Here is a 71,267-nt window from a genome sequence, read left to right as displayed (position 1 = left end):
TTTGACTTCCAAAAATACCCTTGTACTTGCGGAATTGTCAAATAAGGAAGAGGAGAGGGGCAAATTGGTCATGCCAAGGAGAACATTTTATTTAGCTAAATAGGATGCCCCCTGAATCGCTTTATTAAGTGGGTGGAAGGTATGTGGGGTTGGGTGGCGGTAATCATACATGGGACGGTGCGTTTTTGCCAAAAGAGCAAATTGCCAACTCAGCAATTCGGTTTCCAACTGATTGGAGATCATGTCGGCGTGGTGTGTTCACGTGCGGCCGCTTCCAGGGACACTCGCTCGTTTCGCCTATCTTGTCGCTCCTCCTCCTCGCCGTTGACCAGTAAGTTCGTCAACAGCTAAACCAACGGTGGATCGAACACGTGTAAAATTCGTCAACAGCTAAACCAACGGTGGAGTCGTACACGTGTAAAATTCGTCGACAGCTAAACCAACGGAAACGTGAAATGCATAACTACCGGCAGGCTCACAACGTGGTCACTCGTCTTTGAGCCAGTCTTCCATGAAAGTTCTCTTTTTCTCCCCCTTTTAAAACTTCTAAAACTTCTAAAACATTCTTTAGTTTTCTTTTTTAATTTTATAATCCAATATGAATCCTTATGTAATCCAATGAATCTTTAATGGATTGTAAAGGGAGTTAGCACGACAGATGGATGCAAGTAATTTTGTAGACAATGAAATATTGATAATAACTGATCACGTGATCAGCACGCGAACATATAAGTGTGACTTTAATGTTATATATAGTAATTAATTATAGGATTTTCTTATCAAAGGAACAAGGACTGAGCCATCAAAGAGCAAGAAAGGTCTAATATTGACCACAACCTTAATCCGAAGTGTTTTCTCATTTTTTGTTATCGATCATAGTTTTCTTAAGAGTAGTCTTTAAAAAAAGAGAGAAAAAGGGGGAGGGGGGGGGGGACAAAAGGACAACCGGCATGGTTATCCACTTTCCAGGCTTGGAAAGGTTATGGGAAATTTCACCTTGTTCGTTATCACAATTAAGTAGACTCATCAACTCGGAACATTGAACCCAGAACCTCTTATATTTTTGTTTATTAGGAAGCCCTACTTTGCACCCTTGCCGCTGGGCCACTTTTTGTGGTTTAATTTTCTTAAGAGTTGGGAGGCGCGACAATGTGTTTGGTTTTAACAAAATAAGAAGCAATGCAACACTATGAGGTTGAAATTTTTTTTTTTTTTTGAACAAACGATATTATCTATAGGAGAGGAAGTGACTAAGCCTCACAATGGGCTTGCAATAATGTGGTTCAAATTCGCCTTTGGCGAGAATTGAACCTAAGACCTCTCACTTACAAGTGAAGAGGAATACCACTAAACTGTAGTACTAAATTGATTGAAATTTATTTAGAACTTTATTTACTTCGCTCTCGTAATTTGATCTAACAATCAAGCACACATCAAATTTGTAGTATTGTTAATTTGTTAACACTAGAGTTTAAATTTTGAGAACTTTATTTACGTCGCTCTTGTAATTTGATCTAAAAATTCAGTTTAGACACATCGATGTCGAGAAAATTTGTCTAGTGTTGTCCATGTATCCTATCGAGGTACACCGATTATTACATTAAGCACTTAGTAGGTACAAAGAGACTCATACAAAACATTCAAAGAGTCCTCAAAAGACCTTTACATATATATTTTTTGAACTCCAACCTAGGTCTCAATGTGAATCCACCTCTGGTCGTATGATTAGTTAAATTTAACTAGTTGTAGTGAGAATGCCCGGGAAAAATACACTTTTTGGTGTAGTGAAAGACATAATTTAGTTACAAAATAGGGATCTAAATCTAAATGCACATCTTTATCCATGTGAAGAACATCTTTTCTTTTGGGGTTTTGGGGTCGGCCATCGGTCATCATCATGGCTAGTTTGGTCCCGCATGTACGCTAAAAGCAGCTCTTTTCTTTTTTAATAACCCTTCTTTTAGGCATGGCCACCTAGTCACCCACCCATCGAAGTCGAACCATGTAACGCACCAATGAATTTTTTGGGTCGAGTTCATTAGGTTTGCCTTCTTTATTTAGAAATTGTGAGCAATGGATTTATTTCTTTCGTTAATTTTCTAATTGTTTTGGTAAATTCATGGGTCCACATGTTAGCTAAATTGAAAGTATCCAACTCCCCTATAAAATTTGCAGTCATTTCATGCATGACGTAGTAACGATATAAATGTTTAAGTTGATTGTACCGGAAATTTGGTATAACCTTCCGTGTTGATAGGACAATTATCCGTCTTCACACCTGTAAGAAACATGCATTTTGTTCACAATCCCCGAAGGACCGCACCTAGTGGGTCTCCGACCCTTTACTACATGCATGGATGCAAGTTCAGAGCATTATTATATCTCCTCAGATTATTTCTTTCATTGTAAAAAAAGTTAGCAATTTGGTATTTTAAGTTCGGGTAGTTTTGATACTTTATGTATTAAGATTTTTCTATTGTTTTTCTGTATGTTTAGAGTTAGGTCTTTATGCATACACAGCTTGTTACTTGGTATAAGGGTAAAGTCATGACAAGTTTAGTCCTCCCACTGTATAATGGTCTTGGCAATTTGTAACTTCTTCTTTATACTTGTAAATTAAATAAGAATCAGAGTTTGCAATCAATTTTTCTTCTTTTCACATCCTTGATTGTTAACATGTCATCATAGCAGATTCAATCACTTGCGGCAAGTTTTAAGTAATTAGTAGTGTCACTCAGTATGATCTAATGGTAAGTTAAGTCCTACTTAAAATTTTCGCCAGTAAGAGGCAGCATTGGGGCATGCAAGCAATTCAGCAGAGCATGCCCTTAATTTCATTAGAGGGGTTCCAATTTTCATTCTTCTATATATTTCATACATACATATTGAATTTCCTACAACTATTATATTACTTTTCATTTTTTTAACGAATGAACCGTAAAACATAATTTCATGGCAGATGAAGAAAAAAATATTATACATATACTAAAACCCAAACTCGGGTGCACTGTTTTTCACTGTTCCTGAACAGTAAAAAGGGCGGAAATGCCCCTGATTTTTTTGTTTGCTTAGCTGTTTTGCTGCTGCTTCCCACAGCTAAAAGACGCCTTTGCCCTTCTAACCCATGCGTCTGTCATCCGTGTGCTTTTTGGTTCCATCATCTTTTTGGTTCTATCCTCTTATACACGTGTTGCTCACCGTTTCCCTTTTAAGGCTGCACGCGTCGATCATCGTTGAAGGCTCTGCTTCGATTTCTTCTCGACCTTTTCTTCCGTGTTTCTTTCTCTCTCCCATAGCATTTTGCTTCGTTTCGAACCTGGCTTTCTTCCTCTCTCGCACTGCCCCTTTTGTTGCTGTCTAATGTTTCCGTCTTTGTCTCGGCGCGATCATCCACCGCCGTTTTTATTGCTGGAATGGTCTTCTGCTCCTGCGAATTTCTTTGGTTCGAAAGCCTTAGGTGGCTACAAGTTTTTTCCGTTTCGATTTCATCGAAATTCATTCTTTTCCTCGCGTGATCTAGCGTTTTCGGGTGAGTTTTAGGTCTTTTTCAGTGTGCCTAATTTAATTTCTTTTTTGTGGTTTTCGATTTGCAGGTGGAGGTTGTGTTTGGATTTTTTTTTTCCTTTGATTTCGGGGTTATCTCTGTGTGCTTTGATCTTGCGTGTGGTTGTCTAATTTGATTCGATTTTTTCTTTCAGGAAACACTGGTCATACAATTTTAGAGCTTTTGTGTGCAGCGTTGGTAGCCCTTTGTGCTGAGTGTATACAATTTTTGTTTTTCCTTTTTGAGTCTTTTGTTTAAGATTTTTTTTTTATTTTTTTGGGTGGCCTTTGGTCTGCAGATTCAACTTCTGTTTAAATTTTGGTTTTTTTTTCTTTTTCTATTTTTTTTCAAATTTTGGTTGTTTTGTTTATGTGTTCAGATGCCTGATTTTCCGACAAGGCGATTCCGGCCGATGACCAGAGAACTAGACCTCGCTACTATTGGTAAACGATGCCTCTTACTCCCATGACAAATATTCAGGTATTGCATATTGGATTTAAATTCAATTTTTAGAAAACAGACAGGTAGTTCTTTGATTCTGCAGGTGAAGATAATACACATGGTAACAGAGTACTCTTGCACCTCTGAATAACGGGTCAACAACCCAACTCCAAACTAGCAAGCAACATACCATCCATAACCCTCATAAAGTCGCATGGGCCACCACCAGGAAGGCCCCTCCAAACCCTCAGCATCAGCATCTTGGTATATCTCACTCATGCTCTACTTCACAAGTTCATTGTTATTTTTCGTAATATATTCTGATTTCTAGAACTATAAATTTGGATGTGGAAATGAATTTTCTGTGCAAATTTGGATATTTGGATGTTGGTTAAAATTAGGGGAATGGCTCCGATTTTGTTAGTCAATTAATTTAATTTTTTGTTTATCTCAAGCTTCTAAATGATTTCCTGCATCATTGCTTAGTTTTACTTACTGAAATTTGAGGGGTGAATTTTTTACCTTATGAGCTCATTTGTGATTATCAAGTGCATAATTTTCTTTTGATCAGATTTCCTTTGAAGTGAATGCCAAACTGCGGTGTGATGTTCAAACTTTGTGGCCTTTTGAAATAGTTGGGAGCATAATTCATTCTACTATAGATTGTTCCCCTTTCCATTTCCATGAGGTAAAAGCTCAAATCTCTGTATTTTTGTGTTGGAGAAGTTGGTGGAACAAATTGTGCATTACTCTACATATGACCAATGTCTATGATTTTACCTATTTTGATAATGCTTGAATTATGCTTCTTGGTTTTTAATTGGGTTTTTGTGTAGTGAGTTGGATAGATAGTTCATAGCATAGGTTTGGTTGCATATCTATTGGAAAAAGAAAAACACGGAGAGGCACAACACACTGAGGATAAACTTTTTGTCTTCAGGTTAGCACTACTGCTTTTTCCTACCAGTCATAGGTGTGCTAATAGTGTTGAGAACAATGCCTAATTTAGTTTAACTTTTCTCATTTTGATAATTACCTTTTCCACTGCCTTCTTGAACTTGGAATTAGTTTGATAGCATTTTGGTTTTAAGCGTTTATAAAAGTATTTCATTCCAATGAACAAGTCATTGATCTATTAACTCTTATTTTGTTGAAGATTTAGTGCTAAAAGCTAGGAGTTACAAGTATTACATTCCATTCACCAAGTCATTGATATATTAGCTCTTATTCGCTAGAGGATTGAGATTTTAACTCTTCTCATCTTTGTTGCAGCCAATAACAAGAATAAACATTCTCCATTGCTTCGCCTGCTTCTACCAACAAATTGAAACCTAAACATTAAAATTTCATCACTATGATTTCACCCATTTATCATAAAATTGGTAGACATCACTTCATACCATCTCAGAGCAGAAATAAAGTTTTTAATTTTCTTTTACTCTGTTATTGCTCACTCTCTGTTTACTTTTCCTCAATTTAAGTCTTCAAACAAGCTACCGTTTGTAAGTCCTATCAATCTTCAATTTTTATTTTTCTTGCTTTGATTTCAATTTTTTACTACTAATTTTAATCATTTGTGTCCACTACTGATATCTTGGTATGTTAGTTTGAAAACGTGTCCCTTTGAATTGTAAAATCTGGCAAATTATTTGAAGCAATTCTGATTTCAACTTTTTGGTCTTTACAAATAGGAAGATGAGGAGACAAAAAGAAGTACAAAGGGATGGATTTAGCTTCCACTTTTGAGGTTCCAGGCATCCAAAAACTGCCGATTGGTGAGCTCAAAAAAAATAAAAAATAAAATTCTCAATTTGATATAAAGTTTGGATTTTCAAGTCGGGATTGGATTTAATTGTACATTTAATTTGATGGGTTCAATTTATATGCAAGGACTTTGCTTTTATTAATGCATAAAATACTAATTAAATTTTAATTAAGATGCTAACTTTGTAGGTACCCTGGAATTAACAATGTAGCTGGAGTTCTCTACTGGCTTAAGCACAGTAGAGAACTCAAGTACAGGTCTCTCTATTTGTTTCTCAATCCTGGAACCTCTGGCCTCCGCAAGAAGGTTCGTCTCTCTCTCTCTCTCACTTTTATTTTTTTAATTCGTAATCGAATTTCCTTTGCATAAATGCTAGATCTATTGCAATGGGGCCGCAAATCCTACCCTCTGTTTGTTACTTTGTTCCAATTCTTGCAATCAATTTTTCATCGTTTATTTGGTCAATTCTTGCATTGTTTTATTTGGTGAATTCTCGATTAACGACTGGTTCTTCTTGCTTGGTCTAATTGGGTAACTTAAGAATTTCATCTGTTGATTAAATTTCATGTGAGAATTTTTTTGTCCTCATGGATCCTTTTTTTTACCATTATTCATTTTTTTTTAATTATGTAGCCGAATGAGTTCGATATTCCTTTGGAGTCTCTGCAAGTTTAAAGTAATCTATGTTGTTGTTTTGATTGTGCGTTTTGTGACTTGCGCTATTTTAATAAGAATGTTTTCAATTTAGTGTAATCTCAATCTCAATGGGTTTTTATGATACGCCTTATCGGTGAATTTATTTACATTTTTCAATGTTGGTCTCGACGATTGTGATCACTGCACTGTGTGGATTTTGTTTGAATTCCCAAATTTTGTCGAACATTTGACAAATGCTTCTTGAATAAATTTCGAGTAAAGAACATCTAAATATGACAATTTCAAGGTTTCAAATTCATTGGAAAATATGAAATAATATTGCATAGTTTTTTATTAATGTGAAAAATTGGTACTTTTGTAGTGATATATGCTTGTGGAGAAAGTTGTAAAGTCTGATACTTTCCAGCTTTAATCTACTTTTTTCGTTGTCTTAAGGTATAGATCCCCGCATTTAATTTACTTTTTTTTTCAGGAGCAATTTGAAGGATTAAAATGTTGTCATTTGGAATAGATGATCTTGGTTTAGCAAATTGATAGTGAGATGGAACACCCCTAACTGCGTTGTAAGTTCGACTCACTCATCCTATAAGAGTTGCTTCATAATTGTAATATTCAAAACCAGATGACTTTTTCAGTTATGGTTCGATTATTATTTTCCTTCAGTTGTTATTCTTCATTTTTGATGTGGTTGCTGTTTGTGATTTCCATTCCATGTGATCCATACTCTCAGTTTTCTTTTCAGAATTCCTCTCTTTGCCTTTTCCCAATGTTAATATTTTTCTCCATGATAGAAATTTTAGGGTCTATGTTAATATTTTATTTTATTTTATAAATTTAGATCCTACAAGTTCAAGGCATTGATGATGGAATTAAATTCAACGCTGCTCATTGTTCCTTATTGTAGATAAGGTTGTACAGGAGCAAGACGTAGCACCACAGCATCGCGCGGGCAGTCTTGCTAGTATATCCTAAATCACTAAAACTATTCATTAGTTGGAGCGAGATGTTGACTTCGATTAAGTTGAAGTTTGTCGAATTTGACATGAATTTGTTGTCCAAAAAAATATTTAAATGAGGAGGGGCCCTATTATATTCCCACAAGGCCCTTGAAATGTTAGAGACGACCCAACCCGTGGAAAAGTTAACAATTTAGTGTATTTTAAATAATGAGTAGTTTTAGTATCTTACATATCAAGGTTTTGTTCAAAAGTGGGTCTTAAATACACTTTGTAACATGGTAAAAGGTTAAATCTTGACAAGATGTGGTTCTTTCGTTTGGTAGCGGTCCAAGCAATTGTAGAAATCCAATAAGTTTAGATATCATGGGCCTAGAAAAACAAAACTTACTTTAAAACCCAATAGGACATCTTATGTTGGTATAAATAAATAATTAACTTAATTAATCTTAACCTAGTCAATTAACTAACTTAATTGATTTGATCATCTTCACTAATTTCCCTAAACTCAATCTTATCGATGTGCAATCCATTAGGTTTACCGAAGTAGGTGACCTCCAACTTTCGACCGAATGAAGACATGAAGATGGAGATGAATTTGACAAGTAGAATGAATGCTAGTGCACTCTCTTGTGAATCTTGGCTTTTGTAGAGAATGAGAGAGTTTATGTAATTATGTTTCTCCAACCCAAAATAATAGCCCATTTTCTTAAGGTGGATTTCTAATGAATGGAAATGTGCGTGTATGTATAAAGTTATAAACCACACATTTTCACTCTCCCTTGCAATGAATATGATATTTTGGGTGGTGCTGGTCATACACGCTTTTTACTTTCCACATACTTTAATTTTCAGTCTTTTGATCAAATGAATTGAAGATAATTAAACAACAAAAATTAACAGGAGTACAGGAGGTAAAAAGAAGTTATTGATAGTACCACCCCGATTTTTTTTTTTTTGCTTTGACAAATCATAAATTGCATTTTACTTATCACTTATTTTGCCAGGAAATTACTCATTAAATTATTGTTATTGTTATAATTCTAATACAATTGATAACAAGTGTCGAGTGGAGGTCTAGTTTTGTATAACTTTAGAAATTGAAAAAATAAAGTTGAGGTTCAACTATAATTGGCAATAAGAAGAGTAATTCAATTACTTTTAACATGTAAGGTCCTTATTTATTTATTTTTATTTTTATTGATGTGGGATTCATACTCTCAACACGAGCTCACACGTGTGGCAAATTTTCAAACGTAACACATAGACAACACAAATCTTGTGACGTGAAACACTTGTGGCTATTAAGCTTCATATATGAGACAACTTGCTCAATACAAATCAGGTGACGTGAAACATGTGTGGCCGTTAAGCTTCAGACAATGGACAACCTGCTCTGATATCATAAAGAAAGCTAAAGTATCACTATAAAATTAATCGGTAATATGAGGGATAGTTCAATTACTTATAAGCACAAGTAAGTTCATTTCCCCGATGTGAGAAATATACTCTCAATAGAAACTTGGTTATGGATGTCTAGGTTTAACATTTTTTTATACATCCTTGCCATGTGAGATGAAATCTTCTTAATTATAAGTGAAGATAAATACACTAAACTGTATTAGTATTTATGTGGCTTGCCCCAACCGGGAGTGAGCAATGAATTGGCTCGGTACTTTTCTTTCTAAAAGTAAAATGTATAAGTGCAAAATTATAGTTTTAAAGTGACAATAACAAGTTTTAAAAATAAATACATAAATAAATAAAGGTTTTTTTAATCATAAATGGTCCCTATGATTGATTAAACTCATAATTAGGTTCCCTCACTTTCAAAATCAATCAATGTCGTCCCTGATATTTACTACCCCACATTAATTTGGTCATTCCGTTAAGATTCCGTCAACTATTATGTTAGTTTGTATGTGAGACCCACAAATCCAATGAAATGGTGACACGTGGATTACACAAATCGATAAATTTGGTCCTTCAAATTGATCTAACTCCTCATTTTGGTTTATGAGTTTCAAAAATCGATAAATTTGGTCCTTGACTTTCACTACCACACATCAATTTAGTCCTTCAGTTAAGATTTCAATATTTTTCGTTTAGGATTAATTACATAAAACTACCTCAACTATTGGGCCAATCACAGTTTCATACCATATCTTTAAAACATTTCAATGTCATACCTCATCTTACGAATTTGTTACAATTTCATACCTTCCATCAGTTTAAATAGTGACGTGGCTTGAGATGGGGCCAATTCTCTATTAAAAAATTAATTAAATATTAAAAACTAAAAAAAATAAAATCATTTAATAATTTTTTTTTCATATGGGACCCACCCCTTATCCCCCTCACCCTTTCTTCCACGCTCCCGTCTTCCCCCAACCCAAAACTAGAACCTCCCTAAACCCAGATCCCACCCGCGCCAACATCTTCCCCCCCCCCCACCCTCCCTGGCCACTCATCCCACTCCCTCACTATTCTCTTCTTTCCCTAGAAACAAACAAATTTTGAAACAAACAAACTCATAATTTTTTTTTTTTGGAGGTGATCGATTCCGCCAATTCTTTCCCCACTCTTCCCTTCTCTTCTGGCCGATTCTGTCGTCGCTTACCCCCCTCCCTGGGCCCCCGTGGCATGTCAATGGCGCTCTTTGCCTCCTTTCCCGAACCCTAAACTAAAACCCAGAAAAACCCGATCGAACTTGCTCTCCTTCGACCTTAGAACCCAAGCACAACTGCCTCCCGTCCCTTGAGCCAAAACCCACAAAACCTTGAGCAAAGCCGAAACTTTCTCTGAAACAAGCGAATTCGAAATTTAGGGTTTGGGTTTGGGTGGAATTGGGGTATTTTGTTTGAAATTGGTTATAGGGATTAATTTGGTGAGGGTGATGGGTGATGGGTGTGTAGGGGGAGGGGGAGAAGGATGAGCACCATGGGAAGGAGGTGGAGATGGAAGAAGAGAGGGTAGCGAGGGATTTTGGTTTTGGCATTGAATGAAGGTTGGGGGGACACAGATGGATGGGGAAGAAAGGGTGAGGGGGATAAGGGATGGGTCCCCCATGCAAAAAAAAATTATTAAATGATTTTATTTTTTTTAGTTTTTATTATTTAATTAATATTTTAATATTTTAATAATTTTTTAATAGAGAGTGGGCCATGTCTCAAGCCACGTCATTATTTAATAGAAGAATTGACAGACAAACTGACGAAATGTATGAAATTGTAACAAATTCGTAATATGAGGTATGACATTGAAATGTTTTAAAAATGGGGTATGAAAATGTGATTGACCCAATAGTTGAGATAATTTCATGTAATTTACCCTTTCATTTATGTGATGATGTGGTCCCACTAATCTAATCATATAGCTCCACGTGGATTAAATATAATAAACTATTTTGTTTAAGAAAGAACCAACAGACGAGTATTCCGCGTTGACATTTTTCTAACATCCATCAACCCCAACTGGAAAATAATTCAATCTAAATTCGATAAAATCAAATCCAAATTCAACTCAAATTTGATAGGATTATAACCAACTAGGAAGAATGAGGAGTGAGTTCAGAAGGCCAAGTACTTTAGTAGTGTCATGGTGCCTGCCTTTTATTTTGTTAGTATACCCTAATGAAGATGACGAAGACTTTTTTATCTTTTAGTTTTGGTTTTTAGTTTCTTATTTTGCTTTTAGTTTTCACTCTAAAAAAAAAATAGTTTCTTATAGTTAATCCACGTGGCATCGTAAGATTGAATTAGTGAGACAAAAGATATTGACGAAACTTTAACAGAATGATTAGATTGACGTGTGGTATTGAAAGTCAATGATCAAATTTATTGATTTTTAAAATTCAAGAACCAAAATGAGGAGTTGGATTAATGTCATGGGCTATTGGCGATGAAAATCATTCCTTTGTGTAATCAATGTGTCACCATTTCATTGGATTTGTAGGTTTCACAAACAAACTAACATAATAGTTAACCGAATCTTAACATAACGATCAAATTAATGTTCGGTAATGAATGTTAGAGACGAAATTAATTGGTTTTGAAAATAAGGAATCAAATGAGTTTGTTCAATCCGTCTTGTCGGGTCGGGTGGAGTCCGTATAACATTTGCGAACAATAATACATCGGCGTAGCGTAAGCGTAGGTTCAGGGCCGTGGGCTTCACCTCTGCTTCCTCCTTTTTGATGAGCTCCCTCCCTCTGCCTCCTCTCTGCGACAATCAATTCCAATTCCAACCAAAATGAACACCGCCATGAAAGCGGCTCTCACAAACTCCAAACTCAACTGCTGCATTTATGTGAGGGCCGCCCTCTTTCATTCCACCCCCGTCTTGGATCGTAAGCGACGCTCCTACTGGCAACCTGTAACTCTCTCTATCTGTCTATCTATATACATACATATATATATATATATATATGTATTTGTTTCTGGGTCAAGGTCCATTTTGTTTATTTTTGATATTTCTGCTAAAGTTTGAAACTTGGTGATTTGGGTTATTGGGTATGCTCACTATACGATGATATAAGATAAGAAACCAGAAACATTGGTATTTTTGGTGTTTTTTTCCTTACCCTTAATGATTGCCTCTTGCTTCTGTGCTTAGTTTGTCTGTGAAAAGTTAGTGGAAGTGAGAAATAGATGTAATTTTGTGGATTATGTTTCATTTTGTTCTGGGGATTTGATAAAGTTCAAATTTTGTTACCTTTGCCTGAAAAAAATGCATAGTTAGGATTCTAAGCTGAAGTTGATTGATTCATTTTTGAGTTTCCTGACCAATCAGGCAAAAGTTCAAGCTGAAGTTGATTGATTGATTCATTGCGGTGAAGGTTCAAGCTTTCGTCAAACGATATATTGTAAGCTATAACTAAAATGAAGATTTGCCCAATCTAATCAAGTAATTGAATCCCATTCAAACTATTAAAACTGCAATCTAAATTTAGACAGTATAGTAACTTGAAGATGTCATGGCTATGGAGTCGTTTGTTCTTCTCCTCTCTGTATTTCCAGAAATGCTCCAACTCTTGATAGGACGAGTTGCAAATGTAGAACTGGTGAATTGAAAGGAGAGATAAATGACTATTTATGCACCATAGTTTCCCAGAAGTTCTCTCCCTATCAAAGAGGAACTGCCGGCTAGAAGTGGAGAGAGTAGGATAGCCAACTCTCTCTCAGTGGTTATCCCAGATTTCAAATTTAAAGTCTTTTAATTTTGCAGAACTCCATTTATTCTTTAATGCCACGTCATAAATGATAAAATGGCCTAATTGCTGGAAGTTATCAAAATTTTAACCTTGATGCCAAAGGACATTTGAAATGCTGTTCAGAATTTAATAAGGTTTAGTTGAGATTCTATATGTTTATCACTTGAAGGGGTGTAGAAAGTTAGAAATGCCCGATAACTCATGTATGGAAATGGAAATGAGGTGTAGTGTATTTTCTTCGGAACTGGTAGGAACGTTGGTGCAAGGAATTGATCCTTATCATCTCGACGTGTGTGTGTGATGCCTTTTTCCTTTTCTTGAAAAGTCAATGGCAATTCCAAATTGTTAAATTCTATCGTCATCCATCTTCTCTAGTCAAATTCGGTCCATATTTCGGAATGCTCCTTGGAATGTATTCTTTTATGAGTATTTAGATACCATACCAATAACATGCTGTATTTTTATACCCGATTCTGTTTGTTGCCACTAATATGTGTCTCCAACTTGTTTGCAAATATATTGAATTAGGAAATGAGTCCAGAGACATTAGGTTTTAGCAAATGATTGTATAATGTTACAGATTGAAAGCTGCACTAATATCTTTGATGCAATATAATGAGATAACACACTATCTTTAAGACGGACAGTGTTAACAGCACACAAGAACACTCCCCTTTACTCTTAAAGCCTACATAAACAGCCCAAGCTGAGCCAACACATGCCTCAATCCTCTGCCTAGTTAGTAAATTTGCGTAATATTTTTTTTAAATTACTTCCTTTTCTCGTAGTCTTCCCAATTATGTGGGGAAAAACAGGTATTTTAAACCAACCGGATTATACTGCACGTTTGTATTATAACATTACAGGATTTTCTAACTATACTTCTCTGAAAGAGATATATATACAAGTACATACATACGTACATACATATATACATACACACACACACACATATATACCTCTCTTCATTGAATAGTATGCCCATAGTACCTGGCAACGTGCACAGGCATATATCATAGTGTTATAATAATCTTTCGAGCATACATTTTCTATTCACATTGTCAGGTCAGTGGGCAGTTTGTGGCACAAAGAGGGACCATGTAATCATCCTTAGGTTGTAGCTATGTTAATTTTGTTTACTTTTCTGCAGTTCAATTTTTTATTTCATGTTAACCAAATGAATTGATTGAGAGTTCTGTTTCCATCTAATGTGATGCTGTCCATTTCTTTACTGCACTAGATATGTAGGATGTGTCAAATTTCATTGTTCATCTGCATTCTTTGTTTTCTTATCCCCATTCTTTATCCTTTTGAGTCATAAGACCTTGTATTCTATTTCTTAATTCTGATAGTGGGGATGTATCTGTTTATTTGCAGAGATTCAACAACCATGGAAGAAGGTCCAGAAGGTTCCATGGAAAGCAAGCATTACTGAGGAATGTCAATGCTTATGCAGACTTCTTATTTCAGGTACTTCATTCTTCTTGTTAACTTGGTTTATATTATAATTTGAATTTGGTGATTGCCGTCACGTTTAACTTTCACCTGCTAATAATCTTCTGCCAGTGATTTCCAAATGCTATGTTTGGATGAGGGACCTCAAAGTACCAAGGAACTTTATACTCAATTGTTGTTTAAAATTCACTATAAGAACACTACCGTTGAACTACTCAGGCACTACAAAACTACTACTGAAACACTACTAATTACTACAAAGACACTAAACAAATGACTTCAAATGTTTTGCATCTAGTCATTTTCAAATCCATCTAAATTTTGTAGTGCATTCCTGACAAATTTAACCTAAGTTCCATGGGATGTTAAAGTCCATCATCCAAACACATTTAAGTGTCAAATGTGTAGATGATTCTTGAAGTTTCAGGAAAGAACACCTGTCCAATGGCAGTCCCCGAACACTCAATCCTTTTTTTTGGGAGAATACTTGTACAGAAATGATTCTGGCTGTTATACAACGCCTTCTCTCAGTTTCCCAGTTTTGATGATTATGATTCTGTGCGACAGCCTGTTTGTATATAGGGGGTCTTGTTGGACATGATAGTGTGGATTGACTTCTTTTATCCTAGTAATTGTTTCATATATTTCTAATCCTCATGGATTTCACGTCTTTTGTAATTTTGTCCTGCACTTTTCCAATGTATGCATAGGCGAACTTTTAAACATTTGGCTGGCAGTCTGTTTTGTTCTGTGAAACTTTTTAATTATATTGCAATTATATCTCTTTTCTTTAATCGCAATTATATATCTTTTGAATGTTGCAGAGTTGGCAGAATGAGTACGATGAGGAGGAGGAGCCATCATCAAGTAGAGGCACCTCATGGTTTAAAAAACAATACTCAGCCAAGGGGTCCAAAAAGAAGTCAGCCGATCAAGGAACCTGGAATTACGGAAGAAGTAAGGAAGTAGTTATGTAGAAAAGGATGTAGTAGATCTTGTAGAATTAGATATATGAGTGGCATGTGTTAAGTTGGGTTAGGCTGTATGAGCATGTATTCTAGTCGGTTCCCATTCTGGAAACATTCTACTCGTATTCTTGGTAGAATTTTCGTTGGAGCCTTTCATGTGGGCGCAATTGTGCCCTTTGTTCAACAGAGATCATTGGGTGTAAGTCTGCGGTAAATAGTTTACCTTTTGGGCATAGATTGTGTATCAGGGCTCTGAACGCAATTACAATAGGTGTGTTTTTCTAATGGCATCAGAGTGGGGCACCTTACATGTTCCTTGCATGATTGATGTTGTGTCCTGATTTTTTTGTTCATTCCATGCGATCTCAGTCCATTTGCACCGCTATTTCAGATGATTTCCGGTTTTGTGAAGAAGATGAAGACGTGGAGACCATTTTCCGATCCATGTTTGGTGGAAACAAATTTTATTACTGGTCATTCATTAATGAAGAGAATTCACAGCGGAGGAGCTCCAGTAATTACTCTAACTATGGGAGGTCTTGGAATTGGAGACATAACAATAAGGAAGAGTATCAATATGACTCTGAGCCTGAGAATTTGGAGTCAGATGAAAGGTTGGCCCTCGGGTTGCATGCTGCGGGCCCTCTGACACTTGATGATGTCAAGAATGCGTGAGTTCTTTTTGCAGGGTTGGGTTTTTACTTCTCAGTCACCCTTGTCCGCTCATATATTAATTTTCCCTATCATCTCACCCCAGCCCTACTTTTAACAATTTCAGATATCGAATCTGTGCGCTGAAATGGCATCCAGACCGTCACCAAGGTTCTTCCAAGGTAATCTGCTCTAACCATATCCTTCTTTGACTCTCGTTATATTGGGATCTTTAATGTGGAATGCCATGAGTAGTAAACTAAGAGAGTAATTTGGCTTATGATATTTAGAACTAGAGAATCATTCTATTTCACCGGACTTTTAAGTGGTGAATCATTCATGAGCACTATACTACTATTTACCTAGTATTTCCCAGCTAAGCTACACATATTGACAAAGCAATTGTAATTCTTTACTGTATTTCGGGTTTTGGGTCATTTACGATCAGTGGAATTGAAGATTTATTGCAAGTGGTTAAGATGATCCAACGCCTGAAATAACTTGAGCACTAGTCGCTTAGGTGGCCAATTTTGCTATTTTAGCAGACTCGTATAGGCAAAACTAGTTGTACATTGACTGACCAATTCATATATACTGTTGCAGGCGTCTGCAGAGGAAAAGTTCAAGCTTTGCAGCGCGGCATATCAATCATTATGCGGTAAATTGGCCGTGAACTGAGGATGCTCCAAGCCGGCTAATGTAGTGTAGTCACAGAGGTGGCTAGTAGGTGTAACATATCATCACATTTTTATTGAAGTTTGTAGTTTTTTAGCCGATTACGAGTGAAGCTCGAATTGGAGGTGACCAGGCTAATTAAGAATGGTGGTTTACCGTATGAAGGGGTTGTCGAAACTTATTTATGAAACAAGGCAGGGGTGAGTGCATGGGGGTTTCAAAGGGGCACGGCAGCCAGTACAATAATCATCCAACGATAGCTGCATCAGGCAGCTTCGCACTGCCGGAAGTACGTCTGCATGCTTTTAATTTATAATTTTTATTTACTGAGGTTGTAAGAAGCAGCATTTATTTATTTTTCGCAGCGTTGAGAATCTTTGAGATATAGAAAATAGAGAAATTCGACTATATTTTCAAGGAAATATGTGACTTTTTAATTGAGGGTTTTTTTTTTTGGTCGAAGGGTTACTTTATTAACAAAGCACAACATAAGAGCAACTCCAACCACAAAGGCAATTACTGCCTTAGTAAACAGTAACTACGTGAGTGTATATTCACCCTGTAAATAAATTTCTCCTTCAATTAGCATTAGAAATTTAATATTATAAAAAAAAAATTAACCCAGATTGCACCGGCGGCTTGGTTTGGTTTGGTTTTATTTATTTATTTATTTTTTAATGGTTATACCAAACCGCATCAACCTTAATCGGTTCCCAAAATTCTTAGGGTGCGGTTAATCGACATGACCCACATACATTTAATTTTATTTTTTAATAATAATTAATACGTGTAGTAATATAAATGTTTAGTTATTTACGAGTTACCATGTTTTCGTCACATGAAAACAAAACCTAATTAGTTTAAGAGTCCTTTTGGAGAAGAAAAAGATGGATCATTTGGAGAAGGCAACAACTACTGCTTTGGCGCTCTCCTTGAGATGCTTCATTTATGTTTTTCTTTGAGCAATCACTCATATTGGTGATACATTATGTAGCTTTTGGAAGAGAAATTTGTTATGTATTTTCATCTTCACATAAACCGTGAACCGATCCAAACCAACCCACCACTACCGGTCAACCAACTTGATCGGTTTTAGACTCAGCTTGGTCGGTTTCAGTTTGCAATTATAACCCAACCAACAAGGTCGGTTTGGTTTCACTTTTGGCCCAAAACCAACCCCTACGCCCACCCCTACTTTCCACAACGAGCCCAATGAATTCAAAATTTAATTTTTAGGCTAAAGTACCTAACTTAACAACATTTTAATATCATTTTGAACTGGTCACAACATTTTTAAACATTTCAAATAAGTGCCCAATCTATTGAAAATTTGACTTCCATTAAACCCTAATTACTTTTTCCACTAATTGTACATGTGACAACAATGTGTCCCTTTTTTAGGTTATATGGACACTAAAATAATAATATAATATATATAATATGGAACTTAATGATCAAACGTGTATTGAATTGAAATGAAAATAGACCCAAATTGAAATTACATCAAGGTGGCAGTCTCGTAACAAAGAAGAGGGCTAATAATTTAGATATGGATATGGACATTTCATCCTTTGCTTCGGCTAATAGTAGCTTAGAAACTGCCAAAATGTTATGAACCCTGCCCTTGGACACCTATTTGTTCCTTATTGTAAAGAGGGATGTAAATAGATTTTCACATGTATGTAAATATTGTTGCATGTCATATGTGTGTGTGTGTGTACATATTTACATATATTTAGAACTTTCTCTGTGTTTTATACGGTTTTAAAACCTGCAAAATCATGAGGACACCCTCGCTAGTTTACTAGTTTGTTCAACTTTTTTTTTTCTTTAATGCTATTATTTTGCACCCTCTTAAAGCATTTTCTGTATCCGTCAAAAAGATTGGCAAGGCTAGGCCCTTTTCTTTACTCAGTATACTTCCTCACTTGTTAATCATCGTTTCTCTAAAAATAGAATCGAGATGGGATTATTACGTGTGACTCAATTTTACATCTAATTGTCCAAAACATGCTAGTTTTTAAACCATACTACATATGGTCCAGTGCTATTCCATTTGTAAGAGGTCACAACTCTCAAGTCGTATAAAAAGAACATAAACCAAATCAAATAAGGCTATGTACACAAGTTCTCAAACACAAATGAATGTAACACGCTCTTTGCGTGTTCATAATATGCATAAATCCTCAACAGAGCAGTTCAGCATAAAATTTTATCGCCTTGTTTCCAAGAAACTTCACTTTAAACAAAACAACCATCAAACAACAAATACTAGAAAATCCATGTTAGTTAGATAGTATTTTCTTGTCCAACTCCTCGTGATTTCAGAGCATGCTATCGGCGCAAGATGGCAGTCTTCTGAAGAAATTGCTTGGGACCGAAGGTAGCTTGCTTCGGAATCTAGGATGCCTTAGCCAAACAATGCCTGTAGCCAGAGCAATCATCTTGAATGGTGTCACGTAGAGCACCACAGCGGCAATTAGACACAAAAAAACGAACAAGCTGCTTGCCCTCGGGTCTCTCCAGCTGAGCACAGCCTGGAATCTCTCCCCCTGTGTTGCAATGTCTCCAGCCACCGTCTGAATTCTTCCTGCCACACTGCGCAGTCTGTCATACCTCATTCGCACCACATCTTGTGACTTAGACGTAGGGAAGGTGTCAAATTCTTCATCCATTTCATCCGGGTGAACTGCCTCTGCCCATGAGAGTTTAGTGTCCATGTGAGGCGGATGCCTTGGACGGAAGCGGAAATTCCATAGTCCAACGAGAAACATGTAGAGAAATGTAGTTGGCAGGATCAATTCAGGGTAGCAGATCAGTAGGAAAAACAGGAAATGGACTAAAACAGTAGTGACCGGGTTTTTCCACTGACGAACTTCACCTAGCCACCTGCTCATGGAGATTAGACCCGAGAAGAGAGAGACAATCCTGAAGAAGTTAGCTTTGCTTCTTCTCATGCTCCACATGTGGGAGTCTACATCTAGCATGTACTCGACAACCTCTTTCCTCAGCGGCGGTTCAGCTCTTCCAAGTCTCACGGCTACAATGTTCATTGCCTGATATCTCAAACTATCTAGCTGATTTACAGTGAATGGATGAAGATAATGCATTTTTGGCAGCAAGGGGTGGCCATAGAGGTAAATCATATTAGTAAGTGAGAGACAGGTAAATCTTACTGCTAATTGGAGCTCCCCCATCTTTTTCAATCCGGATGGTTGTAGGACTAGAAGCGGATAGGAGTTTGTATAAATTCGATCCATTTCCAGGGTTGATAACCGAATTCTTACCTTGCCAATTCTTGAGTCATTTTTAGCTCCGCTGCCAGAAATCGGTTTCTCATTCACACCGAGGTGGCAGTTGTCGAAAACTCCCAGTGTGATCACCGTGCAAGGGTCGTAGACCTCCCATGTATATTGTTCATTCCACTTGGGACTGAAGCTTTCGATGATTGTTCTGGTCCTCACCCATTTCTGCCCGTACTTGGCTATGCAGTAAGCATCTGTTGTTGCTTTGCCATCCTTGTTCTTCATCGGAAGAAGCCCTTGGGCACTTAAGATACCTACTTCAAGAATCCCAATTGGCTGCTTCCATAGCTGCCTGGCAGTAGGCCTCACGTCGCTTATGTACAAGGTCGATTCATCTAGTACATGGTAAGCACCCTCAAGACAGACTCTGAGATGGACCCTGGTCGAAAACTTGAGCTCATGTCTCTTGTCTCCCTCCAACGCACCAAAACCAAATTTTTCAAGGTTGAACCAACGAGAATGGACTGGCCTGTGATCCAACCGCCTCTCAAAGATTGTCAGCGGCAGGCTTATTTTTCCCACCTGTTCATCTTTTGCGGCACTCACTTTATTTTCAACTGTAAGCACAAGCTGTTCTTCAAAAGGCTCAGCTGCTACAAAGATCAAATCTTCGTTCCACATGGGATTAGGTGTCCTGGTTGGAGATATCTTTGTTTTAAGTGTTTGATTTCCGACATGAGCCTTGATGAAAGCTTGCGGTAGTTGGCTTCGATCATGTGGCTCCACATCCTGAGCTTCAATTACATTAACTCTGAGGTACCACAGCTTCGGCGAGACATAAACCTTGGAGCGAATGCTGAAAACTCCCTCTCCGTGAACTGAAGCAGCATCCGAGTGCCATGCTTCTGGGAAAGCTTCATCAGCTTGTGTACCCATCCAAACTGCAAGCATCACCTCTCCTCTAACCTTAGTATCGCCACGGCGATCTTCTAATCTGTACCATTGAGGTGCCAAAGGGCTATCTGGTGGAACTCTAGTCGGCACCTCATTCATGTCAAATACCACCTTCCCAACATTGTCATCTCTTGCCACCATCTCTCTATCCCTGACATAAACTTCGAGTATCGAAGACTGAATCTTCTCTTTCGAAAATGCAAATACTTGCTTCCATTCAGGGTTTGTTTTCTTCTCAAAGTGCTTTGTTTTGCCCTTGTAATTCCCCAGCTTCACTTCTATATAGGGGTCACAGCTTCCCGTCACGGGGTTTGTCGGAAGATCCTTGGCTTTTTCAACTCTGACATATAGATAAAACATCTGCTCAACAAGGTCATAAGTGCTCGTAGCTCTTTCGCTGCTTATCCACCCACCTCCGCCGCGAACTCCTCCATGTGGCCATCGTTCCCCAAGCCGGGGCTTTGTGTCCTTCAACTTGTAGTCTTCTTGGTTAGGTGCTGCTTGTGACTTCATTGGTGCAACTTTGAATGCTTCTCTAGTACCTAAAAAAGCGCACACCTGTACATCAGTAATAATTATAGAAGATATGCTGCTGGAGATGAAATCTATTTCAGATAGAGAATTCAAGTTCCTCTTACCTTAGCACACAAGAAACACTTCAATGCCAAGAATTGCCCTCTTGATAATCTTCACCTTCTCTGTTAGATTTGTATGTTCTAGCCGACGATTCTTGTCTTAGCGTAAATTCGCTACTGTGAATTTGAGCTGTTTCCGGCTTTAGTAATGCTTAAGGTACAGTACTCTTGAATTCTGCTTCTCTGGTATTAAGAGCCACCTTCTACAATCAAGTCACGTAATCCTGCATTGTCTTGTGTTCAAACTTTTTCGGAATCTGCCACCTACACTACCAGTTTGGAATTGCCTTTTTGGTTGCTGTCATGTAAATTAAAAAGTAATTGTTGTTATATTTGATGGGATAAAGAATGATCAAAGTTTTGATTGAAAATTACTATAGCATGGAGGAAGTGTGATAGTAAAGGTATTTACTACCTAGAACCACTATTCCGACTCTCTTAAAAGCAAGTTCAAACGAGACTTACTAACATCCAGTTGTAATATTTCTTTATTATCATATTTTGCTATGGTGAGCCCAAGCTGCAACTTAAATTTTTAAGCAAATACCATATGTGTTAGTCAGTCTCGTTTGAACTTGCTTTTGAGAGAGTCTGAATAGCGATCCTCTTTACTATTTGTATACATAAATTTTTGTAATGAGTAATGAATGTAAAGAAAGCAAGAGTTCTGATTAGTTGTCCAGAATTCTATATTTCTGGATAGAGACTAACGATGCCCCACTTGAGAGGACAAAGATGATCTTTTGAACTTCAAAGTTTCAAAACATTGCGACTTTAGTGCAACTTTCACTTTCCTATATTCTCATTTTTATTTGTTTATTTGTTATATTGTCAAACTTGATGATGAACAACCCAGATTACCCCTCACCCTACCTTGATTGTTTTGAAGATTCCTGCATTCATGACCAGTGCATTCTTGTAATTTTGGTTGAAGTGCTTCACTTGGACTACTAGTGCAATTCTCTTCTTTCTGCTGCAAAGCTAATGTATCCAAAGCAAAACAGATAAAGATGATTAAAGAGATGGTTTAAAGCAGTGTGGTGACCTTAAAAGAAGAGCAAAAGCATTTATAGAAAGAAGCTTGAGGGCAGGTCACCTTGCACGCAAAGAAGCTTTTGCTCATTATTCTCTCTTTAATATAATAAATATAATTTAAGATTGAGAATGTTGCTTTTCTTCTGTAAGAAAAAAATATTGAAGATGTTTTAGTTGGTTACTGGTTAGGATGTATTCTTGCATATGACGGGTGCATATACACGACTTCCCTCTCACAGGAATTTTCTCGAGCCTTAGTCGGAAGATAAGTTATTGTCAGAGAGATGTTATGCATTCATACATTTTATATGTATGCAAGAATTTCTCACCAGTGAATGAATGACACAATCTATGTGAAGAACTTTGTTATATATGCTGCCTTTCGCAGAGCACTACAGCAATAATCTTCATTTTATGCTATGAAAGTTTTCTTAGAGATTTTCTAGTATGCACCATTGTATACATATATGTGGCTGTTGGAGGATCCTAGATTGCAATCCAACACTCTATTCATCTAGTGCATGCCATGCACCGGTGCATAATAAAGTTTTTGGGTTACTATTCCCTCGAAACTAAATTGCTAGAAGATATTAAGAGCCAGCTTTTAACTGCCAAAGATGATGTCAGTTAGTGCTATGATTTATTGGTATTCCTCTTCACTTGTAAGTGAGAGTTTTTAAGTTCGATTCTTACCAAAAACGAATTTCAACCAAATTAATATGGCTAGCTCATTCCTCTCTACCCCTTATTGTATAATATCGAATGTATCTACAATTAGTCTGGAGCACATGGTTACGTCATGAAGGCACGACTTGCCCTTCATGAACTTGTTTGTAAGAAATTAACTAGGTAAATGCTGCTCTCATCAATTGGAATTAGCTTTAATATCATTTCATAATCAAGTGTTCTTTTGTTCTTTACTTTAGTGTAATAAAATGTGCATTCGACCAAAAAAAGGTGTAATAAAATGTGCAAAATAAGAAAAATTTCACCACTACTTAAAAACACTTTAAATAATTAGTTTTTAAGCGTTAACAAGTTGTCCCAATTTGGTCATTTTATATTAATTCAAAATTTCATCATTTACCCATCTTTTCCCGAAATAAAAAAAGGAGACGACGACCATTTTATTTAGGTCAACTGATCTTCAAGAAAAGGTAATCTACAATAGCTCTGTGGCTTCCGGCTGACTATGAAGGATAAAAAAAATTTAAAGAATTTAGCCTCAAGATTGTGCACAAACTAGAACCATAGCACCAAAAACAAGAGACAACTAGGGTTGATTTAGATAGGCCAACAATGCATAATAAAACAAATATTTTGAAAAATTTGTAACTCAAGTAGTTAAGAGAGTTTATTCCTGCACCTAAATTCTACATTTCTTTCCTCCTTTCTACACTCTTGCTTGTATATAAATAATAATGAAACAAACCTAAATCACCAGTCAAATCATGGAGCCAAGAAACAGAAATGCTCTATTTAAGTACCCAAAAGTCACTTTAGAATTATGAATGGAGTCACGAATGTAATATAGATAATGCATTGCATGCAATTTTACACAAATTAAAGCAAACGGATCCAAACCTGAAAGATTTCTTGTCACAGCCCGTCCTGACATATTTAGTTTCGATGGTGTGAAATGTCTAAATTGCCCTTGGACATTGAGTTTGATATGTGATGTTGTGGTTGAAGTTTGGGTTTAAACTAAATTGGTTAGCTCCTAAGTTTTTGGAACTTAAAGTTAGTAATTTTTGGTTGTGATTAGTGACCCAATTGGACCACACACACACACACACACCCCTTCCGTTGACCTTTCTCTCTCATCCCTCTCTCGGATCTTCTTCCATTTCCGTACAACCTATACGGACAAACTTCAAACCTTCACTTCCAGTCGCGGATCGAAGCTGGGGAAGTGATCTTTGTGTTCCTTGCAAGCCCATGAGCTTATCCATACCATTTTTGGTAAGTGAAACCCTCGAAAACCCGAGAACTCAGAATCTCAGTTTTGATGCACTGTTCATGTGGTTGTAATTATGGACATTTCAGGTGATTTAAAGCTTGAAGAAAGTTTTAAAACATCCCTACGAAGCTTGGAGAAGAAAAATCAAGTAAATTGGACGTCAGGAACATGAGTTTGGCGAGTTTTAAGTTTGGCCGGATTATCGTGGATTTTTCCGGCAAAATCCCGTGAGTTTTAGGTCCTAAAACTGGTAAGGATTTGTTCTACTTGTCTTAAGCTTCATTTTGGTATATAATTTGTGAAATTTGGTTGAAAAATGAAGAAGTTACAAGGTTTTAAAGTTTTTCCAATTTTTGGCAACGACGACGGTCGCCGGAGTTCGAAGGTAGGGGATGACGGAATATTCCGTCAACTTTGACGGAATATTCCTAATGGGGTTAAGGGATTCCGTTAGGGTCCCTGCGCGTGGCCGTGCATAGGGCTGTGCCCTTGCCGGCGCGTGAGGGCTCCAAAATTTATTTTAAAAATATGGGGATATTCGTGGAGTTGTGTAGGTCACGATTGTATATTCATATACCTCATTTGAGCAATGTATGAGAAGTTATTAGCTAGTATTGGTTATGTGCTTTAAATTAACGTTTTTATAGTTGTTTCGCATATAGGGGAGACTTATCCCGAGGACGAGCGCTATCAAGGGCGACTTGAGGGCTACGACCCTTCGACATACCAGTGAGTGGGCTTTTGGTTTTCAGTATATATTTATATACTTGATATTTTCCCAGAAAATGCGTTTAAATGAAAGTATGTTTTCAAATGCCATGCATATAAATTTATATTCAATATATGAATTAGTATATGATGCATAATATATAATTGTGGTGTTGTGAACGCTCAAGTAAGCCTAGGTGAGTTTATGAATTGTAAATGTGAATAACAATTGTGATTAATTGAGAAGCATGTTTTCGGTTTTTATTTATTCGTATATCTCTTATCCTTATCGCTTCCGCATTGTGCACATGGCTACGTCACCCTCACGTGACGGCCAGCACGCCTCGATCTCAGTCGGGGTGTCTCATTTCTTCTGTAAGCAGAGAATTGGATTGAAAGTTTGACGACATTTAGCAAAACTCAGAAAATCAAGTATCTAAATTTGCAAAGAACCAACAAATTAACAATGTTTACAAGTATCACTGCAAGAAAACATGGCTTAGGTGGCGACAGACATTCGTCACATAAACATGAAAATTAGTCACATTTGATTATATGTGACGAAAATCCAGCATCACCTATAGTCTACGTGACGAATTTTATATTCGCCATATATTTTTAGTATTTGTGACGTCGAATTTGTCACTTAATAACTTTAAATGTGACAGAATAAGCGCCACAAAGCACAAAAGTCAGTGACCTATTGTTCGTCACATAACAAATGTATAAGTGAGGAATATATCATCACCCAATCTGATCTTAGAATGCTATGGCTGAGGATACGTGAGACTGAAAGCGTCACATATTCCCTTGGCATGTGGCGCAATTTGTGCCACATGTGTCAAAATCATATACTTATTAGGAACAATTCGTCATCTAGAATTATAATTCATAACAAATATGAGGCAATACTTTGGTTAGTCACATTTCATTGATCAATAAGTTAGGTTACATCTAATACATACACTATGTGTATATCCCAAAATCCAACATAAGCATCCTAACACCTCTAACACATATTGAGATGCTAACACGATTCTAAGGCATTGGGTCAGTAACAAAACAGGTATATTGTGTGCATGTTTGAAACCAACAACAAAATACATAATATAAGTCATCGGCCATATCATAATCTTTAGTTCAGCACAAGTATCATTGTCATTTGAAAGATCACCATCACTATCTCAGGTGCTTCTTGGATACTTTCTCTTTTAACTCCATCCTTCTTTTTCTTCATCTTATCCTTACAGAATAAAAGAGAAGAAAATAAACATTGGTGTCTAGAGAATAGCAGGTGCATTGAGAATTTGAATAACAACAAAAGAGAAGAAAATAAGAATTGAAGAAATAGTAACAGCAAGAACATCTTCTTACAAGACAAACGTATAGGTTTGTTGCTAGTGAATGGTATGTCTTCAAGGCTTTAGATAACAAAATGATTCTAAAAGATAAGTCCTAATATTATCCCCCAAGGTGTCTCACCTCATCAACACACCCGCACAACTGACCATACCACCCATTGTACATCTAGAGAACTCTAGAATTCTTCATTAACAACAAGGCAAGGACAACAAAGCATGGATAAGGTTGTATGTGATTTTCAGAGGGAAAGGCGGAGAATGTGGGGTTGGAGTTGCAACCCCAGTTATTTGGACTGTTATTATATAATCTAAGAGCTCAAATTCATATAACCATTACTTATGGCACAGCCCCTACATAAATCCTTGTAAATTTTTGTAAGTTTTCTAAGACACCAGGTCAAACAAAATCATCATCAAGCAACAAAAACACAACCACCATACCCCATTGAAAGCAAAGGCACAAATTGTTCATAGGAGCAAATTTAGCACAACTATTATATGTGGCAAAACTACAGTACTTGAAAAATTAGCATGACCTAATCTCAAGTCAGTGAAAGAGTTACTTGGGCTTGACCAAAGGCTAGAGTTCCATGGGAAAAGATGGGAAGCACATCTTAGATAAACATAAAATTAAACAAGCTTTCAGTTTCTAAAAAATCAAACAGAACACATAACAGAGACATGCCTAAGCCAGACAAAAATTATAGAAGTAAGGGAAATCATACCATGGTAGCTTGATTCCTCAAATTGTAACCAAATACCATTATAACAGTAGCACAGATGCAATTGATGCCAAAAAAATCACTAAATAATAACAAATTAGATAAAAATAAATGGGGTTTAAATATAACAAAGCATGAAAAATCTGATAAATTAGCAAATTAGTCATAAAAATGGATTAAATTGAACAAAAACTACAAAACCCTAATAATATGTTAAATTAGGGAACTAAAAATTTTAAGTTAATTTGAATAAAAAAAAATGAAACAAAACCCCTTACTAATTACCTCAGATAAGCAAAATCCCTTCAACGATTCGTGGACACAAAGGCAGTCTCGTTGGTGTGGGACTTATGGCGTGGAATTGGGTTGTTTATGGAGCATGACAGAGAGAAGAATATGGATGCGGAGGAGGAAGGCTACTTGTTTGCTCAATTTTAGGGGCAATTATCTGCAAATTCAAAACCCTAAGTTAAAAAGAATTGATAATAAATGAAACAATTTTACCCAAATAGAGACTTGGGAGGGTGGATCCGTGGATGCGGAAGTGAAGGGCTACTCGAAGCTCAATATTGGAGATAGATACCTTTGAATGATATTATATTCTTCTCAATAACAGGTACTTATAGGTTTACAACCCTAACATAAATGGAAAGAAAACTAATTACAAGTGATTACATGAGAATACACAGAATTACAATCAATTAGGTATCCTACCTAAAATACAAAAAGTCAACACTCCCCCTCAAGTTGGTGCATATATGGCGCTCATACCCAACTTGTGTAAGAAACTTGAAAACTTGTGACTTGAAACAGCTTTTGTAAGGATTTCTGCCAACTGATCTTCTGTTCTTATCGCCGATACTTCAATTATTTTCCCTTCCAATTTTTCTTTGATGAAGAACTGGTCAACTTCAACATGCTTTGTTATATCATGTTGTACCGGATTATGTGTGATGTCACGGGCAGCTTTATTATCACAAAATAATTTCTTGGGTTGATCATGTTGTATACCCAAATCGCTTAACAGAAGTTTAAGCCACAAAATTTCACAAATTCCCAAAGGCATACATCTGTATTCGACTTCTGCACTGGAACGGGCAACCACATTCTGTTTCTTACTTCTCCATGTAACCAAGTTACCCCCAACAAACGTAAAGTAACCTGATGTTGAGCGCCTATCATCAATTGAACCCGCCCAGTCTGCATTAGTATAACCTTCAACACTAAAGTGATTATTCATTTTAAACAAAATTCCTTTGCCCGGACTTCCCTTCAAATATCGCAATATTCTCGTCACGGCATTCATATGTTGTTCTCTAGGATCATGCATGTATTGACTCATTACACTCAAGGCATAAGCAAGGTCCAATCTTGTGTGTGCCAAATACATCAAACGACCTACTAACCTTTGGTATCTTCCTTTGTCAACTGGTACTTGATTAGAATCAACACTCAGTTTCAATCCTTCTTCTAATGGTGTAACTACTGGCTGACAAGCTGTCATGCTAGTTTTGTGCAACAAATCAATAATATACTTCCTCTGAGACAAGAAAATTCCAGAACTGTTTCTCAACACCTCAATCCCTAAAAAATATTTCAGGGATCCAAGGTCTTTCATTTCAAATTCTGTAGACATGTATCTTTGCAAGGCCGCATGTTCTTCCAGATCATTACATGTTACCACCATATCGTTTACATACACAATAAGTGCAGTAAGCTTCCCATTCTGTCTTTTCATAAACAAAGTATGATCGGAGTTACTTTGTCTGTAACCAAATGCTCTCATAGATTTTGTGAATCTTCCAAACCATGCTCGATGAGACTACTTCAAGCCATACAAGGATTTATTCAACTTGCACACCTTTCTTTTATATTTATCTGGAGCATTACATCCAGGTGGAAGATCCATATAAATCTCTTCTGTCAAATCTCCATGCAAGAAGACATTATTTATATCAAACTGCTGTAAAGGCCAATCAAGATTTGCAGCCAAGGACAACAAAACACGAATGGTGTTGATCTTGGCCACATGAGCAAATGTATATGTATAGTCAATTCCATACTTTTGAGTGTATCCTTTTACTACCAGTCTTGCCTTGAAGCGATCCATCGTCTCATCAGTTTTATACTTCATAGTATAAACCCATTTACATCCCACAGGTTTCTTATCACCTGGCAAGTCTGTGATCTCCCAAGTAGCATTCTTCTTCAAAGACCTCAACTCTTCATTCATTGCTATTTGCCAACGTGGATCAGCTAAAGCTTCCTGCACACTGTTAGGAATAGATACAGTAGATAATTGATACATAAATGACTTATTTGATTATGACAGGTGATTGGTCGACACATAATTAGTTAATGGGTATAACACATTGGATTAAGGGTTGGGCTTATTCATTAGATACCTGGTTTTTCATTTAGGGTCTGCTTCATAAGTAGGTTTAGGAATACCTCGATTTACACTGTCAGGAAGGTGACGTGGCTATGGTGCATCCGGGATCGAAGGCAATTGATTATGGTTATTGGGGCTTAAGGGTGGTGAGATCGATTGTGAGGTAGTTGGCAACACAAGGTTGTCTGCTGTTAAGGAAACTGGCATTGAGTTGTCAGGCGGAGATGAAGGCTGTGAGTTATCTGGTGCAGTCAACTCGTTACTTTTAAAGTTTTCAACATTGTTTCCATGTGAATGATCACCAATTGTCTCCAAGACATTACCACTTATCTCTAATTCATTCATATTATCTGTCTCCGGAATAGTATAGTCAAGAGTTTGAACTTTTGTTTGATTCTCCCCCTGAAGTGAAGACTCAGGACTGGCAAAGTACATATCATTCTCATGAAAGGCAACATCCATAGTGACAAACAACTTTTTCGTCGGAGGGTGATAATAACGATATCCCTTCTGATTTGAGGCATACCCCACAAACACACACCGTAAAGCTCGAGGTTCAAGCTTACTCCTTTGCTGTTTATGAAGATAAACGAAGGCCACACAGCCAAACACATGAGGTGAAAGATTGGGGATTGCAGGAGCATCAACGTGTGAGGAGAGAGCCTGAAATGGTGTTTGAAAATCAACGGATCAGGATGGAACACGATTAATGAGATACGCAGCTAAGGTGAGGGCTTCTCCCCAATAGGATAACGGGAGATTAGCCTCAAGCAAAGAAGCACGAACAACCTCCAAAAGCTGACGGTTCTTGCGTTCTGCAACCCCATTTTGTTGTGGAGTATATGGGCACGTGGTTTGATGAACAATGTCATGATGATCAAGAAAGGCACGAAGGTCAGAGTTAACATATTCACCGCCATTATCACTCCTGAGAACCTGTATGTGGGACTTATATTGTACTTGTACCATTTTATAAAACTGCTGAAACAAAGAAGGGACTTCTCTTTTGGACTTCATCAAACATACCCAAGTCATACGTGTGTAATCATAAATAAAAGTAACAAACCAATGAGCACCACCAAACGTAGCAGTTTTAGATGGCCCTCAAACATAAGAATGAATTATCATAAATGGAACTGAACTTTTATTCATACTGGACGGAATTAAAGTACGATGACTTTTAGCCATTTCACAAACATCACATTTAAAGTTAGAAACGTCATGCTTAACACATAGGCTAGGAAACAACCTTCGTAAATAGCCGAAAGAAGCATGTCCAAGTCGATGATGCCACAACCAAACCTCTAAAGATTTATCCCTCTCCCCATGAGATCATTCCACGGTAAGAGCTTGAGTCAAATTTCGAGAACTGTTCGATGTCAGCTCCAAGTAGTAGAGTTTTCCCTTCCGAATAAGATAACCAATTGTCTTACGAGTCCGAATGTCCTTAAAAACACAAAAGAAAGGCCAAAAAATAACAAGACAATGTAGGGCGACAGTTATTTGAGCAACAGATAATAAATTATAGTCAAGGGAAGGAACAACAAGTACGGAGTCAAGATTCAGGGTATCAGAGAGGGAGACATCGCCTTCCCCAATAATGGGGACAACATTACCATTGGCAACACTAACTATAGTATTGGTGGATGGTTTTAGGGTTTGAACCTGTCTAGAATCACAAATCATATGTTCAGTAACACCAGAATCAATTATCCATGTACTATTCATAACAGATGCAGAAGTTTTTAAAGCCTTACGATCATTACCTGTATGGTTAGAATCTACCTTAGCTTCGGCAACTAATGCACACAACTTGAACCGGTCACGATTGGTCCCACAAGTGCGGCCTACCATTGCTCTGGGTGCATGTGAGTAACTAATTGATAAAGCTCAAGCTAAATAAATCAAGCCCAAGCTTCGTTGCAATCAGGATGGCCGAAGAAATAAAAAAATATTGCCTAATTCAACCAGCCAAGTCTTCACTCACGTGGACTTTTTATTCCTATTTTCCTTTTTTTCTTTTGTTTTTTATCTTTTCTTCAACCAGCAAGCTTTCTTCTTTTTTCCTATTATTCAGTCAAACACGATTCAGCCAACAAGCTTTCTTCTTTTTTCCTATTATTCAGTCAAACACGATTCAGTCAGCAAGCTTTCTTCTTTCAATTTTTTTCCTTCTTCCTTCCTAAACAGCAGCAGTGGTATGGTGGTTCAAGACTCCAGGGAGGAGAATAACAGCAGTTCAAATCGGAATGGAGCAACGGTGATGGTGGGTTCTTCGCAGCTGATAAAATACGAATCAAAGCTCGGTGTTGCAGCAGTGCAGCTGCAGGTCGGGGTTCGTTATGGCTTAGTGGTTCAAACAGCAATTCCTGGTTCGTGGGTCGTCGAACCTCGAGTCGGGTACGGTGTAACAACACAAGTCGTTTAGGTGGCAATCTGTGCAATCCTTCACGGCTTCAGATCAAATCAAAAGCAAACAGGCCAATTGGTATGTCGTATCACACAACGAACAGTGAAACGATTCGAAGAATTCGGGTCAGCAACGACGGCGTCGCTCGCTGTTCGTTTCGAATCCAGAGATGGTAGCAATGACAACAGCGCTATCGCAGTTAGGGTTTTTTTTTTTCCGACTTGGCCCTGATGCCAAGAAGAGAATGCTTTGAATGATATTATATTCTTCTCAATAAGAGGTACTTATAGGTTTACAACCCTAACATAAATGGAAAGAGAACTAATTACAAGTGATTACATGAGAATGCACGGAATTATAATCAATTAGGGATCCTACCTAAAATACAAAAAGTCAAACAATCTGGTTGGTGCGGGGCTTGAATTTGGCTTGTTGGTTGAATGGGTCTCTGGGTTTTTGGTTGTGAAGAGTGATAGAGAGCGAAAGGATGAGAAAGGGTTTAAGCGATTGGTTCGGAATATCATGGTATTGTTGTAGTAAAGATAAAAGAAAATTGAGGGATGAGATGGCCAGCAGTGGCTGCCATGATTTCAAGTCACAGTGATGGAGAGAATGGGAGATGGGGAGAATTCTCAAAAAAAATTATTATTTGATTCACTCTTTTTTTTTTTGTTGAAACTTTATTCCCCTTTTGTAATGTGAGAGAAATTTTTAGTTGTGACATGAACACAAGTGGTACACCACGTGTTTTAATAAGAGTGGTGGAAATTTTTATTTTTTAAGTTATTAACTTTTTAGCACACATATCCCATTATTTGCATAATGAAACGTGGTATACTACTCCGTATACCGGTCACACTGAAAAATCTCTCATAATGTGATGACCACTTTCCTCACAAAGTACAAATATGCAACCCATTTGAAATTCCTTGCATACCCTATTTCATATGGCGCCATTTTGCCCCGCCATATATTTTATTAAGGACTTCGAAAATTTTGTGCCACTACTTCTTCATCTTAAAATATATAAAATAATTATAAGTGACGCTTGCCGTATTTGTCACTTAATTTTGGAATATGTGACGTATTTATCGTCACATAAGTTGGTCCAAATTCCACACCTAGCAAACCAATTATGTGTGACACGTTTAACATTTTGTTACATAATTTTCTTGTATGTGATGAATTTTTGGACGTCACATAGAATTTGGTCACCTATTCCATGTTTTCTTGTAGTGTACATGGGTTTGGGGGAGTGCCATGGGCGCTGCTCCATTTATTTCTAATAGGTATTTAGTTAACTTTTCTATAGGTCATCTGGCCTCCACAAATAAAAAGAGGCTTATTTTCTTTTTTTGAATTGTTATTGGCACTCCAAAAATCTTATTTTGCATTCCAAACGTTTTATAATTAGTAAGAAAATTACACTTATGAGGAGTGTAAAATGAGATTTTTGAAATGATAATAACAATTCCTTTTTTTTTTTTTTTTTGCCAATTTGTTAGAATTTTATTTTGTCAATGTGGATACATTTGCTCAAAAGTTTGTCACATACACATATCACATAAACATATTTCCCAATTCCGGTTATGGTGTGAGCGTGGTTCAATTCTGTCTTCGGTTTCAAAACTTAAAATCGAGTCATGAATGACGGGTTCGATTCAATTGGATTTTGCACAAAAGTTACTATATCAATGAACTATACCGAACCAACCCAAATTCAATTTGGTCAGTTTGATTTGGTTTGGACTTTTGCCGAGTTGATAGAAGCATGAAATTAAGTTTTCGTAAAAGTGAAACAAGAGAAATTATTTACAATGAGTTCATTTTTTCTCACCCCCTATAGTGACGGGGATGCTTAATTGCACATATTGCTTGCGACTTATCAAAGCCGGATAAGTCATCAAGAGTGGCACATGTCGACATCTAAGAGAAACGAAGGAAGTTCAAGCCTTTGGAGAAACTAGAAAGCTCTCCGACCAAAGCAAACACCAAATACACTTGTGTTCTTCATCCAGCTCGTGGAGAATTAAAAAGTGCAACAAACACGTGCCGATTCATCCACCACCAAATCCAAAGATCACCCACCAAGTGAAACTTCTCGTGGTCCCATTTCATCAAGATCAAGCCTCAATAGCCTTGAAGAAATCACAAACCTGATTCAGGATCAAGTGTTCACCGTTCTTGAATCGAATTCTACTTTCAGGATCAGATCAAAGAAATGTTATTGTAAAGGAATAGCTACAAAGAGGATGTAACCATAAACCCTCATTAATACAAAAAAATTATATTGTATATGTGTTTTTGTTTCATTCGTTGCAAGAATTGTCGTGTTTACAAATTTAGCACACCCAATAAGACCATCTTTGCCTCTCATCTTTTTCTCCAAGTGACTCAACTACAATTTGCTCTCTTTACATTTCAAGTTCTGGTTCCCAATTCATTTAGTGTGGACTGCCATTTGTACCCAAAAAAAAAAAATTGTGTTAAATTTTGGTCGAGAAACCAACCTTTTCAATAAAAATCGTCTATCATGAGTACTGTTTCATAATTTTAGTACGAGTAAGTATGATAGCATCAGACGTTTAGATTTGATTCTCGCCAAAGATAGGGAATCGATTCATGTCAAACGAGACTTCTTCACTTGTCAATCGCATGGGGTGCTTCTTGTTTTATTTTCTGCTAGCCTATTATGAGGCTTAACCGACTCTCTTACCCCCTTAATATAAAATATATCATTTGTTAAAAAAAAAAAAAAGTATGATAGTATCATACGCTCATGGACTATAGGGCTTCATGGCACAGTGGATCTTGTTAACAAAACCATAGGGCCCAATACTCAAATGCTATACCACATTTGGGCAATCTGTAGCCAACCATACTTGGTATGCATGATGTTAATTTTTAAATGCATCCAATAACAAACGTAAATGGGAAGACATGTGTGCATCTAGAGACTAGATTTGATGTGGAATATCAATTTAGATCCGTAATAGGTTTGTTGTTCTTGATTATGACAAGCAATGGCTCTAAAAAAATGAGTATTCATGTGTAAGATGAGTAAATCCTAAAATGTGTTATACTTGATAACAACAAACAAGTTAAGAGTTCCTCTGATAATTATTTTCTTTTCAAATTTTAGTTTCATTTATACTTTTTACAAAAATTTAAAACTGAAAACTTGTTTGGTAATTATTATTAAAAAAAAAAACCCTTAAATCTATCCATAGACGCTATTTTAGGCACAACAGGACAAATGTCCCCGCTCATTTTCTTTATAGAAAAAACAAATATGTACTACATGTCTAAGTAACATACCCCGTTAATAACCACTTATATGAAATAACATAATCTTGTTAAATTGACAACACCCCACCCAGGTTTAATGACTACCCAACATACAAAGACCTAAAAAAAATTATGTAATGATTGTGAAATTAGATGGAAGAGGAGTATCAATGATAACATGGTTACATACAACGACAACCGTATTTGATAATATAGTGAGTTGTCTTTAGTAGTTTAAATTATTGAGTAGTCAGACTTTTTATTCATATTCTTTAGATTTATTTTTTGTTATTTTATTGTTTGAGGATGCCGCAATGAACAAAACTTTCGGCTTGTTCCTGGACATACCCAAATGTCCTCATATACTAACGCTCTTCATGAATCAGTAGTCATGCTTTGCTTGTCTTGTAATTTAACCTCATAGTTTAGGTGTTTGACTTGTAATATAACCCTTGAATTTAGTCCATACCGACTACCATCTCGTCCTTGCTAGCATTTTGTAGGGGCTTTGCTGAGCACATCATTTACAGCTAGCTATCGGTTTTCCATCACTCACACATCAATTTTAGTCACTCATCCAACAGCTATTGGACCAAATTTCACACAAAATATGTTCTCCATGTTTAACTTGCTTTTCAAACATTATTATGTATGGTATTATGTGGTCCGATTTCGATTGATTTCTCCATGTCCCTTGTTTAATTATTCAATCATTTATGGGTTCAATGCATATTTACACGACTTTTGAGTTTTATTGATCATCACTATATTTTCAACCTCTCCATCAATCTTTATCATCCCATGTTCACACGTTACAAAATTAGAATAAAGATTGATGAAGAGATTGAAAATGTAGTGGAGGATAAAGATTTATTTTCATCTACTCACAACAAAATTAGGATTTTCATGTAGTAGCTCCATCCTTATTCCCAATATATCGACCGAGAAAATAAATCTTCATCCTCCAATAACTCATCAATGACAAAAAGGTGTTCATTGATATAAACATAAAAATAGAATCAGAGACCAAGAGATCATGAATCTTCTAAAAAAGAAAGTACATAAATAAAAAATGTTACGGAGACCACATTTTTGTGCCACATTGATGTACTATTTGATATGGTAAGTGATGTGTATATGTCACGTCAATTCATGAATTAATATCATTGAATATTGGTTGTATATATCATTTGTCACATGTGAGAGTATACTAATGTAGTAAAAATATGCGGTCTTCCTAACATTATTCAGAGAATGAGAGAGCAAGAACATCAATAACTAAGTTTTTTTTTAAAAATACTATTTTAAAGGGAAAAGGAGATAGTTTGAAACTATTACAAATATTTAGGAAAGTTGTGAGTTTTGAACCCGAAACACATGGGTAGAAACCTAGGCTATTTACTACGATATTGAACCACAAAAATTGTTTCCTAAGTTCCAAAATAAACTAAGAATGTGGATAACATCAACATCAAATTTACTGTACGTAATCATAATAATGATAAGATGATAAACAAAAGGATGACACAAAACTTAATCGTGAAGAAAAACAAAACTCCTTTAAAGATGTAGAAATTATGGGTGATATTGGTGTCTGGAATAATGGTTTTGTCAACGTCGTTCTATATTAAGATAAGTTCCTTCATCGCAATGGCATCTAATCAACAAATAATGACAAGACAAACCACAAGATAGGGTTTAGGATGACATTAAATTGACTAGTTGTGGTTGAACGATCGTTATGGTAGACAAAGAATCTCAAACAGATAAAATTAAATACAATTAAGATAATAAAAAAATATACAAATTTGAAGTTTGCATCTTAACTTGAAATCGCTTGAATTTTCCATGCAACGAGATGAAGATGTAGATGGTATATTTTGTATCTTAACATGCAAGTTGCCGCACATCTGTTTGGCATGCTTTTACACATAGGAGACTATTCTCATTTGCGACCAGTGAAACAACGACTTATCTTTCCCATCTTCAAGATCAGATGAAGATCTACCTCTCATCCAAAACACACAAGTACCAAAATACAAAAGATCTTCATCCAATCGACCAGATATGCTAAGTGAAAATTTGGGAAAGGTTCTGAGCTCCAAAAAGATGATGAAAAGTTGCATGAGACTATTGTTCTTGGTTTGAAAAACCTCCTGCTTTGATTGGAGGAGTTCGACATGAGGATTTAATCTAAATTGGATAGTGATTTTGACATTCATCATTTTTTCTTCTAGACTCATTAATCTTTGTGTTTGCCTAATTATAAATTTTCATTTGATTCATTCAATCTTGATCTGCTAAGAAAAAAAATATACAAACACCTAAACTATATCCAACTGTTGTCTCCAATAACACATCTTCCCGATGAACAGGCCAAGCCAAAGATCTTCCACTAACATGAAAGTATTTGTACGCGTAGTCTATCATCATAGGATATCTCAAACCAAGATCTTCCATAAATATACTAGTAAACTGTCTGGTAAAGGAATTTTGTATTTATTTATAGATCTCATGCAAAAGATCAATAATTTTTCAGTCTGTTTAGAACAAAAGAAGTATTAGTGGAGATAAGTTTTATTTTTCAAATGTCCAACTACTTATATAATAATATGTAGTGTATCACATTGTGTTCCGAACACACTGAAAAATTTCTGAGTAATGCTAGAGATACTAAATTTGTAAACAAAATTTGCAAACCAAATTATGTGTCACAAATATGAAATGAACACATTTATCAACATTTAAGTAATAATTTAATCATCAACTTTTTTATTATTTAGTTTACAAATTTAATCTCCCTAGCATTACCCAAAATCTCTAGCAAAAGATCAATGGGCAAACATTACAGTCATAAATGTAGCATATGTGGGAAAATGATCATCAAAATATAAGTAACTATGTTTGAATTCCCTCTCAAAACACAAAAAACCCAACAACAAAACCATTTTAAAGGGCATTTCTAGCAAAATTGTGTCTAATTTCCTCATCAATAATAAAAATATATCATATCAACCTTTCCGTCTATGGTTTCTAGGACTTGTAAGGAGAAACCACAGAGACAAAGATTGGGAAAACCAAACCTAAAAATAAATAAAAATAATTAAGAGAACAAAAGACAAAATAAAACCCAACTCCAAGCCAAAATATATACAAATGGAATGGAGAGCGCAGGATATCAGATTCTATGTTGACATCTCATGCAGCTGCACCTTGACACTGCTGCATGTGGACCTGAGCAGCAAATGGATTTAACCTTGGCTGCTTGTTCTGAGCAGACTTTATGTGGTTGTTGTTGGTGGTGGTGGTGGTGGAGGTGTTGGCTGAGGCAGTTGTGACCACGCGCTCACATGAGGGGCACATGGTGAGTGTGGTGGCAGGCAGCTGCATGTAGAAAGGCTGAGAGGTCTTCAAAGCTCTTAATTCTTGCAGTTCTTTTTGTAACCTCCTATTCTCTTCTGTCAGTGTTTCACAGCGTCTCTTTAAGTACTCGCAATCTACTTCTGTCTGCTTCAGCTTGGTCCTGTATAATTGTTTCATCATTTTTCCAAACAAAAATTAGTAATTTAAAGAAGGCCAACTAATTTAAAACATAGGAATAAAATGTCAATTGTTCGTTTTTTTTTTTTCAAAGTAAAAACCAAAATTTTCAGTGTCTGTATTTTTATTTGATTTATTTCATTTAGAAGTAAAAAAAAAAAAATAAATAAAAAAAAAGAGAGAAGGATTTGCAGAACGAGAGATGTGCCAAATAGTGATTTATGAGATAGTATATAAATTTCGGTTTACTCTAATTTCAAGGTGTGATCACAAGTGATTGTATGAAATGAAAAAAAAATTATATAAAAGAGAAACAGAAATAAAACAGTAGTATACCTTGCTCTTCGATTCTGAAACCACACTTCCACTTGGCGAGGACGAAGATTCAACTGTTTAGCAAGAGCAAGTTTTCGCTTCTGCAAATATTAAAAAATGGACCAACGAACAAATTAGTCAAAAGTAGGAGAATTGTATACTCTCTGAAGTTCTGAACAAAAAACTTAAATATTCTTTTTTTTTTTTTTTCCTTGACTTACAGGATTGAGTTGAGAGTGCTGTGCTCTTTGAAGCTCTCCTCAAGAAAAGCCGATTGATCTTTAGAGAGCCTGAGTTTCTTCCGAGTCGACCCGTTCTCCTCGTCATCACTCGCTCTGTCGGCATCGACCTCCAAATCTCTTTTACTCGATCTTCCTCCACTTCTCATTCCAAAATCCATCTGAAACGATGAAACCGTGCTGTTCGGAGATGATAGCGGCGCCGCCGTATCTTCTGCCTCCTCAGCCGAGGCCACCACTCCAGGCATCCGGTTCACATCGAACCCTATTCCCGGTCCATCTGATAAACCGTCCGGTTCAGACACAGCTACTGTAACAAAATCAACGCAATATGAGAATATAATCACAACCCATTTAATCCCACAACAACAACAACAAAGCATTTTCCCACTAAGTGGGGTCGGCTATATGAATCCTAGAACGTCATTGCACTCGGTTTTGTGTCATGTCCTCCGTTAGATCCAAGTACTCAAGTCTTTTCTTAGGGTCTCTTCCAAAGTTTTCCTAGGTCTTCCTCTACCCCTTCGGCCCTGAACCTCTGTCCCGTAGTCACATTTTCGAACCGGAGCGTCAGTAGGCCTTCTTTGCACATGTCCAAACCACTGGAACCCATTTAATCCCACAAGTTGTAAAAATTTGGGTCGTGCTAGGATTCTAAGAAAATTAACCGGATGAAATGAAAAATGAAAATTTAAACGTAAATAAAAAAAGTGACAATTGACAACCATATAATTTAGAATTATATAAAAATTCTGTCCTCGAAAGGAGGGTTAGTCCGAGAAAGTCGGAGAGTCGGAGAGTCGGTTTCTGGCCATCAGCGCACGAAACCCTACGCGAGCATGAAGGTAGTACTATGGTGGCATGCGAGGGGTGGCTGGGCCTTATGAAAGAACCGAATACGGCAGGAATCATAGAGGAGTTAGGGTAGAACTTGGGGGATAAGCTTTAACTTACAGATAAGGAATGTAGTGGCAGATTTTTGAGGTACGTATTCATTTAAATCTATGGGAACCATTGATGTGAGGGATGATGGCTACGTTCCCAAATGAATGACGAGTATGGGTTCAATTTAAATACGAAGGTGTACCTAATTATTGTTTATATTGTGGGAAGCTTAGACGCGTGAGTAGGGTGTGCAAGGTACATGGAATGCGTGACATGAATGGAATGAGGGTGGGAGACGAACCACAGAGACAAGAGGGTTCACTTCCGTATGAAAGATTAGAGGCTCAAAAGGGTTTGCGGGGCAATGTGATTAGATCACCGTAAAAAGATCCAAAAGTTTAAGTATGGGAGAGGAAAGTGGGAGATCAATGGAGTCACGGATAGATGGCGAAGGGAACAGTGAAAGGATGTAGGGGGATATAGGAATGCGGGATGGGGGTGGTCATGGTGGGCAAGAAAGTAGAAGAGCGGAGAATAACTCAGGGGGAGGATATGGCATCATCACCTTTAAAACAAAGCAAATTTGATAGGAAGATTGGGGAGGATAGTGGAGGTATGATAGCATCCATGGCTCAATGTTGAACTACGGAAGAGGAGGGCACGAGAAAGAGCTGTTGATGCGGTTTTTATTGGACATGGAGGTGTCGTTGCACCGGGAGTTGAGAATGTTGAGTTGACTGATTTTGTTGAACCTGAGGTGAAATGGGTTGGGAATGAGGAAGGGAGTCAGAAGGGTTTACAAGTGGACTTGAATGCTCCGGTTGGTATGGAGGAAGAAGGGCAACTGATGGAGGAACAGTGGAGAAGTATGAACGTCGGGGTGCATCAAGATGGAAAAGTGACTGGTGAGAACACGGTGGGGGCTGTTCAGAGTGGAACTCAAGATTCGAACCCCTTTGAATTAGGTCATATTATTGCTGCCATTAGTAGGAAGAGCAGGCAATGGAAGTGGTAGATTGCGAAAGTAGTGGAGGAAGTTGAGGTTTTAGGTGGATATGATAGTAATGTCTGGCATAAGAGGGCTCTTATTTTTTATAAGGTGGAGAAAACCAGCAGTGAAGGGTTTCCACGGTCGTCATGAAACCCTTATGTTGGAACTGTCAAGAAATTGGAGGTTCCTTGACAATTGATGCATTGGTAGAGCAGGTGCGGCTTCACAACCCCAGCATAGTGATCTTGCTTGAGACAAAAAATAAAAGCAATCGGTATAAGTATTTAATTAAGGTGTTAATGATTGATTTTATGCAACCAGTGGAACCAAAGGGTATTGGTGGGGGGCTGTGTGTCTTTTGGAAAGATGAGGTGGCTATTTCTAATATTGTTTGGACTAGTTTCTTTATTGAACTGGGTGTTGTGGTGATACGATACATTTAGATTGGAATATGCTAGCTGTATACGCAAGTAAGGATGATATGCGGAGGAAAGGGCAATGGAATGAGCTTAGTAAGGGAATTGCTAGTTCACAAGGGACATGCATTGTTGGTGATTTTAATGATATTATGGATGACGAAGAGAATGAATGAGGTAATTATCGTTTTATGGCGAGCAAGAGGGATTTTTGAGACTTCCTGGCAAGAAATTAGCCTCTTGACTTGGGTTTTGAGGGCTACCCTTTTACATGGAGAAACAAACATAATGATGGGTTGATTCAACAACGGCTTGATAGAGGTGTGGCGACTTCGGGATGGATGGACATATTTTCTCATGCGAAGATTAGTCATGTGGTGTTTGAAGGTTCAGACCACTCTATGCTAATTATTTCCTCAGATAGAACTGTAAGAGTATGAGTATGATTCTTGCAAGTCTTGGGATAATTGATATTATAAAGAAGTCTAAATCTTGTTGACAAGAGTTAATCCAATCATATTGGTATATTGAGGACTCTTGTGTTTGCTCGTTTATAGGACTCGTATTGATATAAGGAATGCAGTCTTGTATTTCTTGTGGGATTGTTATAGGGCAATCCAGGTCTTGTAGTATAAAACCACAAGCCCCTGCTCTCACAAAATACGCTCTTATTGTTCCAATTACCTATAACTTGGAGAGCATTGAGTTTTGCAGAGATGAGAAGGTTGTGTGTAGATTTCTCTAATGGCTCTTAATCCTAATTTGTTGAACATAGTTATGATATGGTGTCTAGCACTTTCTTTCCTGTGATCAATGCCGTGAAGAACATGTGTGTTGCTGTGGGAGATATTCATCAGCCAAGCATGTCGGGTTCTATCAGATGAGGTAGGAAACTCAATAGCCTTGCGTTGGTATAGACACAAATCCAATCTTCACCATGTGTGGGATAGGGAGATCATACAACAAACTATGAAGGACTATTGTGATAGAACACACGGGAAAGACTTCGGCAAATAGTTTGCAGGTATGTGTTGCAGATATTACTTCAGTATTTGCATATACAGAATATATTTGGAGTTATGATTGTGATTTAGTTGGTTAAATCTTATGTTCTTGGCTAGTTTATTATAGAGCTTATATGGTTGCTCTTACAAGAACCAGTTAAAAAGGGCCACATCGTTTTACCTATCATTCTAGGTGGGGGAAGAAACCGGAGTGCCATAATATCATTACGGAAGCATGGCGGGAACCAGTGGATGGGTTTTTAGCATTTAAAGTCTGTGAGAAATTGAAGGGACTCGATACTGAATTGGTTTGTGGAAGACGTTGACGAACCCAAATTCCAAAAGGTGTATAAAAGAATTGAGGGAAAAGATCTGAAAGGGGATGGTGGACTTGTGTGTTCGGTAATGAGAGATTAAGGCAAAGGAAAAGGAGCTGGCAATGGCTTTTAAGGAGGAAGAACAATATTGGAAGGTGAGATTAAGGAATACTTGGCTCCGAGATGGGGATAAAAATACTAAATTTTTTCATGCCCAAACGGTACAACGAAGAATGAGTAATCGGATACAGGGGCTAGAAGATAATAACAGAGTATGGCAGAAGGATCCGGTATGCATGCAGGACATTGATGCTAACTATTTTATGACATTATTTCAGTCAGATGTTTCTCGGCAGGGTTTTTTCAGGATCATTGGAAGGTGGTTATTATAAAAGACTAATCATACACATTGAGTGTTAATTCCAAATGTGAAAGCTCCATGGCGGATGACGGAATTGAGGCAAATTTCCTTATGTAATGTTGTATACAAAATCATTGCCAAGGTTTTCATAAGGAGATTAAAAAAAAGTGATGGATCGGGCTGTTAGTATAAATCAGTCGCCTTTTGTACCGGGACGGCATATTCATGATAATATCTTGGTAGTACATGAAATCTGGCATTCTTTAAATCAAGGGGTGGACGGGGAGGATTGTAGAATGGTGATCAAGTTGGATACGGCGAAACCGTATGATAAGGTGGAATGGGGCTTCTTGATCCAGGTTATGATCAATTTGGGGTTTCATTCCAAATTTTAAGATTGGATTCGAGAATACATTTCTACGGTATCATATAGTGTTATGGTGAATGGTGTACCATCAGGATATTTTCGACCGGAAGGGGGATTGAGGCAAGGGAATCTAATGTCCCCATTTTATTCCTCCTATGTGCGGAAGCTCTTTCGGCATATATTCGACAACATGAGATGAATGGTCTAATTAGTGGGGTGCGGGTGGCGCCGAATGTTGTGCCAATCACTCATCTTTTTTTTTTTACAGATGATTTGGGTGGTGTTCTGTAAAGTGGATGAGACGGAGGCTGGAAGTATGATTCAAATTTTGGAGGATTATGGTATGTTTTCTGGTCAAATTATTAATTTGGAGAAACGCGTTATTTTCTTTGGGAAAGGTTGTTCGAAGAAGCAAAAAAAGCGTATTGTTATGAAAATGAACATTCAAGCTCGTGATGGATTCAGCAAATACTTGGGAATACAGGCAGATTTTGGGCACTCGAAGAAGGCAGTGTTTGAAGCGGTGCATCAAGGTATTGAAAGTCGTATTGATGGTTGGGCGGAGCAATTTCTTTCTCCGGCTGGGAAGGAAATCTTGATTAAATCAGTTGCAATAGCAATGCCGAATCATGCTATGTCGTGCTTTAAATTGCCATTGGGTACTTGTAAATAAATGGAACAAGTTATTCCTCATATTTGGTGGAAATGACAGTCTAAGAATAAAAGGTGTCACTGGGTACTGTGGGATAAGATGACATGGGCAAGAAGCTTGGTTGATTGGGTTTCCGAGATCTCATTGGATTTAATTTGGCAATATTGGTCAAAATTAGTTGTAGGGTGTTAAATAATCTAGAGTCTATGCTTGGTATGGTGCTTAGGGATAAACATTTTCCCAATTCTTCCTTCATGGAGGCAACTCCGCCTATGTAAGTTTATCTTACATTGCCGGTCCCAAGCCCGGATAAAGGAGGAGGGGGAGGGCGTTAGGTAGTCGACAGCCGGCATTCCATGATCACGTCGAATCCTTATGAAAATGAATCCAGAACAAAATCGCGCTAAAGCTAGGGCGTCACCCGTAAGTGGCGCGCTATGTGGCCCGAGCATAATGATAAGTGAGCAAGGATCGCTGTATCTTCATCGGCACCCGGATGCAGTGTTAAATGAGCAAGGGGGCCATAGAAACTTCTTTTCGAACGACTCCACTCAAAGTTGTTTGGGAGCATATGCTCCTATCAACTTTACACGGGACACACAAAAGAAGTACTTTGATCCTATTAGACGGGGGAGGGTGAAGAAGCTAGGACATAAGGGTAGAGTTCAAGAGAGCAAAATGCGTTTAGGAACGTGGAATATAGGAACCTTAACGGGAAAATCTATGGAAGTAGTGGAAGTTATGGTGAGGAGAATGATAAATATTATGTGCCTACAAGAAACTAAGTGGGTTGGTAGTAAGGCAAATGATCTAGAAAACTCAGGGTTTAAACTTTGGTATTCGGGCACAAATAGAACGAGAAACGGTGTTGGCATCATCGTGGACAAGACCTTAACACAAGATGTTGTAGATGTCAAAAGGGCAGGAGATAGAATCATGGCAATCAAGATTGTAATAGGACAAGAACTTATCAATGTGATTAGTGCGTACGCACCTCAGGTAGGGTTGGATACGAGTTCGAAGGAGAAATTTTGGGAAGATCTTGGAGACTTGGTGCAAGGAATTGCTCAGACGGAGAAGTTATTTATAGGAGGAAATTTAAATGGACACGTGGGCAGGGAGACAGGCAACTATGGAGGTTTTCATGGTGGCCATGGTTTTGGGGAGAGAAATGAGGATGGGGAAGCTATCTTGGATTTTGCAATGGCATATGATCTCTTCTTAGCCAACACCTTCTTTAAGAAGAGAGAAGAACATGTGATCACCTACAAGAGTGGGTCGTCAAAAACACAAATAGATTTTCTTCTAATGAGGAAAGGGGATCGTATAACTTGTAAGGATTGCAAAGTTATACCAGGAGAGAGCGTGACTAATCAACATCGCTTGTTGGTGATGGATGTACATATCAAAAGAGTGAGACAAAAGAACAAGACTTGGAAGTGCCCAATGACTAGATGGTGGAATCTAAAAGAAGAAAAACAAGCCATTTTCAAAGAGAAAGTAATCACCCAGTGTGTGTGGGATAGAGAGGGGGAAGCTAGCCAAATGTGGGATTCCATGGCTAGTTGTATTCGAAAAGTAGCAAAAGAGGTATTAGGGGAGTCCAAGGGCTTTGCCCCACACCAAAAGGAATCTTGGTGGTGGAATGAGGAGGTACAAACAAAGGTGAAGGCTAAGAAGGAATGTTGTAAAGCCTTATACAAGGATAGGACTGATGAAAAGGGTGAAAGGTATAGAAAAGCGAAGCAAGAGGCGAAGAAAGCTGTGAGAGAAGCTAAGTTAGAGGCTTACGACGATATGTATAAACGACTAGATACCAAAGAAGGAGAGTTGGATATCTATAAACTAGCTAGAGCAAGGGAAAAGAAGACAAGGGACCTAAACCAAGTGAGGTGCATCAAGGATGATGATGGAAAGGTTCTTGCTACAGAGAACGCGGTTAAAGACAGATAGAAAGGTTATTTTCATAATCTTTTCAATGAATGACATGAAAGGAGTGCTTCTTTAGGGGAGTTGAGTAACTCAGAAGAGTGTAGAAACTACTCTTTTTATCGTCGAATCCGGAAGGAATAAGTGGTTGTAGCTTTGAAGAAGATGAAGCATAGAAAAGCAATAGGCCCAGACGATATACCAATCGAAGTGTGGAAAGTTTTGGGAGAGACAGGTATAACATGGCTCACTGACCTTTTCAATAGGATTTTGAAAACGAAGAAGATGCCAAATGAGTGGCGAACGAGCACTTTGGTGCCTATCTACAAGAATAAGGGCGACGTACAAAATTGCATGAACTATAGGGGTATTAAGCTAATGAGTCATACAATGAAGCTCTGGGAGAGAGTCATTGAGCATAGATTGAGGCAAGAGACACGGATTTCGGACAACCAATTCGGGTTCATGCCAGGGCGCTCAACCATGGAGGCAATCTATCTCTTACGAAGATTGATGGAAAGATATAGAGATGGGAAAAAGGATTTACACATGGTCTTTATAGATTTGGAGAAAGCGTATGATAGGGTCCCAAGAGACATTCTTTGGAGGATTTTAGAGAAGAAAGGAGTACGAGTAGCATATATCCAAGCTATAAAGGATATGTATGAAGGAGCAAAGACTGCCGTAAGAACTCATGAAGGACAAACTGAAAGCTTTCCCATAACTGTAGGATTACATCAAGGCTCATCCTTAAGTCCTTACCTTTTTACGTTGGTAATGGATGAGTTAACAGGACATATTCAAGATGATATTCCTTGGTGTATGCTTTTCGCAGACGATATAGTGTTGATAGATGAAACTCAGGAAGGGGTAAATGCAAAGCTTAACCTTTGGAGAGAAGTGTTGGAATCTAAAGATCTTCGCCTAAGCCGATCAAAGACAGAATATATGGAGTGCAAGTTCAGTGCAAATGGAGGCCAAAACGAGTTAGGGGTGAGGATCGGAGATCAAGAAATACCAAAGAGCGACCGTTTTCGTTACCTAGGATCTATCTTGCAAAAGAACGGAGAATTAGATGGAGATCTCAACCATAGAATACAAGCTGGATGGATGAAGTGGAAGAGTGCATCCAGCGTGTTGTGTGACCGCCGTATGCCACTGAAGCTCAAGGGAAAATTTTATAGGACGGTAATAAGGCCGGCAATGCTGTATGGCACAGAATGTTGGGCGGTGAAGCATCAACACGTACACAAAATGGGTGTAGCGGAGATGAGGATGCTTCGTTGGATGTGTGGGCACGTGAGAAAGGATAAGATTAGGAATGAGGATATCCGAGGTAAAGTAGGAGTAGCCGAAATTGAAGGAAAGATGAGAGAAAATCGGTTACGGTGGTTTGGACATGTGCAAAGAAGGCCTACTGACGCTCCGATTAGAAGATGCGACTATGGGACAGAGGTTCAGGGCCAAAGGGGTAGAGGAAGACCTAGGAAAACTTTGGAAGAGACTCTAAGAAAAGACTTAGAGTACTTGGATCTAACGAAGGACATGACACAGGACCGAGCACAATGGCGTTCTAAGATTCATATAGCCGATCCCACTCAGTGACTTGGATTTTCCAAGTCTCCAACCGAGAAGTTTTCCTCACTCAGGAAATTAAGGGAACACTACCTCAACCTACATGCTCCACTCACAAAGCTTCAACAAAAGAAAATTCAAAGAACTTAGCGAAGAAGGCTTTGGTGTAATTAACACAATACGTTGAACTGAAGGAAAGCTTATTTATTGATATCCCCGATAAGCTACAAATATGTACATATACATAAGTCAAAATAAACAAACAAGAGGGAGCCTTCACAAAGGTTGCTTAGGAGAAGTCTCAGCAGTCGGTAGAGCCCCAGAAAGAGAAGGCACCGGAGGGGGATCATTCGGAGCCTCAGTACTGGACAGAACCCTAGAAGGATGAGGCATTAGAGGTTGATCATTTGTACAGCCCCAGAAGACGAAGGCAATAAATGCCTTTGGAATAAACCCACAAATCTCTGATGATCAAGTAAAACCTGACCATCAGATTCCTTCATCTGGTCAAGCTTCCTCTTCATGTTTGTAGCATAGTCGTGTGCGAGCCGGTGCAACTGTTTATTCTCATACTTGAGCCCTCTAATCTCCTGTTTGAGATTCATCACTTCAGCCGCCAATGATTCAACTTGGCGGGTTCGAGCAAATAGGCGTTGGGCCATATTAGACACAGAACCTGCGCACTGAACACTGAGAGCCAGAGAATCCTTAATAGCTAACTCATCAGACCGTTTGGAAAGTAGTCTGTTATCTTTGGGAGTGAGAAGGTTCCTGGCCACCACCGCAGCGGTCATATCATTCTTCATCACGGAATCCCCAACGGTAAGAGGACCAGTAGGGGAGATGAAGGATGGGCGCCATATGTTGTCTGGAGAAGGCGGAGCTGCCTCTTCAACAAGGTTCAAGTCAAAACGACGGTCGGAGGGGCCAGACATTTTCAAAGGTGTTGAAGAGAGAAGAGGTCGGACAAATCAAGATCTTAGAAGTGCAAGAATGGAGCTTCTACTGGTGGAGATTCAAGTGTGCTTTGGAACTTAATGTCAGCCCCTATAAAAATCTGCACTCGACAGAGCTTCAAAAATCGAAGAGGCACCTGCTCAGAAATCGAAGAGGCGTTTGCTTTCTCAAAAGCTAGGCTGCTCAGATTCCACGAGGGTCGATCTCAGAAATCGAAGAGGCCTTTGCTTTCTCAAAAGCTGGGTTGCTCAAAGACCACGAAGGCCGATCTCAGAAATCGAAGAGGCGCTTGCTTTCTCAAAAGCTGGGCTGCTCAGAGACCACGAGGGCCGATCTCAGAAATCGAAGAGACACCTACTTTTCCAGCCTTGTCAGCACCTGTCACACGCACACTCAGCTTTGCGAAAATTATGGGCATTCTGTCGAAGACTTCTGGTGAAGTAGAAAGCGCATGAGTCTTACTGTTCAATCACCCACTCCCCACACGCAACAGTAGCTCATGGGTACCACAGATAACTTTGCCAAAGTTCTCTGCCAAAGTTGAGCACGTGAAGCTTGCAGCTCTCACTACATCGCTTTAACCAAGAAGGGTAAAAGAATAGCAAAGAAACAGCACTAACAAAGTTTAGACACATAAATTTTGAAGGTCTAGCTACCATATTATTACCCACAAGGGTAAAGGAACAGTACCACTGCTGGATAATTGGAAAGTCCCTGTGTGTCAACCTCTGTGCTTCGTGGCAAGGTAGACTAGCAAACATGCCCAACCTTTACTCACATTCGAGAAAACACTCCCAACAAGATTGCTTGCTCCAAAATCGAAGAGGCACCGTCCTCCGAATCTCGAGAGCCAGACTCCCAACATGACTACTTTCTCAAAAATCGAAGAGAGGGTAAAGGAACAGTACCATTGCTGGATAATTGGAAAGTCCCTATGTGTCAACCTCTGTGCTTCGTGGCAAGGTAGACTAGCAAACATGCCCAACCTTTACTCACATTCGAGAAAACACTTCCCACAAGTTTGCTTGCTCCAAAATCGAAGAGGCACCGCCCTCCGAATCTCGAGACCCCCAGCATGATTGCTTTCTCAAAAATGGAAGAGGCATCATTCTTCGAATCTCGAGAGCCAGATCCCCGATAGGATTGCTTGTTCGAAAACCGAAGAGGCAACACTTTCCCAACTTCAAGAGCCGGATCTCCTTGGATAAAGTTGTCTGTAATCTTCACACGCAACATCACCTTTCCAGATACCACAGACCATTTTTTCAAAGTGCTCTGACAGAGTTAAAACATGTGAAGCTGGCAGCTCCCACTACCGTGCTATGACCAAGTAGGGTAAAGGAATAGCATTACTACTTGTTGTTAAGGAGACTCCTATATATGTCGACCTCCATCCCCAACGGACAGGCAGACCTGCAAAAATGCTCAACCCTTTCTCATATCTGAGAGGGCACTCTCAACGAAGCCTTTCGAAATATTCAGCTTTCTTTCCCCCCGATAATATCTCTGCAAACAAGCTATACTAGAGCAAGAATATCTCATATCATCAGGGTTAAAAGCAAGAGTATCCCATATCATGCTTTTTCCCTGTCTTTTCCTTTGGCCTTGTTCTTATCTGCAAGACAAGGAGAAAGAGAGCAATCAGTCAGCACTTGGAATCAAGCTTCCAGCCAGGAACTGACTGCCTGGAACCCCTTACCTGATTACTTACCTGCCATTGCTCTCGAGTACTCATCTTCAACATCTTATGCTTCCAGGAAAGATACCGCATCTGCCTGAGGAACAGATTGGGCAAGGGAGAAGGATACAAGGAAGCATATGGAGACAAGTGAAACAGCACACGTGCCGATACATCCATTACTCTGTCAAAGCAAAAGTATCCCATATCAGCACGGTCGAACGTACTCTAGATTTGATGGACTTGTTTTGACCCTCAAATTCTTCAGTCGGCCTTATACTCTGGAGGAAACCAGAAAACCCTCCAGCTCAGTTCAAGAATAAGCCTGTGGAAAGTTAATTCTTCAAAAGCAAAAGTATCCCATATCATCTCTTCTCATTTTCTTTTCTTTATCCTTCATGCTGCCTGCAAGATAGGGAAAATGTGAACAATCAGCCAGAGCTCTGATTGCTTACCTTGTCTGTCACCTCTTTCAGCAGATCATCTAGCTCGGCGACTTGGGGGACTCCTACTACATGGTTTGTATCGCGCTTGACCAAGCCTGAAACTACAAGTAAGCTTCAAGTGAAATTGATACATTACCTTGTGCATCTCCACCAGTTAAAGATACCATCCCTGGATGGAGGAAGAGTACTTCCAGAGAAGATGCCACATCTACCTGTGAGACAGATAAGGCAAGTCAAGACGATACCGCACTCCGATACTTAGAAGTTTCGTGATTACGAGATCATTCTCCCACAATATTTCCTAATGTCATTTGTACTAAATCATTCACTTGTACTCACTAAAGGAGAGCTTGAACCTATGTACTTGTGTAAACCTTTCACAATTAATGAGAACTCCTCTATTCCGTGGACGTAGCCAATCTGGGTGAACCACGTACATCTTGTGTTTGCTTTCCTGTCTCTATCCATTTATATACTTATCCACACTAATGACCGGAGCAATCTAGCGAAGATCACAAAAAGCGACTGTTTTCGCTACCTAGGATCTATCGTGCAAGAGAACGGAGAATTAGATGGAGATCTCAACCATAGAATACAAGCTGGATGGATGAAGTGTAAGAGTGCATCCGGCGTGTTGTGTGACCGTCGTAGGCCACTGAAGCTCAAGGGAAAATTTTATAGGACGGCAATAAGGCCAGCGATGTTGTATGGCACAGAATGTTGAGCGGTGAAGCATCAACACGTACACAAAATGGGTGTGGCGAAGATGAGGATGCTTCGTGGGATGTGTGGGCACACGAGAAAGGATAAGATTGGGAATGAGGATATCCGAGGTAAAGTAGGAGTAGTCGAAATTGAAGGAAAGATGAGAGAAAATCGGTTCCGGTGATTTGGACATGTGCAAAGAAGGCCTACTGACGCTCCGGTTCGAAGATGTGACTACGGGACAGAGGTTCAGGGCCGAAGGGGTAGAGGAAGACCTAGGAAAACTTTGGAAGAGACTCTAAGAAAAGACTTAGAGTACTTGGATCTAACGGAGGACATGACACAAAACCGAGCGCAATGGCGTTCTAGGATTCATATAGCCGACCCCACTTAGTGGGAAAATGCTTTGTTGTTGTTGTTTGTTGTTCCTTCATGGAGGCGAACAAACAAAATAAATTGTTGTGGGGGCGAAAAGGTATTTTATTGGGGAGGCAAGTACTAAACCGAGGTCTTCGGTGGCGGGTGGGCAATGGTGAATCGATTAGGATGGCTAGTGATCCATGGCTTCCTAAGCCTAATTCGTCCAAACCGGCGATGCGGAATGGAGCTACTAATTTAAAGGTATGTGATTTAATTGCCTCCGATAGGCAAGGGTGGAAAATGGAGGTGATAATGGCATTGGTGGAACCGGAGGATTTGGAGTTGATTCAAACTATTCCGATTAGTAGAAGTGGGTGCAATGATAAAAGAAATTGGAACTACACAAAGAATGGGAAGTATTCGGTGGGGTCGAGATATTATGTAGCGGTAGAACAATAGAGAGTTTGGTCGCAAATGGGGGGTTGCATGTCGAGTTCAAGTGGTTCGTTAGGAAGGGTGTGGAAGAGAATATGGAATCTAGCAGTACCGAATTAACTTCGGTTTTTTTATGTGTGAGGCATAATTTGGAGCGACGGTGGATTAGAGTTATGAATAAGTGTGAACTCTGTGGTGGGCTTGATGAAACAGAGGTTCACATTTTCTTTGGGTGTGAATTCAATCATGTGTTTTGGTTTGGAATGTCAGTGCATATAGATATGGTGGCTATGGGGGTGTAGGATTTTCTAGAAGGATGGCAGAGGATAGTGGAGCGTACAGAGAAGGTGGAAGATGCGGATTGGATTTTGCAATAGGTGGTATTTGGCTTCTGGTGTATTTGGAAGTATAGGAATGAGGCTGTTTTTAAAAGAACCAGAATCCTACCTCATGTTGATGTTGAGCTTTGGAAGAAGCAAGTTGAGGAGTTTAGGGATGCTATGGTGGATTCGGTATTGGAGGGAAAGGAGCATCGGAATTGCAGGGGGTACGGATTGGGGGGGGGGGGGGGGAGATTATCGATGGCAGAAACCCATCTTTGGTGAATTGAAGCTAAATTATGACGCAGCATGGAGGAAAGACACAAAGGTGGGTGCGGTAAGATGGGTGTTGCGGGATTCCTAAGCTTGCGGGAGGGGTGGGTGGGGAGGGATTTGGATCCTCTCCTGAGCAGAGGTTCTGAATCTTGCTGACCAAGCAACACAGACCGTTAGATCAAAATCCAACAGCTACACACAGGGAATCCTCTAAAAGTTATAATAATTATAGCCGTTGGATTTTGATCCAATGGTCCGTGTTGTTTGGTCAGCAGGATTTGGACCCTCTGCTCCGGAGAGGATCCAAATCCGGTGGGGAGCGATTTCGCCTATGGACTATAGGACTTCATGGCACAGGGGTGTTGTTATAAAAACCATGGGGCCCAAGACTCGAAATTGTATACCACATTTGGGCAATCTGTAGCCAACCGCACTAGTTATGCATGATTTTAATTTTTAAATGCATCCAATAACAAACGTAAATGGGAAGACATATTTGCATCTAGAGACAAGATTGATGTGGAATATCAATTTAGATCCGTAATAGGTTTGTTGTTCTTGATTATGATAAGCAATGGCTCTAAAAAATGAGTATTCATGTGTAACCAGAGACGAGTAAATCTTAAAATGTGTTATACTTGATAATAACAATCAACAAGTTAAGAGTTCGTCTGATAATTTTTTTTTTCAGATTTTAGTTTCATTTATGCTTTTCAGAAAATTGAAAATTGAAAATTTGTTCGGTAATTATTATTAAAGAAAACCTTACATCTATCCATAGACGTTATTATAGGCGCAACGGACAGATGTCCCCACTCATTTTCTGTATAGAAAAAACAAATATGTACTACATGTCTAAGTAACATACCCCGTTAATAACCACTTATATGAAATAACATAATCTTGTTAAATTGACAACACCCCACCCAGGTTTATTGACTACCCAACATACAAAGACCTAAAAAAAATTATTTAATGATTGTGACATTAGATGGAAGAGGGGTATCAATGATAACATGGTTACATACAGCGACAACCGTATTTGATAATATAGTGAGTTGTCTTTGGTAGTTTAAATTAACGAGTAGTCAGACTTGTTATTCATATTCTTTAGATTTATTTTTTGTTACTTTATTGTTTAAGGATGCCGCAATGAACAAAACTTTTGGCTCGTTCCTGGACCTACCCAAATGTCCTCATACTATCGCTCTTCATGAATCAGTAGTCATGCTTTGCTTGTCTTGTAATTTAACGTCATAGTTTAGGTGTTTGACTTGTAATATAACCCTTGAATTTAGTCCATACCGACTACCATCTCGTCCTTGCTAGTATTTTGTAGGGGCTTTGCTGAGCACATCATTTACAGCTAGCTATCGGTTTTCCATCACTCACACATCAATTTTAGTCACTCATCCAACAGCTATTGGACCAAATTTCACACAAAATACGTTTGTTTAACTTGCTTTTCAAGCATTATTATGTATGGTATTATATGGTCCGATTTCGATTGATTTCTCCATGTCCTTTGTTTAATTATTCAATCATTTATGGATTCAATGCATATATTTACACGACTTTTGTGTTTTATTGATCACCACTATATTTTCAACCCTCCATCAATCTTTATCCTTGCATGTTTCACACGTTTGTTCTTGATGCCACAAAGTCGGGATAAAGTTTCTGTGCAACGTTACATTACTATATAATGTTATTAATATAATCGTGTTAATTATAACAAGTGTATTGATTCATTAGTACTATATATTATTAGGTTCATGAAATATCAATTATGTCCCACGTTTATGGAGTAGGATTATCTCCTCTCCTATTACCATTCCCCTCCATCCCCTCCTCTCACACTTTTTTTTTTCTTATTCTCCACATAAAAAATTCAAAACAAGATGTAGATTAGCATAATCACAACCGTTTAAATAGGAGGGGATGGAATGGGAGAGAATCTCACTCCCTCGTTTATTCCTTTTATTAAATATGTATTAATAGCACCATATAGTGTGATGAATATCGACAACCAAAATTCCTTAAAGTTTTTTTCACTCACGCCTCAATGTGATGAGGGAGGTGTTTATTTTCTACTCACAACAAAGTTAGGATTTTCGAGTAGTGGCTCCATCATTATCCCCAATATATCGACAAAGAAAATAAATCTTTATCCTCCAATAACTCATCAATGACAAAAAAGTGTTGATTGATATAAACATAAAAATAGAATTAGAGAATGAGAGAGCATGAATCTTCTAAAAAAGAAAGTAAATAAGTATAAAATGTTAAGAAGACTACATTTTTGTATTATATTGATATACTATTTGATATGATAAATGATGTTCACATGTCACATCAATTAATGAATTAATATCATTAAATGTTGGTTGTATATATCTTTTTTACTAATTGGTTGTATATAGCACTTGTCACATACAATACATTAATGTGGTAAAAATATGCGGTGTTCCTAACATTATTCATAGAATGAGAGAGCAAAAATAGTGTTACCCAAGTTTTTTTTTTTAAATAAAATTACTATATTAAAGGGAAAGGGAACAGTTTGAAACTATTACAAATATTTAGAAAAGTTACTAGTTTTGAAACCGGAATGCATGAGTAGAAACTAAATACTCTATGTACTATGATATTGGACCACAAAAATCGTTACCTAAGTTCCAAAATAAACTAAGAATGTGGATAACATCAACACATCAAATTTACTATACGTAATCATAAATAATGATAAGATGATGAACAAAAGGATGACACACAAAACTTAATCGTGAAGAAAAACAAAATTCCTTTAAACATGTTGTAGAAATTATGGGTCATATTGGTGTCTGGAATAATGGTTTTGTCAATGTCGTTCTATATTAAAATAAGTTCCTTCATCGCAATGGCATCTAATCAACAAATAATGACAAGACAAACCACAAGATAGGGTTTAGGATGACATTAAATTGACAGTTGTAGTTGAACGATCGTTATGGTTGACAAAGAATCTCAAACAGATAAAATTAAATACAATTAAGCTAACAAAAAATATGCAAATTTGAAGTTTGCATCTTAACTTGAAATCGCTTGAATTTTCCATGCAACGAGATGAAGATGTAGATAGTATATTTTGTAAGGAAAACTAATGAAAAGGGTTTGAAAACTTTGAGTTTTAACGACAAGAACAAAATAAATGGTAAAGTGAATAGTACCAGGTTCAACTTTTTAATATAAAAATATGATTTGTCGTTAAAATGAACAGTCCGTAGACTTATCATTAAAACTCCCTATTTTGTATCTTAACATGCAAGTTACCGCACATCTGTTTGGCATGCTTTTACACATTGGAGGCTATCCTCATTCGCATCTAGTGAAACAACGACTTATCGTCTCCATCTTCAAGATCAGATGAAGATCCACCTCTCATCCAAAACACACAAGTACCAAAATACAAAAGTGTATTATGAAGACTAGATCTTCATCGAATCGACCAGATATGCTAAGTGAAATTTTGGGAGAGGTTCTGAGCTCCAATAAGACGATGAAAAGTTGCAAGAGACTATATATTGTTCTTGGTTTGAAAAACCTCTTGCTGTAAATGGAGGAGTTCGACATGAGGATTTAATCTAATTGGATAGTAATTTTGACATTCATCATTTTTTCTTCTAGACTCATTGATCTTTGTGTTTGCCTAATTATAGATTTTCATTCGATTAATTCAATCTCGATCCATGAAGAAAAAAAAATTACAAATGCCTAAACTACATCCAACTGTTGTCTCCAATAACACATCTTCTCGAAGGACAGGCCAAGCCAAAGATCTTCCACAAGCATGAAAGTATTTGTAAGTGTAGCCTATCATCATAGGATATCTCAAAGCAAGATCTTCCATAAGGCCATCTCCAACCGAAGGGTCCAGAAACCCGAAAATAGCCTGAAAATCGTCTCCAACCGAGGGCTAGGTCATAGGGCTCGTGGGCCTTACGGAATCTGAAAGGGTCAAAAGGCCAACCGGCTAGCCCAATCCAACCAACTAACCAGCCCTAGGCTAGGCCAAAAATTCTAGCATTCCTGTCGGATATAACCGACAAGAATATAAATATATTTCTAGGCCAAATTTCAAATGCAACGGCTAGTTAACGTCAGCTAGCCGTTATTTATTATTATTTTTTTTTTTACAATTTTTTTAATTTTATTTTTACACAATTTTTATCCTATAACTTCTATTTTTTTCTATATCTTTCTATTGTACAAAATTTGTTTTATATTTTTTTTAAATTCTATTTTTTTTCCTATAACTTTTATTTTACAAAATTTGTTTCATATATTTTTTAAATTCTATTTTTTTTTCCTATAACATCCTAAGCCATTATACAACATAAATTAAATTAAGTAACATGAAACAACATTAAACAATATGAAACAACATTAAATAATATTAACCAGCATAAAAATTATATAACATAAAACTTAAACGCATACTCCAAGCTATTTTTGGCCAAAGATGTGTAACAAGATCCTGTTGTAGGTACTTATTTGTGGCACGAGAACATATCATTTTATAGCGTATCATGTACTTATTTATAGAGATACTACCAGTTCTTGGATTGAAAGGCAAATTAGGCCTATCATATATATTTTGCACGAGCCCTTCTTTACCTATTTGGATCTTCTTGGTCATCATCAGACTCTCCATCAATATACTCATCTCGCTCATCCTCCACTATCATATTGTGTAATATTATGCAAGACATCATGATAGAGTCCAAATTTTCTCGACTCCACCCTCTTGCAGGTTCGCTAATGATCTTCCATCGTGCTTGTAGAATACCAAAAGCTCTCTCAACATCTTTTCGGTATGCCTCTTGGTGTAAGGTAAATAACTTTTCCGCATCATTCCTAGGGTTTGGAATTGCTTGGACAAGTGTCACCTACTTTGGGTAGACATCATATGCCAAGTAATATCTCATATTGTATTGACGGTCGTTGATGTATGAGTCAAGTTGAGGTGCTTTACCTTCCATCAGGCGATTGAAGAGGGGTGAACACCCAAGAACTGTAATATCATTTTGGGATCCAAGGACTCCAAAGAAAGCATGTCAGATCCATGTGTCATATGAGGCAACCGCCTCTAGCACAACAGTTAGCTTTCTCGACCTTCTGCAAAAGCCTCCTTGCCATCAAGTGGGACAGTTCTTCCAATCTCAATGCATGCAGTCTAATGACCCTATCATGCCTGGAAACCCACGGTCTTCAACTTTGCGAAAGAGCCGATTAAGATATTCTTGATTTGGCTCGCGGAGGTACTCGTCTTTGTACACTTGAACAATTGTGTCGCATAATTGTTCAAGAGTATCAAGGTATGTAGACTTAGACATGTCATGGGCTTCATTCATCGAATCAGCTAGGGAGCCATAGGCCATCATTTGGAGTGCAATAGTAACCTTTTGATGAGGTGAGAAACCAGGGCGGCTTGCTCTGTCCCACTTATGTCGAAAGTATAGATTGACCTGGTGAAAATCACGAAGTAAACGCTCGAAGATATGACGCCTCATCCGGAAGTGACGTCTAAAATCCTCTTCTGTGTACACCGAATTGGGGTTAAAGTAGTTGTTCATCAGATTAGCATGTGTCATCGCTCTGTTTCGTGGTTTATAAAAGCGAGCAGCAACAAAGCCACCCCATTGAGGTTGTTCCTCAGTTGGCCGACACACCATGGACGCAGCCATGGCTGTTACTCTATTTTGTTTGTTACGCCTTACTTGAACTTCTTCATCAAACTCCTCATCTCATTTGCGCCCATTTTTCTTCCAATTTGGAATTGGATAAGGACCCCCAGTTGGAATTCATTGCAAACTTGAATTGAAAGATATTGAATTGAAAATTGTGTGAATTATAGCCCAATATCCATCCTTTTTATAGCAAAAAAAAATTCAAATCCAACGGCTAGCTGACGTCACTTTGCTGTTGGATTTGAATTTAAGTTGTAGTTTTTGTGATAAGGCTCAAACGAGCCGTATGGCTCTTTTGCCCTCAATTAGAAATCGAAGCAAATATGACCATGTACTATTCATTAAAATATTAATTTCTTAGAATGCCAGAGGACTAAAACAAGCCCTCTAACTAGCCTTCGATTGGAGATGATCTAAGTATACTAGTTAACTGTCTAGTAAAGGAAATCTTTGGTTATTTATCGATCTCATGCAAAAGATCGATAATTTTTCAATTTATTCAAAACACGGGACGCACTAGTACTGAAAAAAAGTTTTATTTTTCAAATATCCAATCACTTGTATAATAACATGTGATGTAACACATCATGTGCTGAACACATTGAAAAAATTTTAGATAATGCTTGAAAGACTAAATTTGTAAATAAAATTTGAGAACATTTATCAACATTTAAGTAATCAACTTCCACATTATTTTGTTTACAAATTTTATCTACAAATTTAATCTCCCTAATATTACCCAAAATAGCAAAAGATCGATGGGCAAACATTAGTCATAAATGTAGCATACGTGGGAAAAGGATCATTAAAATATAAGTAACTAAGTTTGATATCCCTCTCAAAACACATAAAACACAACAAAACCATTTTAAAGGGCATTTCTAGCAAAATCGTGTCTAATTTCCTCATCAATAATAAAAATATATCATATCACCCTTTCCGTCTATGGTTTCTAAAACTTATAAGGAGAAACCACAGAGACAAAGATTGGGAAAACCAAACCTAAAAATAAATAAAATAATTAAGAGCAAAAGACAATAAAACCCAACTCCAAGCCAAAATATATACAAATGGAATGGAGAGAGCAGGATATCAGATTCTATGTTGACATGTCATGCAGCTGCACCTTGATGCTGCTGCTGCATGTGGACCTGAGCAGCAAATGGATTTAACCTTGGCTGCTTGTTCTGAGCAGACTTTATGTTGTTGTTGGTGGTGGTGGTGGTGGTGGTGGGGGTGGTGGTGGTGGTGGAGGCAGTTGTGACCACGCGCTCACATGAGGGGCACATGGTGAGTGTGGTGGCAGGCAGCTGCATGTAGAAAGGCTGAGAGGTCTTCAAAGCTCTTAATTCTTGCAGTTCTTTTTGTAACCTCCTATTCTCTTCTGTCAGTGTTTCACAGCATCTCTTTAAGTACTCGCAATCTACTTCGGTCTGCTTCAGCTTGGTCCTGTATAATTGTTTCATCATTTTTCCAAACAAAAATTAGTAATTTAAAGAAGGCCAACTAATTTAAAACATAGGAATAAAATGTCAATAGTTCGTTACTTTTTTTTTTTCAAGGTAAAACCAAAATTTTCAGTCTGTAAAAAAAAGGGAGAAGGATTTGCAGACCGAGAGATGTGCCAAATAGTGATTTATGAGATAATATATAAATTTCGGTTTACGCTAATTTCAAGGTGTGATCACAAGTGATTGTTTGAAATGAGAAAAAATTACATAAAAGAGAGACAGAAATAAAACAGTAGTACACCTTGCTCTTCGATTCTGAAACCACACTTCCACTTGGCGAGGACGAAGATTCAACTGTTTAGCAAGAGCAAGTTTTTGCTTCTGCAAATATTAAAAAATGGACCAACAAACAATTAGTCAAAAGCAAAACAGGAGAATTGTTTACTCTCTGAAGTTCAAAACAAAAAACTTTTAAGTATTCTTTATTTTATTTTTTTGTTCCCTTGACTTACAGGATTGAGAGTGCTGTGCTCTTTGAAGCTCTCCTCAAGAAAAGCCGATTGATCTTTAGAGAGCCTGAGTTTCTTCCGAGTCGACCCGTTCTCCTCGTCATCGCTCGCTCTGTCTGCATCGACCTCCATATCTCTTTTACTCGATCTTCCTCCACTTCTCATTCCAAAATCCATCTGAAACGATGAAACCGTGCTGTTCGGAGATGATAGCGGCGCCGCCGTATCTTCTGCCTCTTCAGCCGAGGCCACCACTCCAGGCATCCGGTTCACATCGAACCCTATTCCCGTTCCATCTGATGAACCGGCCGGTTCAGACACAGCCACTGTAACAAAATCAACCCAATATGACAAAATAATCACAACCCATTTAATCCCAATTTGTAAAATTTTGGGTCGTGCTCGGATTCTAAGAAAATTAACCGGATTAAAAGAAAAATGAAAATTTTGCGAAGTGGTTTTTAATTGGAAAATACAAATTTTCTTTTCACTTTCTTAAGTTTGGGTGCTTAATTAGGAAATCAACCCCATAAACAAAGAAGGAAATTCTACCAAGTCGGTTTTATTAGAAAGTACTTAGTTTAGAGATTTTCCTTTTCAGTTTGTTGAGTTTCCCAGCAACCAAACACAAAATAACATTGGAAAATCATTTGTGAAAATCATATTTCTTTTCATGCACGGTTTATTTATGGCCTAGATCGAGTAAATCAAACAAGAATCAATGGACAAAAATAAACAGATGCGTGGACGAAAAAGAATGTAATCATTCCCAAAACATATAACAAAATAACAAAAGCTAAGATCTCATGGTGAAGTTGGTCTTACGATTATCAGTAAGCCATGGGAAGCTAAGCTGAGAAGAAGCACGGCTACGAGGAACTGGAGCAGAAGGTAAGAGATTAAGCTGAAGAGGTGGATCTGATGAAACCCTACTTCTTCTTCCTTCCTCTTGATCATAAACTTCATGGGTGCTCTCTCTGCTACTCTCATCCGATCTTGCAGCACTCCCCAAGCCCATGCAAAACCCTAGATCCTTGTTGCTACCAATCTTTGGAGCTTTGTCAAGGAACAGAAAAGGCTTTGAAGCATCCCCCAAGCTCAGAGCTAACTCCATTTTTTGCTGTTGAATAACTTTTGGTGGGAATGGAAGCGATGAGAGGAGTTTAAAAAGAAAGCCAAAGCGAACAAGTCTAAAATACTAGTAGTCTTCCTATCCAGAATCTTCTGTTTTTATTGTGTAAACACAAACACAGTAGAGATCTCTCTCTCTCTGAAACACTCTTTTTTCCCTTTTTATTTGTTTTTTGGCTTGAGAAAAAGAGTAATTGACCGACAAATCCAGGTTGACAAACGCACGTGAATGTATTTAATTATACAACGGTTCATGCACGAGACTAGAGAAAAGAGAGGGGTCGGACGGCTCGGGCCAAAATAAAGGGAGGTAGATTGTCTGCTCTTCTGTTGCCGTGATCTTTCCATCTTTTTTTATTTATGTGATTATGGTTGAATCACGTCAATATTTTATATTAATTTTTTAATAATTATAATAAGACAAAAAGTAATAGAAATATAAAATATTGACGTGATTTAACCGTGACCGAACAAATATAAAAAAATGGGAATGGCACGGTAACAGGAAGGCAGACAATCAAACTCTAAAATAAAGCACACATTTTATCCTTGGTATAGTCAAATTTTCATTACGTGTACTATATGTATGAAATGTCTTCCAATACAAACTGCATTTTCTTGTTAGTTTGTGGGAATCACACTAAACAAATTGTTTTTGATAGTTGTTATCCAGACTCTGAAATAGTTCTCTCACGTTGCTCTTAACCAATACAAATTGAAGAAGAAATTATATATAAAGACTGTTTCGTAATACTAATAACATGTTTCATTTTTTTTTTTTTTTTGAATTTAGTAACATGACCTAATATGCAATGCATGTTTTGTACTTATGTTGTTATTGTTACATTGTGAAATGACGAAATCAGGGGTTGTAGAATTCTCATTTTCGACCCGGTGAGAAATTCAATTCAAACATTAAACTCGGGTAGAATGGAAAGATGAATACCACTACTAGTGTTGTTCTCTTAAGGTCTTTATTTCGAGGACCTGTGATGACTAAATGCATATTTGCCACAAAATTATATTAGTTTAGATATAAAGGTTTAAACTATTTGACAACTTAATGAAGCAAAACAAAAAATGAGTTTTCTAATCATTTATGAATTTTAAGTTAGTTTTGCTTTATTAAGTTGTTAAATATTTGAAGTTTTTTAATTTAAACTAATATAATTTTGTGACTAATATAGATTTAGACCTCACAAATCCTTGAAACAATGACCATAGGAGAGCAGGACTAATACCTCTACACCAACATATACCTAATTAGTACTATATGAAAATATGATTTTACACATGTTGAACAAGTAAAACATTTTCTAATGTGCAAGAGTGGTCTCCAACAAAACCATTTGTGATATAAATAACTGTAAATTTAGTGTCGGAGAAAGAAAAAAAATGTGTCAATCAAAGACTTAAAAATTGAAATCAGTTTGACTTTTCTGCTGAAAATCAGAGGAGCACACTATACCATACGTAATATTATTTGTATTTCTCTATTGGTCAAGATCTGTAACCTATCAGACCTTTTTAATGGAAGCAATTTCTATTTTTCACAAAAAAATATGAATTAGTTATGTGACTCACTTTATATTGAATTTCAATAATTTGAATTATTTATTTTGTAAATCTTGATTCATAAATCATTCTTACAAAAATTCAATTCACTCTCAAACTATTTGCCTGTTTTAATTATCATGATGAAATCTCATTGTTTATTTTATAGAAAGTGTATGTCAATTTCTTTGAACTCAATTAGATGTCTCAAATATTTCCAATTTAGCTAATATTTTACAAAAATGATCTATAAGGTACAACTTAAAAAATAAACGATTTAAATCATTGAAGTTTGATATGGTATAGACCCCATAACTAATCCCTATTTTTATTGAAAAGAAATAAAATTCTCTTCTTTTAAAGGCATCCTGTAACCTTGATATATTTATTTGGTCGAAGGCAACAGAATGTTTTATCCAACAAAATAAATTATTGGCAGAATCTGTGCCTTGTTTATTTATGTGATTATTGTCTCCCATAGACTAAATTATTGTTTCCTTAGCAAACAAGGGCCACGATTATCATGGCCTTAATCTATGAAAAGCAATCAATTAAACATAATATAATTCAAGAGGTGGGATGATGGGTAGAAATTTCTAATTATTGAGAAACACAAGTCACAGAAATATATTATTTCACGAATTATAATATCAATGCACGAAAAAATAATTATATCGTCTTGGTTTTATTTTGAGAGTATAGTAATAAAAAAGAATTAAATTCACATATTATAATTTGACGAAATCAGCATCTTATCGGGATCATATTTTGAGTAGATCGCAAAATTGATTCGTGGTGGAGGCATGTAAAATTGATTTATTTATCGTTATCATGATCATCATCATCATGATGGTAATATGAGGGGAATGATGTGTGTGTTCTTGCCAAACGCAATAACACAGAATACACAATGATATATGCACAGAATACACAATGATATTTGTTAGGCATGCACTGTTGGGGTTTTGTTCGTATTTAAATGATAGCCAATTAAGCTTAAAGTGGTTTTTGCAGTTTCCCAAGTTTTTTTCTTTATTTCCTTATCATCAGTGATGACGCAATTTGAAATGAAATGACTCTGTCGCTGGTGGCTTTGGACCGCTGACTCACCAACCGGGCTCCAAACGCAGCAGACCGATGCAACTTTACCTACTTTTGTAGACGTAACATCCACCCAATACCTAATACTGGCACTGGTCTTCGGCAACCAAGCACGCTGGTTTGTTTGATGGTCGAACGTGTAGGATTATAGGAGCAAAACATTGGGAATTTGGGATGGCATTAGTCAAATTGATCACAAATAGGATTTCATTTTACTGCAAATATGTTCTTTTCTTTTTCTTCAAGCCTGTCGCACACTAAAATTACTTATTTTTTATTAACGTTACTTTAAATTGATCAATCACAATACAAGTAATTACTTCGCAAACAAAAAAACAACTCAAAAAAATTTGTTGATAACAAGAGTTTTGTAATGAAATTTATTAGTCGTCATTAGATAGGAACATATCCTTTGAATTAAAAGATAAAAGAGAAATGTTAAAGAGATTCTTTATGGGCTCTTCGTCGTCTCATGTTTTTTACACAAGTTCTGTGTCAACATTATAAAACATTATGCAAAAAATTATAAAGTGTCGGAAAGTCCTGAAAGTCTTACTTTGAGAAAGTCTCTTCAATATTTCTTAAGATCAAAATTCGAATTTGAGTGTAAACAATTCAACACACTACTCTAGTTTAACCTGATTAGTCACTCTTTTTTAGTCAATTTAATTAATTGCCATGTATAATACAAGGGACTAACATGTTAGACAAGCATATAAAGGAGACATAAGTGTAGATTTGACTATTATAAATGTGTTTTTGTGTAGGCAGACAAAGTGATCATCTTTTACCATTCCAAGAGAAGTCCTTTTTCGTTAATTGCTTTTTTGTATAGTTTATGGGGGCAAGCTGCTTTTGTGTCTTTTAAGCAGCTTGGCCTTGCCTTGGTGGCGTGGTCATAGCTTTTTATGGCCATCAAAACATTGAAACTACCGTAAAAAAAAGCCATGAAAAAGGGTATCCAATGGAGTGTACATTATATACTAGCTGCTCCTAGCCTATTAGGGTTTTTTTTTTCTGCAAAAACAAACTCATAAAAAAAGTTTGGGCAAACTAAATTTCACTCTTAAAAGTTTGACGTGATTTTCAAAATCGTTTTTGAAGTATCTATTTATGTCATTTGTCAGATTTGAAGCAATTAAGGTTTGATCAGAAAATTAATTAACAATACGAGAAGTAGTTCAACTAATTATAAGCATACGTAAAGTTTTTTTTCTCATTACTGTGAATTTTATTCTCAACAAAATTAATTGTTTAATTCTTCATTAAATTAATGACATAATTAACGTGAAATTCTTATTTGGTTTAACATATAAGTCACATTTGACCAAAAAAAAAAAACTCAATCAAATTTGATGGAGGATTCAAATAGGATTATGCTATTCACACACATTTTTTTACCTCATACTCAATTTTTTATCATTAAATCAAATGAGTTGAAAAAAATTAATAAAGAGTGTATGAAAAATAAAAAAAACGTATACGAATTACACCACCTTCAAATATTCAAAGAGATAAAATGTGTATATTAACGTAATTTTAAAACTTAAAGATTGAATGTGAAAAAAATAGAAACTCTAGCTTTATTTGCTGAGATTTCCTTTGTTTGAAAATCATCTCAAACTTAAAAAAAAAAATAATAATAATAATCTCAAAAGTGAAAGTGTAAATTGTTTTTTATTTTCATTTTTTGGTGTTTGAATTTTTATTTATTTATATTTTTGAAGTTTTGTGATGTATTTTGTGGTCCCACACGCGTGGGTTAGCTTTATAAACAAGTCGTAATTAAAATACAGATGGAGAGGAAGAGGATGTGACCGGGTCAGATATGTCATGCTTTTGGGATCATTGCAATAATTGAAGTCATGCAGGCTTTAATGATAGGTTTGAGAGGGAGAGATATATATGTGAATTATTGGGTGGGACCCTTCGTGCTGATAAACCGTGGCATAAAGTAATGCATGACTCCATGGAAAAAGCCCCACGAACAACTACCTCTCTCTCTCTCTCTCTCTCTCTCTCTCTCTCTTCCCCTTCCTACATTCCCCCCTAATCACCAATTTGACAATGATAAGGTTTAGACCATTTCAGTGATTAGGTCAAGAATACCCACTGGTTCTCTGCCACGTGGCAGTATTTAGTAAGCAATCATATTAAACATGACACCTTTCGATGATGATTGTTGTTTTGGTTACTAAGTGGAGACTAATGAAATATGATTGAGTTACGTCAGCCAATCGGCTAATTCGACATAAACATAATTCGTTTGTCATATATATATTTAATTTGAATCTTTTTATTTATTAATGAAGAGAAATATAATTAAACTGTAATATTAATTAGTAAATAAGTATTGAACTTACGACTTTAAAAAATTATTAAAATATAATATATAACTAGTTCAATGACCAGTTGATCATAATTAATTAACAGTCTATCCTCCTTTTAAGAAAGTAAATGTTAGAAGTAAGGTATAAACAAAGAGAGAAAAGAGAGATTGGAAGGAGAAATATAAGTGTTCTTTCTTTCTCATTAGATCAGTGCCTATTTATAGGTTTAAGATTTAAGTAGAAAGGTCTTAACTAATTATATATTACGTTCTGATGCAGAAGTGAACAACCACATAATAAATAATATTTACAAATGTAGCAATTTTGAGAATTGCATTATTATATGTATCACGCTTGAAATATAATTTTTTATTTATTCAAGGTATAGTAGAGTTGGTATGAAAAATAATTGAGTTTACTAGATAATGGATCCTAGACAGTTGAAGTGAAATACATAAGAGAATAATCATCATATGTCCTAGAGATTAATAGTATTATGTTATAATTAACCACATTCTGTGGTTGAGCATAATTTGATGAACAAAATCAAACATCTGCCGTAGTAAAACTATATAATAATGTGACACATGATCACGACCATAATCAAAGAGAAGAAAAATTGGTAAAAGCCATAATTGGATTTTCTAGAAGGACGTTTGTTGGACCTTTTACTTGTATTCGTCAAACAAATATAGATATTTTCTCAAGTAATATTGTTAGATGATTGGTCCTACTTAATTAAAATATCAAACTTAAGCAAATCATCTCGTGGCTAAGCTTAGATTATGCAAACTTTTATGGGTTAGTTTAGGAAAAGATCACACAGTAAAAAGGGCGTAATTTAGGGGACGCCCCTCTATTTGTTCATCTTGATCTATTTTTTTATAAAACGATATTATCTACACTAAGAGAGTGAGGAGTGAGTTAAGCCTCACAATGTGCTAGCAATAATATGGTTCAAAAATGCATTTGATAAGAATCGAACCTAAAACCTCTCACTTATGACTGAAGAGGAATATCACTAGACCGTAGTACTAAGTGGCTGATCTTTTTTATATATCCTTAGTTGCTTGGTCAGATAAGGAGGTGAGGAGATAAAGATTTAGTCCAAACCCAAGAATCCGATATGGATTTGTGTTTTCTGCACTTAGAATTCAAACCTTTGATTCAAGATAAAGAATCATAGAAAATATTGGGTGGAGACTAGTAACAAATTGATATATAGTCAAAGTATGAATAGATTGTTTACTTCCCGGTCCTGCAAGGCTTGCGATTTTGCCAATTTGGTTGTCTAAACTTGGGTTCTCACTTAGCTAGCTACTGCATGGGATAGACATTGCCTTAACCCTATTTAAAAGGGAATGCGTAGTTCTTGGTAGTCAAGGAATGATGAGTTTGTGAATCCCTTTTGATCATGAGAAAGGTTTTTAATCCTTGTGAAATGCTTTCTTTTTCGCAACTAGAATTAAAATAAAGTTCGGATTTCCATTATGAATTACTCATCTGTTTACTAATCATATGGGAACTTAAAATATAGGTACGGCCCATGTAAATATTAGAAATCCAACTCCTAATTTTGGAGGAATTTGAGTACTCGTGGGTTGAGTTTTTGTGGAGAGACAACCCATCATAATTTCAATTTTTTCTATCATCATTATACCTTCAAACTATTTTTAATATTTAAAGTTTTCCCCTAATTTATGTAGTATATAGTTTAGTAAACAACTTTGATGGGAATGAACTTCTGCTCAATCCAATTCTTCAACAATCGATTACGAAATAGCAATAATAATGTTACAACTCTATCCCAATGTGGTCTAGTGATTGAAACCCTTTCAACCTATCATCCTTGCAAATGTTCAGCCAAAATCCGATTCTTTAACCATATGATTAACTTTGTGATAATTTTGGTGATTAAATGAAACAATGGGTTCATCTATTGTTTTATAATAATTAAGTGTTGGAGCAAAAAATTTCGAATCCTCCCACAGTAATCTTGTAGCCTTGTTGAGAAACTGGACACCAATCTTCACTTGTCATTAATGAGAAAAGAAGACATGTAAGAAAACACTCTAACACTCAAGTCAAATTTTGTTCAAATTATATTATTATACAATTTCCTTCACCCCCTTATGCTGGTGTAATTATTGGCCTTTTATAGGCAATGAATTCCTTGAGCTCCAAGTCTCATTTCCTCAACTTTATTTCATGTTACATGATAGTGGGTGCACGTTGCTTAATTGTAGGTTCACTCCTAAATTTATGACACATGGGAAATTACTTTAGCCTTATTTTTTCACCTAGATGGCTAAAAAAATTCTAATATTATTTTATTTTTTTCACGAAAACATTTTCAAATTTTGGGTTCTAGAAAGTAGGCGGTTTTGATTTTTAGATCAAATCATCGATAAATTGATTCAATCCTATTTGTCTACCTTCTCTAATCACTATATTCAACTTGTTTGCGAATCACAATTATCACATGGGCAACTCTCTCTTGAACATTAACTTTCTTTTTATTTTTAATTATACTATTATTAGGGGAGGAGAATTCTAAAATATTACAATAATATAGTGAAAGAGAGAGTTTCGAACCTAGGATGCATATGTAGAAACCCAATACCTTATTAACTAGGATATTAAATCACTTGGAACCTTGAACATTAACTAAATTCATGTATCCTCTTGAAATTTTTTCTTAGGACTAAAAGATGACTTAGTTGGGTTGGGACTTCTTCAAGTTAAGTGAACATTAAGAGTGATTTTTTTTCTTTTGCCACTCAGTACTACGATGTGGTGATATTTCTCTTCACTTGTAAGTGAGAGGTCTTAGGTTCGAATCTCGTAAATGGTGAATTCGATACCAAATTAGGTTGCACATTGTGTGATTTAGCCGAACTTCCCTTCCTTTTAGTGTGAAATATATCATTAATCAAAACAAACATATATAATGAGGTGTCAGATAAGCACATATTTTTCTAACTCTTGATAAAGGGATAAATGCGCGCAAACCTATGGTTCTCTCGTTACCAAGGAAGCCTTTAAGGTTAGGGATCCCCAATTTTTTATAAAAATAGGGATTAGTTGTGAAGTCCACATCACATTGAACTTTAACGATTTGAACCGTCTATTTTTCAAGTTGTACCTCATAGATCATTCTTAAAAATATATTAGCCAAATCGGAAATGTTTAAGACATCTAATTGAGTTCAAAAGAAATGAACGAATACTTTTTTATATAAGAAACAAAGCATAATCGGATAAATGGTCCCCGTGGTCATAAGGTATTTCGGATGATAGCCCCTGTGGTAAAAAAAATCCGATTTAAACCCCTGTGGTCATAGTCTGTTAGGATTTAAACCCCTATGTCTAAGTCTGTTAGGATTTATGCCATTCTGTCATTCCTCCATTAGGTTTAGGTTGGCCAAATCGGATAAATGGTCCCCGTGGTCATAAAGAATTTGGAAGATAGCCTCTGTGGTAGAAAAAATTCAGATTTAAACTCCTGTGGTCTAAGTCTATTAGGATTTATGCCTGAAATTAGAGGTTCTGTCATTCCTTCGTTAAACTTATAAGTGAAGTAGAGTTTCTCTGAGTATCTATCAATAAAAAATATCTTACAATAAAAAGAGGGGGGGGGAGAGAAAATTTCAGTTTATGGTAAAAAAATTCATTCATCTCAGCAAGAAGAAAAAGACGAAAACAGAGGATCTGTTGAATTTCAAATAGTTAGTTTCACCAATAGGATACGAAGACTTACTTCACATTTACAATTACAAAAAAAAAAAACTATTTATCTCAAGAGGTTTACGTAAAATTCTGGGAAAACGTCAACGATTACTGTCTTATTTATCAAAGAAAAATAGAATATGTTATAAAGAATTAATTAATCAGTTGGATATTCGGGAGTCAAAAACTTGTTAATTTTATAAAGGCGTTTTGAATTATTTGATTTATTAGATCTTGAATTTTAATGAATTATGTGATTTATTAGTTCCATCTCGTTCTGTCGCGTCTCCTCATAGAAACTCTGCTCCACATGTAAGCTTAACGAATGAATGACAGAATCTCTAATTTCAGGCATAAATCCTAACAGACTTAGACCACAGGGGTTTAAATCCTAACAGACTGTGACCACATGGGTTTAAATCTGAATTTTTTTACCACATGAACTATCATCCGAATACCTTATGACCACGGGACCATTTATCCGATTAGGCTAAGAAACAATGAAATTTGATCTTGATAATTAAATAGGCAAATGATTTCGGATTGAATTGAATTTTTACAAAGATGATTTATGAATCGAGACTTACAAAATAAACGGTTCAAATCTTTGAAATTCGATGTGAAATGAACTCCACATCTAATCCTAATTTTTTTCAAAAAATAGAGATCCTTTTGCATAAAAGGCATGCTTACCAAAACTAAAAGATACGAGAGATAGTTAGAGTCGGTAATTGGTACAAACGTACACCCAGGACATTCATGTGAATACGTACGTAGCATTGCATGTATCATGTATGAGTAAATCTAAATGCAGTTCGGACATATGTCCGAGAAGTCACGTGACTACCGCGTGAGGTGGGATTAATGATGGGGGATTGGGTCAGAGTCAGTGGAATGACGTGAACTGAGAGAGAGAGAGAGAGAGAGTTTTA

The 71,267-nt window shown here is 37.0% G+C and overlaps 5 protein-coding genes and 2 long non-coding RNA genes across 12 annotated transcripts; 2 read left to right on the top strand and 5 right to left on the bottom strand.

Annotated features, from left to right (window-relative positions):
• Window positions 1–2,996: 2,996 nt before the first annotated feature.
• On the top strand, window positions 2,997–7,688 carry LOC108172128 (uncharacterized). 4 transcript variants are annotated; one of them, XM_070811541.1, is made up of 10 exons: window positions 2,997–3,529; window positions 3,699–3,742; window positions 3,924–3,987; window positions 4,089–4,249; window positions 4,557–4,673; window positions 4,822–4,925; window positions 5,677–5,760; window positions 5,939–6,056; window positions 6,880–6,970; window positions 7,312–7,688. In XM_070811541.1, exons 1-4 carry the CDS (start codon window positions 3,361–3,363, stop codon window positions 4,130–4,132), a joined length of 321 nt encoding a protein of 106 aa, XP_070667642.1. In that variant the 5' UTR covers window positions 2,997–3,360; the 3' UTR covers window positions 4,133–4,249; window positions 4,557–4,673; window positions 4,822–4,925; window positions 5,677–5,760; window positions 5,939–6,056; window positions 6,880–6,970; window positions 7,312–7,688. The 4 variants fall into 4 exon arrangements, 3 of the variants coding, with proteins under 3 accessions (XP_070667642.1, XP_070667643.1, XP_070667644.1); XM_070811542.1 differs by having other exon boundaries at window positions 7,246–7,688; XR_011575200.1 differs by having other exon boundaries at window positions 3,008–3,529; window positions 3,699–3,761.
• A 3,728-nt stretch (window positions 7,689–11,416) lies between these two features.
• On the top strand, window positions 11,417–16,746 carry LOC103454254 (uncharacterized). 2 transcript variants are annotated; one of them, XM_008393845.4, is made up of 6 exons: window positions 11,417–11,737; window positions 13,953–14,045; window positions 14,855–14,987; window positions 15,390–15,669; window positions 15,777–15,831; window positions 16,253–16,746. In XM_008393845.4, exons 1-6 carry the CDS (start codon window positions 11,615–11,617, stop codon window positions 16,325–16,327), a joined length of 759 nt encoding a protein of 252 aa, XP_008392067.1. In that variant the 5' UTR covers window positions 11,417–11,614; the 3' UTR covers window positions 16,328–16,746. The 2 variants fall into 2 exon arrangements, 1 of the variants encoding a protein (XP_008392067.1); XR_011575388.1 differs by having other exon boundaries at window positions 11,459–11,737; window positions 15,390–15,687.
• A 1,706-nt stretch (window positions 16,747–18,452) lies between these two features.
• Window positions 18,453–21,617, bottom strand: LOC103454253 (FT-interacting protein 1-like). Of its 2 annotated transcripts, none has more exons than XM_070812513.1 (2): window positions 21,162–21,617; window positions 18,453–21,081 (listed from the first exon to the last, which is right to left on the bottom strand). In XM_070812513.1, the coding sequence occupies exon 2, from the start codon at window positions 21,034–21,036 to the stop codon at window positions 18,649–18,651; it is 2,388 nt and encodes a 795-aa protein (XP_070668614.1). In that variant the 5' UTR covers window positions 21,037–21,081; window positions 21,162–21,617; the 3' UTR covers window positions 18,453–18,648. The 2 variants fall into 2 exon arrangements, with proteins under 2 accessions (XP_070668614.1, XP_028949040.2); XM_029093207.2 differs by having other exon boundaries at window positions 18,453–21,065; window positions 21,162–21,616.
• A 4,326-nt stretch (window positions 21,618–25,943) lies between these two features.
• On the bottom strand, window positions 25,944–27,527 carry LOC139191347 (uncharacterized). Its single transcript, XR_011575372.1, has 2 exons — window positions 27,230–27,527; window positions 25,944–26,104 (listed from the first exon to the last, which is right to left on the bottom strand). It is a non-coding gene; the product is annotated as an uncharacterized lncRNA (long non-coding RNA).
• A 10,466-nt stretch (window positions 27,528–37,993) lies between these two features.
• LOC103414973 (uncharacterized) lies at window positions 37,994–39,395 on the bottom strand. The gene is made up of 3 exons (XR_003768648.2): window positions 39,111–39,395; window positions 38,911–38,990; window positions 37,994–38,557 (listed from the first exon to the last, which is right to left on the bottom strand). It is a non-coding gene; the product is annotated as an uncharacterized lncRNA (long non-coding RNA).
• Window positions 39,396–58,003: 18,608 nt separating this feature from the next.
• On the bottom strand, window positions 58,004–58,528 carry LOC103454320 (uncharacterized). Its single transcript, XM_008393919.2, has one exon. It carries the CDS (start codon window positions 58,526–58,528, stop codon window positions 58,004–58,006), a length of 525 nt encoding a protein of 174 aa, XP_008392141.2.
• Window positions 58,529–59,409: 881 nt separating this feature from the next.
• Window positions 59,410–61,790, bottom strand: LOC103454321 (homeobox-leucine zipper protein HOX11-like). The gene is made up of 4 exons (XM_029092981.2): window positions 61,317–61,790; window positions 60,495–60,817; window positions 60,284–60,363; window positions 59,410–59,980 (listed from the first exon to the last, which is right to left on the bottom strand). Exons 1-4 carry the CDS (start codon window positions 61,603–61,605, stop codon window positions 59,644–59,646), a joined length of 1,029 nt encoding a protein of 342 aa, XP_028948814.2. The 5' UTR covers window positions 61,606–61,790; the 3' UTR covers window positions 59,410–59,643.
• Between the last annotated feature and the right edge of the window lie 9,477 nt (window positions 61,791–71,267).

The sequence above is a fragment of the Malus domestica genome, chromosome 14 (assembly GCF_042453785.1).
Source record: "Malus domestica chromosome 14, GDT2T_hap1".
NCBI classification, from domain to species: Eukaryota; Viridiplantae; Streptophyta; class Magnoliopsida; order Rosales; family Rosaceae; genus Malus; species Malus domestica.
The sequence above is the reverse complement of the archived record's forward strand: the minus strand, read 5'-3'. Positions and strand labels throughout refer to the sequence as shown.

What these genes read in the sequence shown, in the direction of transcription:
- LOC108172128 (XM_070811543.1), top strand. Translation starts at nt 3,361, where the DNA reads ATGTTTCCGTCTTTGTCTCGGCGCGATCATCCACCGCCGTTTTTATTG. An exon ending in GCGTGATCTAGCGTTTTCGG is followed by an intron (nt 3,530 to 3,698) that starts GTGAGTTTTAGG and finishes TTTTTCTTTCAG; the next exon opens with GAAACACTGGTCATACAATT. An exon ending in AGCTTTTGTGTGCAGCGTTG is followed by an intron (nt 3,743 to 3,923) that starts GTAGCCCTTTGT and finishes TTATGTGTTCAG; the next exon opens with ATGCCTGATTTTCCGACAAG.
- LOC103454254 (XM_008393845.4), top strand. Translation starts at nt 11,615, where the DNA reads ATGAACACCGCCATGAAAGCGGCTCTCACAAACTCCAAACTCAACTGC. An exon ending in GACGCTCCTACTGGCAACCT is followed by an intron (nt 11,738 to 13,952) that starts GTAACTCTCTCT and finishes GTTTATTTGCAG; the next exon opens with AGATTCAACAACCATGGAAG. An exon ending in CTTGATGATGTCAAGAATGC is followed by an intron (nt 15,670 to 15,776) that starts GTGAGTTCTTTT and finishes TAACAATTTCAG; the next exon opens with ATATCGAATCTGTGCGCTGA.
- LOC103454253 (XM_070812513.1), bottom strand. Translation starts at nt 21,036, where the DNA reads ATGAAGTCACAAGCAGCACCTAACCAAGAAGACTACAAGTTGAAGGAC.
- LOC103454320 (XM_008393919.2), bottom strand. Translation starts at nt 58,528, where the DNA reads ATGGCTGCGTCCATGGTGTGTCGGCCAACTGAGGAACAACCTCAATGG.
- LOC103454321 (XM_029092981.2), bottom strand. Translation starts at nt 61,605, where the DNA reads ATGGAGTTAGCTCTGAGCTTGGGGGATGCTTCAAAGCCTTTTCTGTTC. An exon ending in CCCATGGCTTACTGATAATC is followed by an intron (nt 60,818 to 61,316) that starts GTAAGACCAACT and finishes ATTTTGTTACAG; the next exon opens with TGGCTGTGTCTGAACCGGCC. An exon ending in TTTCAGAATCGAAGAGCAAG is followed by an intron (nt 59,981 to 60,283) that starts GTGTACTACTGT and finishes ACAATTATACAG; the next exon opens with GACCAAGCTGAAGCAGACCG.